This window comes from Mobula birostris, chromosome 28 (assembly GCF_030028105.1).
Source record: "Mobula birostris isolate sMobBir1 chromosome 28, sMobBir1.hap1, whole genome shotgun sequence".
Taxonomy (NCBI): Eukaryota; Metazoa; Chordata; class Chondrichthyes; order Myliobatiformes; family Myliobatidae; genus Mobula; species Mobula birostris.
In genome coordinates this window covers 35,683,255-35,755,343 of record NC_092397.1, presented here as the reverse complement: position 1 = coordinate 35,755,343, position 72,089 = coordinate 35,683,255, and the positions used below count along the sequence as shown (strand labels likewise).

General features: G+C 45.2%; 4 non-coding genes across 4 annotated transcripts; 3 read left to right on the top strand and 1 right to left on the bottom strand.

Moving 5' to 3' along the window:
- Positions 1-29,781: 29,781 nt before the first annotated feature.
- On the bottom strand, positions 29,782-29,853 carry trnam-cau (transfer RNA methionine (anticodon CAU)). Its single transcript has one exon. It is a non-coding gene; the product is annotated as a tRNA-Met (tRNA).
- A 6,693-nt stretch (positions 29,854-36,546) lies between these two features.
- On the top strand, positions 36,547-36,618 carry trnaa-ugc (transfer RNA alanine (anticodon UGC)). The gene has a single exon. It is a non-coding gene; the product is annotated as a tRNA-Ala (tRNA).
- Positions 36,619-42,294: 5,676 nt separating this feature from the next.
- On the top strand, positions 42,295-42,376 carry trnas-aga (transfer RNA serine (anticodon AGA)). Its single transcript has one exon. It is a non-coding gene; the product is annotated as a tRNA-Ser (tRNA).
- An 8,723-nt stretch (positions 42,377-51,099) lies between these two features.
- trnad-guc (transfer RNA aspartic acid (anticodon GUC)) lies at positions 51,100-51,171 on the top strand. Its single transcript has one exon. It is a non-coding gene; the product is annotated as a tRNA-Asp (tRNA).
- The last annotated feature ends 20,918 nt before the right edge of the window (positions 51,172-72,089 follow it).

The following is a 72,089-nucleotide window of genomic DNA, read 5'->3' as shown; positions in this document are numbered from 1 at the left end:
TTGATGTGTGTTTCATTAATTATCATTCACTGGTTGTGAATCAGAGTTGGAATTCACATCCGTCAAGAGTTTCTCGTTAAATTCTGTTCTGACTCTATTCCAGATTCTACAAGAATGGACACTTCACAGGAAGGATCGGCAAGATTTGTAAAGTGTTGCCTGATTAAAGTGTTTGAGCTTGTTTGCCTTCATTGGAATATCAGAGACTGAGAGGAAACTTGACCAAATTATCAGAATCAGAATCCTTTATTATCGTCAAGGATGTGACACATACAGGGAATTTGATGTCGGTTTCCCTGAGCTCTTGCTGCACAGAATCAAAAAGCAAACAAAACAATAGTGCAAATAACTGTGAACTGTATACAATGAGGTGCTGAATACCAGTGTATATACAGGTGGACTTGGTTTATAATAGACTAAAATTCAAGTGTTCATAAGACTGATGGCATACAGAAAGATACTGTTCCTGTACCTACGTGTCCTGGCATACAGTGATCTAAAGCACCTACCAGAAGGAAGGAGTTGGAACAGGTGATGTCCAGGGTGTGATGGGTCTACAGTGATGCTACTTGCTCGCTTCCTGACTCTATGAGAGACATAGATTGGGCAGATAGTCAGAATTGGATTCCCAGGGTAGGGATTTGAAATTCCAGCGGGAATGAATTTAAGGTAGGAGAGAGTTTAAAGATGTGCGGGTCACGTTTTTAGACAGAGTGGGGTGGGTGCTTGGAACGGGCTGCCAGGTTCAGAGACGGAAGGGTGTACGATGTTTTTAGTGTGGAGTGACATTGATCGAGGCACAAAGAGAAAATCTACAGATGATGGAAATCCAAGCAACACAGAAAATGTTAGAGGAACTCAGCAGGCCAGGCAGCATCTGTGGGAAAAAATACAGTCGACGTTTCGGACCGAGCCCCTTCATCCGGACTGGAGCAAAAACCAATGAGGAATCAGAGTTAGACTGTGAGGGGAGGAAGAAGCACGAGGTGATATTTGAAACCGGTGGGGGTGGGGAGGTGGCTGGTAAATTAAAGACCTGAAACTTTGATTGGTGAAAGAGAAACTGGGCTGGAGAACAGGGAAGGAGAGGAGGCCATGAAAGAAAGAGAAGGGGGCGGAACACCAGAGGGAGGTGATGGGCAGGTAACAGATAAGATCAGAGAGGGAAAAGAGAATGGGGCTTCATGAAGGAGGGGACATTACTGGAAGTTTGAGAAATCGATGTTCATGCCATCAGGTTGGAAGCTACCTAGGCGGAATATAATGTTTTGGTCTTCCACCCTGAGCGTGGCTTCATCGGAACAATACTGGAGGCCATGGGCTGCCATGTCGGAATTGGAATGGGAAGTGGAATTAAAATGGGTGGCCACTGGGAGATCTCGCTTGTTCTGGTGGAGGGAGTGTAGGTGCTTGGCGATGTGGTCTCCCAATCTGTGTCGGGTCTCACCGATATACAGGAGGCTGCACCGGGAGCACTGGATGCAGTCGATGACCTTAAAAGACTCACAGCTGAAGAGTCGCCTTACCTAGAAGGATTGCTTGGGGCCCTGAATAGTACTGAGGGCGGAGGTGTAGGGACAGGTGTAACACTTGTTTCACTTGCAAGGATAAGTGCCAGGACAGAGATCAGTGGGAGGGACGGACACACATGGGAGTTTGGTGGTGGGATCCCGCCGGAGATGGTGGAAATTACAGAGAATTGTGTGCTGGAGGCGGAGGCTGGGGCGAGGGAGGTAGGTGAGGACAAGACAAACCCTCTGCCCAGGGGAGGGAGCGAGGATGCGGTGGGGGCAGACGTGAGCAAAATGGAAGAGATTCTGTTGAGAGCAGCTTTCATGGTGGAGGAAGGGAAGCCCCTTTCTTTGAAAAAAGACGATATCCCCTTTGTTCTTGAATGAAACGCTGTATCCTGAGGTCAGATGCGGCAGAGACGGAGGAATTGAGAGAAGGGGCTGGCATTTTTACATGTAATGGGATGCGAAGCGGTATAGTCCAGGTAGCTGTGAGGGTCTGTGTGGTTATAATAGACATCAGTAGACAAGCTATCTTCAGAGATAGAGACAGAGAGATGGAGAAAACGGAGGGAGCTGTCGGATATGGGACAGGTAAACTTTTGGGCAAGGTGGAAGTTGCAGGCAAAGCTGATGAAGTAGATGAGTTCCACATGGGTGCAGAAAGAGGTAGCAATACCGTTATTTACATAGTGTAGGGAAAGTTAGGGAGCGACACCAGTGTAAGCTTGGAACATAGACTGTTCCACGGAGCCGACACACAGGCAGGCACAGCTGGGACCCATGCCAGTGTCCACGGCTCACCTTGTGTTTAAGGGAAGTGGGAGGACAAGTTCGGCCAGATGGAGGTGAATGGTGGTGGTGGGGAGCTGGTTGGGTCTGGTTTCCCGATGGAAGCGCAGAGATTTGAGACCTTCCTGGTGCGGGGGTGGGTGGTTTGCTGGACGTTTATAGGGATTGGACATCCACAGTGAAAATAAAATGATGGGGAGCCTATGTTGGATGAAAACAATTAGACGCCAACTGAATGATCCAAAATTTAATCAAGCCCACGACATTAGACCCGGCAAGTCCGTTAGTTCCAAAGATGTCGCTCGAGGAAACATGCACTTATGGTCAAAGAGAATGGTGAAGGAGTATGTAACTTACACAATCCTGACAAAAATATACCATGCGCCTTGGGTACTGTACTCTCTCTTTTCCCTTCTTCTATCCGGCTGAAGGTACAAGACAGCACGTAGTACAGGCTCGTGGATAGCTTCAACTCCGCCTTTATGTCTATTGGATGGTGCCCGAGACGATAAGATGGAGCCTTGACCTCACAATCTACCCGTTGTGATGCGGCACCTGATTGTTTACCCGCACTGTGCTGTCTCTGTCGCAGTTACATTTCATTCTGCATTCTGTTATTGCTTAACATTGTTCTTTCTCAATACGTTGTGTAATGATTTGATCTCTAGAAATAGTGTGAAAGAGAAGCTTTTAAAAAACATTTTAATTCCCACTGAAGTTAACGCTGCAGTCGCAGGGTCTCCGCACAGCACAGCGTTACCCAGCTGGCAATATAACACTCTGCAAAAACTGCCGGGTCACCAGCGCCCCTGGGTGGGCTCGAACCACCAACCTTTCGGTTAACAGCCGAACGCGCTGACCGATTGCGCCACAGAGACAGAATGGGAAATGGAGACTATGAGTGGTCTATTCCGGGGTTGGAAGATGGTGACTGACAATCGATGCTGTGAACCGGCTTTTCACATATCACAATCACAACATTGGAATTAAACTTGAACTTCCACCAACGGCAGCTGACACCGCGGCTTACCCGGAATTCCAAAGGCTGAAATAAAAGGATACTAAACGTCTTCTATCGTCAGATGACTGGATACACCATTTCAGTGAGAGTCTGTGATTTCTCTTGTTCCTGAATTCACAGCTCCGTTAGACACTCTGAGCTGATGCATTAACAACGACCTCGATTCAAACAGAGCATCAATCTCCAGCGATACGGTCAAACACTTCACTAATTTTCTTAGTGACGGCACGTGAACAAACACTTCAATTAAACGCCATTGTCTCTGATGCAAACATTGGACGATTGAAGACCAATACATCACAATTCTCGGGCATTACTTCAGCAGAGTCTTTGGTGGCAATGAGGCCGGTAGATTTAATGTTAAACGCCAGATTTGTCACAGAAGAGCTACTTTAACAGATTTCATTGTTTATTGTTTGATAATTATTGCACTACAAATGGAGACCAGCGACACTGAACGACCCATATCTCGTGTCCCTGCAGTTTCCGATGTTGAACTGCCCTTCAGTCCTGTAACTCCCTCCTGGTCGCACACACAAAAGTCTGGAAACACAGATAGGAATAAAAATGTAAGAGAGAAAACAAGGTCGGGATAGAAACCGTCAAATAACGACGTTCTTGATGTACCAGCACGAAAAATGTGCAGATGCTGCAAATATAAGGCAATACCCAGACAGTCCGCTGAGTTCTTCCAGCATTTTGTCCGTGATATTGCTGATATAACAGATTTTATGAGCATCTCAAATCTGACAAAGGTCAAAGGAAATTGTCTTGAGCCGGAGGGCGGTGAGTCTGTGGAATTCTTTGCTGTCGACGGCGATGGAGCCCGAGTCACTCGGTATGTTTAACGCGGAGGGTGGTAGTTACTTGCTCAGTAAGGAAGTCAAAGACTGGGGAGAGAAGGCGTGAGAATGGAGTTGATGAGGATAATAACTCAGCCAAGATGGAATGGGGCAGACTGACTCTGCAGCGCCTGAGTTCAAGTGTACAGAGTTGTTCGCACTTCTGTTGTTTATGTTTTCTCAACGTGGTATTTATTGTTCTGTGCTTAGCAGTCTGCATTTCACAGGTGGTGTAGAAAACTGCAAAAAATACAGCTTGATACAATCATTTGCAGGTTGACTGTGTGGTTAAGAGGGCATACGATGTATTTACCTTCACCAACCGTGAGATTGAGTTCAGGAGCCGACAGGTAATGTTACAGCTATATAGGACCCCGATCAGACCCCACTTGGAGTACTGTGCTCAGTTCTGGTCACCTCAATCCAGGAAGGATTGGAAACCATAGAAAGGATGCAGAGGAGATTTACAGGGATGTTACCTGGATTGCAGAGCGTGCCTTATGAGAGTAGGTTGAGAGAACTCGGCCTTTTGTCCTCGGAGCGACGGGGGATGAGAGGTGACCTGATGGAGTTGTATAAGATGATGTGAGGCATTGATCCTGTGGATAGTCAGAGGCTTTTTCCCAGCGCTGAAAAGGCTCACAGGAGAGGGCACAGTTTTAAGGTGCTTGGAAGTAGGTACAGATGGGAAGTCAGGAGTAAGTTTTTTTTTACGCAGAGTGGTGAGTGCGTGGAACTGGCTGCCGGCGACGGTGGTGGAGGCGGATGCAATAGGGTATTTTAATAGACTCTCGGATAGGTACATGGAGCTTAGAAAAATAAAAGGCCTCTACTCGTTGGAATTTAGAAGAATGAGGGAGGATCTCATTGAAACCTATCGAATATTGAATAACCTATAAAGAGTGGATGTGGAGTGTATGTCAGCCCAGCTTCTATGACCCTGACGTTGATGTTGAGCCGAATCGCCCTGGAACATAGTGATGAGTTCCTTTGAAAAATGTCCTCCTGTCTCCCAGGCTGAGTGTCGCGGCTGTCATGGTCGAGGGATTAGGGCGGTAGACCAGAAGTTCATTAAAGTTTCAGCGAGCTTGTTCCACTGCGGAGGGAATAACCCGTGTCCACGTAATTTCAAATTATTTTATTCTGTCTCCCAAAGAGTTAATTTTGTCGCCGTCTCCTGATAAAACTATAGAATAAAGAAAAGAAAACTATGTATTTTATTGCGCTGTAAAGCTCTTGTTATGAATTCAGGGCGTTCATTGGAAAAACCATGGATTGAGTGACTCTGGTCACTCTAAACATGCGGATGATAATCTGCCGCCAGCATGGACTGACCTGCTTTCCTGTTTAGCCGTACATCTTCAGAATTGGTTCCGACTCCTGATCTTGTGGCTCAGTGAGTTTGCAAAGGAATGGGATTATACCAGAGAGTATCGGCTCTCCTGACCGGACAAACTTTAATGCGCTCTGCCCCATCCCCTCGGTCGCTAAAGATATCTTTCCTCAGGCAGGCAGGATAGCGGGGTTGTTTGGGTCTACCTTCCTCAGGCGGCGATAGAGACCACAGGAGGAATGAGTCTATTTCGCGTCAATTCAGCTGCAGCTCAGCCGGTGTCCATTGATATTTATGCCGAAGGACAGCCTGGAGGCAAAGAGAGAGAACCCGGAAGAGATACCGTGGAAGATGAACAGAATGTATGACAGCAGGGCCACTGAAACCGGGTTCAGTAAATAATGTGAAACACATTGATTGCTGACATGTCGGGAACGAGGTCTCCGAATGGGTCGGAGCACCGACAGCACAGAGATAATATCAGGATGAGGCAGGAGATAGCAAATACGAGAAGAAAAGCAGAGAGAAAGGTGCGAAATAAATCAACAAAGAACAGTTAGTAAAGGAAATATTTATAAAGGAAGCCCTCCATTGAAGCTTAGAAAAACAGAGAGCAATGGGCAACCCTAGGTAATTTCTAAGGTAAGGACATGTTCGGCACAGCTTTGTGGGCCGAAGGGCCTGTATTGTGCTGTAGGTTTTCCATGTTTCTATGAAATGTGTGACGTCAGCAAAGAATCGACAAATGAAAATGAAGAGAGGAATTCAGCAACGTCCACGACGGAGCAGCGCGTCACCACGTTCAGACAGCAGCAGAGCGGCGCAGCGGCAGCGTGCTGGGCCCATGGGCATCCATTCGGCCGATGGATTGACGATTGTTTCCATGGAGAGCTCTGGAGGTGACGGAGGTCATATCAAATTAACCCGGGCCTATCAGGATAGGGGAACACTCTCCTGACGTGTGTGAACTTAGAGAGCATCTCAGGGAGAACGTTATGCGGATGGTGTTTGGAAACTGGAACCCATGACTGAGTGGCTGGTGAGGCAGGTGCCCCTCACAACATTAGAGAATTGTCTGGGCGACCACCTGAATCATCAAGACATTGAAGTCAACAGCTAGTAAGCGAGCCCTTTTCTGGTGTGATCGGTAGTTGATTGTCAGCACGGACATTGTGAGCCGAAAGGTCTGTTTTAGGGTCGCATGATTCTGTGAATCTATATTACATTTGTGAATCACAATAAAGGGTTTTATTTACTCTGGTAATGGGGGAGGGGGATGAGAGAGATCCCATTGTGTATAAATAGACAGAGTGGGTGGTGAGCAGACGGACCGCACTCAGCGTGAACACATCATCCGACATGTTTTGATGTGTCCTAGTTGGCTGTGGGAATCTGAGTTAGAGTGCGAGCAGGAAGCTGCACTGATGGGTTCACCGGGGAAAATGTGAGGGACAGCACTTCAGTCCCTGATCCACTGGCCAGCCCAGGGTGAATAATAATTTTACACTCACCCGTCGATTTAAATAACTTCGGGAATTCGTACGCGAGTTGTCAGGGTTGGACCACTCGGACGCTAGAAGTGTATGACTGTGGTTCGAGCTGTTTTCTGAATGTGGTCACTGTGATTCCTCACTCTGTTGCAGTTCCTGTTATGTCCGGTTGAGGTCGCCATCCTCCGACAGACCGGAGATACACAACACCCAGTGTTTCAATGAAGTGGGAATGATCGCTTCAGAATTCGATTAGCTACATATCATTTCCCGCCTGTCGCACTAAAAAAAAGCAGAAATATAAATATATAACTGTGATTAAAAATGTTGATTCCAACAACACGGATTTGGGCTCGAATGAGAGCACTTCCCTTCGCTAATCCTTGAACACAACAGGTGACTGAATCGCTGGAGCAAACTGAGACACTGCTGTGGGAGGGACACGAGTGAAAGGCTCCAGTATTACAGCTGAGAAACATCAAGGTAATTCTGTTCACCCTCCTGTCCTCTTAAATGTGCATGACATGAGCTGTTAACAGCAATTGCTCGTTAGTATAGTGGTTAGTGTCCCCGCCTGTCACGCGGGAGACGGGGTTCAATTCCCCGACGGGGAGAGATGAATTTTACTACATTATTCAACGGGAATATTGAATTCAAAAGAGAAATAAAAGCAGACAAAGAATTGTGTTTACGTTAATTTGGGCATTGGGAAGGATGGAATTGCTCGGGCTGCTGCTGTGAGCCTTCCGAGAAGAAAGTGATGTTACTGTCAACCTCTTTCCTCAAGTATCCCCTGAGAATCTATATCTCAGCACCGTTCTTTGTTACTTGTTCGTTGTTACACAGAGTCCATCATTCCGGGCATATTAATCAGGGGCTTCTGTTGTCAACTTTCAATTCCCGCATGGTCCCACCACAGTAGTAAGGTAACTAACTAATATCAGACCAGACGAAGGGTGCCGGTCGGAAACGTCGACTGTTTACTCTTTTCCATCGATTTACTTGGTCTGCTAAGTTCCTTCAGCATCTTGTGTGTGTTGCTTGGATTTCCAGCATCTGCAGATTTCTCTTCTTTGTGACCAATATTAAGTGTCACCCTGGAACACATCGATTGCATCCTCATCTTGTTTTGGTGTGCAAAATGGCTCCAGTCCCCTGCTGTGCAAAGGGGAACTGTGCTCTTCAAAGACCTTTCTTCCCTGGGTTGACTGCACACTATCTGTGAACTATCCTTGCCAAGGCGCTACATTAACTTGACTTGCTGTAACATCCACAGTCCCCACTTCCCTTTGCGTTCTGCAAAGGACCACATGAATTGTGGATGCAGCTGAATTGCACAGAAAAGTCGAGACTCCCCAGTGATCCTGTCATCGTCTGTCTGCAGAATAGGATTGCTGAACGATAGGAGGCAGCTGTCCTTCGGGTCCTCTCACCACAGAGTGCTCTCAGTAAGAAACTTAAACAAGTTTCAACACCAGCAGGAATATAAACCCCCTTGCCCACTGTACACTGGAGTTGCACAAACTTCCTGGCAGGGAATGAGGCTAATCAGAAGGGTTCCAAAGGTGATGATAGAGTCGTATGTAACTCCTGCCCAAACTTCTTCACTTTAACAGCTTCTAACGGGATCTGCACGGATAAAATCGACGATGTTTTGCATTATTTCAGTCCAATAATGACACAAGTTCCTCCCCTCTCGGCCAACAGGAAGTTTAATGCTGTTCAGATTTGAAAGGCCATGATGCAGCTTGCTGCCACTTTGTTAGAAATGTCTTTCATGACCAGACTTGTATCATGTAGCACTACAGCAGTGTTGTTAGCCGATCACTGCAACACTGGGGTCATACTGATGTTCTCACGATCCCGTCTGGTAGGTCCCCAGAACAGGAACACTACAATCCAATTACACTTATCAGTCTCCTTCGTGCTTCAATGCTGGCAGGCGTTAATATTTTCTGCTACAGACTCCAAATATCAATAAATATTTGACAGCTTTTGTTCAGGCCAAAGGCTCAATTTAAAGGCAAAGGGGATACCCTTGGCAAACAGCAGTAGGCCTGCCATCCTATACTGTAAGTGCCATTAACAGAGGTTATAGGATCACTGGTGACATGGACATTGCACGTACTGTTACCTAAATCTGTTCTCATTACCTGGTAGGTACAGTAACAGACTTCACCCTCATCCTCATGAAGCAGCTTCAGAGCTGAGGATTTATGCAGTCCATGATGAGAAGTTTATTGCCATCGTTCAAAGCAGTTTCATTGGCAAGTGTGATTTCTCTGGGCAGTGCGGTCCAGTGCTCCCTTCACAGCTCTAATCTTCTCATCACAGTGGTAAACAGAATCAAACTCAGTACAATTGAGGGGTAGAGATTGCACTGTTAACCCACCTTCCGAATGTCTGGGCCCCCTACAGTACACTCAACAACTCCACCGTTTAGTCCCAACGTGCATTCATAACCAAGGATCATGTTGTTTGAATGGAACAGGAGCTGTGCTGCCTCGCCTGTGACATGAGGTGCACAAACCACACACCCACTAACATTTCTCCCAGTATCGGATCAGGAGAAGAAGCTGTCAATGCCAAACCCTGACATGCGGGCTTACATCAGGTGCTATTTTACAATGGGCAGAATTACAATTGTACAGATTCTGCAGTACAGTTTGGGAAAGGATAAATTAAAGTAAGCTTCATAGTCTGTGGTGGTGATGGCGATAGAGGCTGAAACTGACTGTTATCGAAGTTGCCTTGGCGCTGAGGGTATCTTTAAGTTCAGTGGCCAGGCTGTCTCCATCTTTTACCCCTACTGTGTCCACCGCCAACATCCCCATGTTTGTTAAAGTGAATCAAAGAAAAGCAAAACACATACAGTTAGAATAGCTTTTTCTAAACAATGCTATACGCTTTTCAAAACAAAAAATAATACCAGTCACAAGTGGGTGACAAGTCAAAAGCATGTAAAGCAGGTAATGTTGAAAGTAAGAGTGAAACTGTAAACAGAAGTTAATCTCGCAATGATCAAAAACAATGGGGTTACTGTCATTCTTATTAAATATAAAACAGAATACAAATTAAAATAACATTCAAATTAATAAATAATTAAACAAATTAATCAAAAATTAATTAATAAAATAACGGGCAACTGTCACAATATTTTTATACAACGGTGAACATTAATGAGACAATGGTAGAGCAGTCCAGGGAGTCTCCTCTATTTTAAAAGCCTGAGCGTTGAAGGGTAATGACTATTCCTGAACCTGGTACTATCGGACATGAGGGCTCACATAACTTCTTGATGGCAGCATCGAGAAACGAACATCGCCTGGATGATGGGGTCCTTGATGATGATGCTGCTTTCCTTCGGCAATGCTCCGTACAGATGTGCTCATAGTGGGAGGGTTTTACCTATGCTGGACTGGCTGCATCCACAACTTTTTACGGTTCACTTCACTCAATGGTATTGATGTTTCCACGCAGATCATGATGCAACAAATCGGGATATTCTCCTCTGTACATCTACACAAGTTTGTCAATGTTCGAAACAACATTTACACAAACTCGCATAGTATTGGCTGTAAGTGCTGGTCAACCGTTCCAGGGTGCGAACAAACTCTGTTCCTCTAAACCTCTACACTAAGAATTGTGTCAACATTGTGGAAATTACAATCACACACTATCTGTTGCTTTTACAACTTGCTACAACCTTCCTACTTTTCTGTTCCTTTTTCTCCTGCTGGAACTTCAAAAACCTTTGTAAAGTGCAGCACACAATATCTCCAGGTTTCTCTTCATCAACTCTCTCTTCCATCCTGAAAGAATCCCAGTTGGAGGGAGGTGATTGACAGTGGCCATGTACTGCTCTCCACGATCAGGGTTGTACAAGTCTCAGTGCTTGAAGCGCTGGGGTTGGACTACTCTTCAAGAGTGGAGCACAATGTAAGGTGGGTTCAGGTCTGCGTGCACTCACACAGCGCTGAGAGTTTTATAGGTCTAAGTCCTCGTAGCAAACGTCTATATATCGCAAATTACTTTACCCTGTGTGTTTCCAGTGTTGCAAGTGTCTGGTGTACAGTGTGCGGAATTTGGTATGTATTCAGCCGTGTCTTCACTGTGTCATGTCTGTCTTTATCTGTACAGCAAATGGATGCTACTGGAAAACTGTGTCCCCACAGAGTTGTGTTGGGGTTGTTGGGGTTGCTGGGGTCTGTGTCCCTGTCATATGGTGCAGAACAAAGTGGGGTTTATTATCGTTAAATTTAAGGTCCTTGCAGGAATGTTACAGTTCTCTGATTACACAGCGCAAAGCCAGTTAAGTGTCTATGTATAATAACAATCTCCGTCATTTCAGTACTGGTCAGTCACTGTGGAAGTCTTTGTATCAACTATTATCAAGACCTGTCTCTTAATGACATGCTGCCAACAGCTGTAGAGGTCTGTGCGGTGCGGGCTGTTGTAAAGATCTATCTTCTTACAGTGCGGTGCCTCGTGTTGTAAAGGCTTTTGCCCTTACAGTAAGATGCTGATGGCGTTTATAGCTCAGACGTAGAGTGCTGTGCTTTTGTCATCGGTGGAACGTTTTGATAAATCTTTGTACTTGTATCAGAGTCCGGTGCTGGTCTGTGCCTTTACTGACCTGTACTGTGCTCCGGCAGCTCACTGTGCTTGGAGCGTAGTGGCAGAGTATTTACAGAAGTGTGTCCTTATTACTCGAACTGACCATATACACTTGGGTAGATTAGAAGTCTCCTGGAGACCACACTGAGTTTTTCAGACCATCAGTGGGCAGAAGATCACTGTGGAATGGGGTAGACCAGTAAACCAATCAATTATATACAAGCTTCTGGTACCACCTTCCTACCGTCCCGCTCCCAGTCTCTTCCCACGGCTCGGCATGCTATTTCCCCGAAGGACCTGTCCAGTTCCTCTTTTAACACACTGAATGGTTATTCCCATCAGCTCGGCAGTCTATGTGTCCCAGATGCGAACCACAGTCAGAGTAGAAATAAGTGTTTCGTCACTATCTCCATTTGATCCTTTGCCCACTGGTGCTGTGATCATTCACCAATAAACAGTGAACAGTACAGCACAGGAAGAGTCCCCCCAGTTCACTCTGTGTCTGTTTACCATGATGCCAGTTTAAACTGCATGTCTGCTTGCATGTAGTCTGTGGCCCCCAATGGACTAAACCCCCCGAATGATTTCCAGTTCCATTGGCAAGTGTGATTTCTCTGGGCAGTGCAGTCCAGTGCTCCCTTCACAGCTCTAATCTTCTTATCAAAGTGGCAAACAGAATCAAACACAGTACAGTTGCGGGGTAGAGACTGCACTGTTAACCCACTTTCCAAATGTATGGGCCCCCTACAGCACACCCAACAACTCGACCGTTTAGTCCCAACGTGCATTCGTAACTAAGGGTCATGTTGTTTGAATGGAACAGGAGCTGTGCTGCCTCATCAGTGACATGAGGTGCACAAACCACACACCCGCTAACATTTCTCCCAGTATCGGATCCGGAGAAGAAGCCGTCAATTCCAAAAATTGACATGGGGGTTTACATCAGGGGCTATTTTACAACGGGCAGAATTACAATTGTACAGATTCTACAGTACAGTTTGGGAAAGGATAATTTGAAGTAAACTTCATAGTCTGTGATAGTGCTGGCGGTGGAGGCTGAAACTGACTGTTATCAAAGTTGCCTTGGTACTGTCGGCATCTTTGAGCTCGGTGACCAGACTGTCCATAAACAAAGTGCACCCCTCACTGACGTCTCCATCTTTTACCCCCATCGTGTCCACCACCAACATCCCCATGTTTGTTAAAGTGAATCAAAGAACAGCAAAAAACAGCAAAGAACAGCATTTAGAATAGTTTCTTTTTCTAAACAATGCTATGTGCTCTTCAATACAAAAATAATAGCATCCACAAGTGGGTTACAAGTCAAATGCATGTAAAGCGGGTAATGTTGAAACTAAATTTAGAGTGAATTTGTAAACAGAAGTTAATCTATCTAATCAATGCTAGGAGTATTGCGGGGAAAGCGGATGAGTTGAGGGTGTGGATTGACATGTGGAAATATGATGTTGTAGCAATTAGTGAAACTTGGCTACAGGAGGGGCAGGACTGGAAGCTTAATATTTCAGGGTTCCGATGTTTCAGATGTGATCGAGGCAGAGGAATGAAAGGTGGGGGAGTAGCATTGCTTGTTAGGGAAAATATTACAGCAGTGCTCAGGCAGGACAGATTAGAGGGCTTGTCTACTGAGTCCTTATGGGTGGAGCTGAGAAACAGGAAAGGTATGGCCACATTAGTGGGATTGTCTTACAGACCACCCAATAGTCAACGAGACTTGGAAGAGAAAATCTGCAAAGAGATAGCAGGCAACTGCGGGAAACATAAAGTTGTGGTGGTAGGGGATTTTAATTTTCCATACATTGATTGGGACTCCCATACTGTTAGGGGTCTAGATGGTTTAGAGTTTGTAAAATATGTTCAGGAGAGTTTTCTAAATCAATATATAGAGGGACCAACTAGAGGGGATGCAATATTGGATCTCCTGTTAGGAAACGAATTAGGGCAAGTGACGGAAGTCTGTGTAGGGAAGCACTTTGGTTCCAGTTATCATAACACCATTAGTTTCAATTTGATCATGGACAAGGCTAGATCTGGTCCTAGGGTTGAGGTTCTGAACTGGAAAAAGGCCAAATTTGAAGAAATGAGAAAGGATCTAAAAAGCGTGGATTGGGACAGGTTGTTCTCTGGCAAAGATGAGATTGGTAGGTGGGAAGCCTTCAAAGGAGAAATTTTGAGAGTGTAGAGTTTGTATGTTCCTGTCAGGATTAAAGGCAAATTGAATAGGAATAAGGAACCTTGGTTCTCAAGGGATATTGCAACTCTGATAAAGAAGAAGAGGGAGCTGTATGAAATGTATAGGAAACGGCGGGTAAATCAGGTGCTTGAGGAGTATAAGAAGTGCAAGAAAATACTTAAAAAGAAATCAGGAGGGCTAAAAGAAGACATGAGGTTGCCTTGGCAGTCAAAGTGAAGGATAATCCAAAGAGCTTTTACAAGTATATTAAGAGCAAAAGGATTGTAAGGGATAAAATTGGTCCTCTTGAAGCTCAGAGTGGTCGGCTTTGTGCGGAACCAAAGGCAATGGGGGAGATCTTAAAAAGGTTTTTTGCGTCTGTATTTACTAAGGAAGCTGGCATGAAATCTATGGAATTGGAGGAATCAGGTAGTGAGACCATGGAAACTGTACAGATTGAAAAGAAGGAGGTGCTTGCTGTCTTGAGGAAAATTAAAGTGGATAAATCCCCGGGACCTGACAGAGTGTTCCCTCGGACCTTGAAGGAGACTAGTGTTGAAATTGCGGGGGCCCTGGCAGAAATATTAAAAATTTCACTGTCTACGGGTGAAGTGCCAGAGGATTGGAGAGTGGCTCATGTTGTTCCGTTGTTTAAAAAAGGATCAAAAAGTAATCCGGCAAATTATAGGCCGGTGAGTTTAACGTCAGTAGTAGGTAAGTTATTGGAGGGAGTACTAAGAGACAGAATCTACAAGCATTTGGATAGACAGGGGCTTATTAGGGAGAGTTAACATGGCTTTGTGCATGGTAGATCATGTTTGACCAATCTGTTGGAGTTTTTCAAGGAGGTTACCAGGAAAGTGGATGAAGGGAAGGCAGTGGATATTGTCCACATGGACTTTAATAAGGCCTTTGACAAGGTCCCGCATGGGAGGTTAGTTAGGAAAATTCAGTCGCTAGGTATACATGGAGAGGTGGTAAATTGGATTAGACATTGGCTCGATGGAAGAAGCCAGAGAGTGGTGGTAGAGAATTGCTTCTCTGAGTGGAGGCCTGTGACTAGTGGTGTGCCACAGGGATCAGTGCTGGGTCCATTCTTATTTGTCATCTATATCAATGATATGGATGATAATGTGGTAAATTGGATCAGCAAGTTTGCTGATGATACAAAGATTGGAGGTGTAGTAGACAGTGAGGAAGGTTTTCAGAGCCTGCAGATGGACTTGTACCAGCTGGTAAAATGGACTGAAAAATGGCAGATGGAGTTTAATACTGACAAGTGTGAGGTATTGCATGTTGGAAGGACAAACCAAGGTAGAACATACAGGGTTAATGGTAAGGCACTGAGGAGTGCAGTGGAACAGAGGGATATGGGAATACAGATACAAAATTCCCTAAAAGTGTCTTCACAGGTAGATAGGGTCATAAAGAGAGCTTTTGGTACATTGGCCTTTATTAATCGAAGTATTGAGTATAAGAGCTGGAATGTTATGATGAGGTTGTATAAGGCATTGGTGAGGCCGAATCTGGAGTATTGTGTTCAGTTTTGGTCAACAAATTACAGGAAGGATATAAATAAGGTTGAACGAGTGCAGAGAAGGTTTACACGGATGTTGCCGGGACTTGAGAAACTCAGTTAGAGAGAAAGGTTAAATAGGTTAGGACTTCATTTCCTGGAGCGTAGAAGAATGAGGGGAGATTTGATAGAGGTATATAAAATTATGATGGGTATAGATAGAGTGAATGCAAGCAGGCTTTTTCCACTGAGGCAAGGGGAGAAAAAAACCAGAGGACATGGGTTAAGGGTGAGGGGGGAAAAGTTTAAAGGGAACATTAGGGGGGGCTTCTTCACACAGAGAGTGGTGGGAGTATGGAATGAGCTGCCAGACGAGGTGGTAAATGCGGGTTCTTTTTTAACATTTAAGAATAAATTGGACAGATACATGGATGGGAAGTGTATGGAGGGATATGGTCCGTGTGCAGGTCAGTGGGACTAGGCAGAAAATGGTTCGGCACAGCCAAGAAGGGCCAAAGGGCCTGTTTCTGTGCTGTAGTTTCTATGGTTCTATGGTTCTATGGTTCTAGTAATGATCAGCAACAATGTAATCACTGTCATTTTTATTAAACTAAAATCAGAATGCATGTTAAAATAACATTCAAATTGTATAGGGCAGCTGTCACAATATTTTTATAGAAAGGTCAATATTACTGATATAACGGTAGAGCAGTCCAGAGAGTTTCCAGTCCTCACACAAATATTATCCATTCCCTTAACAGTTTGAATCACTTGATTTCACCTGGAATTATTGTAAACCACTCAGAATTTTACTTACCTCTTTTCATCTCAAACAAGTAACAGTCTACATTTTCTTTAGCCTGAGCTCATTTACTCATCATTTACAATAACATTCATTACGATGGAGTAAATCCGTGAACTTCTGAAATATTTTGCTTGTCTACTTTACAAATTCATTAACGTGCTCATCTGCTTTTTGTGCAATACTGTATATCATATGTCACTGTGGAGTGTGAAGGAAACACTTCAATATAACACACCATTTTAGTTCAGAGTGCATAAAAGTCTCCATATTGCTCATTCTCCCATCGTGCTAGTGAGAGCTTTACACCTGCCTCGTCGAGTACTCAGGAGACACGACTGGGGTGGGCTTTGTTGTAACCGTACCTGTGGGAGGCAGGGGTACAGCAGGTTCCTACTACTTCCTACTCAGACATTGGTACCAGTTGTGTCTTGTTACACATTGAGGTAGACTCGATTACATTTTCCTGTTCTTTCTGAGTCTTTTTTCTCTAACTTTATTTCATCTTCCTTGCTCTTACTGTGAGAAACAACCAATTATTTTTGCATTTCACTCCAGGTGAACATCACAGTGCACCTGAAAGCCTCAAACCTTTCTACTTATATCTGTACTTCTGCAAGCACCCCCTTCTTCCATTCCACCCACTGCTCAACACACTTCATTCTGTCTGTCCGTAATGTGTGAACACACACGCCACCGGAGTTCTCTTAGATGTCCAGGACAGTGACTCTCACGTGACCATTCAGACACACAATCAGGGCACACACTCATACTTCAGAATTCCCTTTCTTTCGTGCATCATGGGAAGTGTGCTTAGCTCCCCCCGCCCCTACTCACTTTACATCTACAGTATGACTGTGTGGCCAAGTATACTTCCAACACCATTTACAAGTTTACTGATGACACCACTGTTGTGGGCTGTATCAAAGGGGTACAGGAGGGACACCGAAAACTTGGCTGAGTGCTATAATAACAGCAACATCTCACTCAATGTCAATAAGACCAAGGGACTTATTGTGGCCTTAGGAGAGGAAAACCAGAGGTCCATGAGACAGTAATCAAAGGACGATTGGAGATGGAAAGGGTCAGTAACTTTGAATTTCTGTGTGTCACTCTCTGAGGACCTGTCCTGGACCCATTGTATAAATATTATTGTGAACAAGGCCCGACTGCTCCTCTACTTCCTCAGGAATCTCAGAGATTCAGCTGGACATCGAAAACTTTGCCAAACTTCTATAAATGTATGGTGGAAAGTGTGCTGACTTGCTGCATTATGGCCTGGTATAGGAACACCAATGCCTTTGAGTGGGAAATCCTACTGAGTGGTAGTGGATTCGGCCCGGCATATCGTGGGTAAAACTCATAGCCACTGAGCACATCTACATGAAACATTGCCGTAGGAAAGCAGCGTCCATCGTCAAAGATCCTCACCACCCAGGCAATGATCTTTCCTCACTGCTGCCATCAGGTAGAAGGTACAGGTACCTCAGAACTCGCACCACCTGGTTCAGGAACAGTTACTACCCCTCAACCATCTTGTACAAAAGGGGATAGATACACTCATGTACGGACTCAGTTATATTGTTATTTCATACTCATTATCTACTGGTATTTATTTTCTTCATTTGCACAGTTTGTTTACAGTTTATTGTTATTGAAATTTACAGTTCACAGTTACTGTTCTATAGATTTGTTAAGAATGCCTGCAGAAAATGACCCTGAGGATTTCAGAAATATAATAGAAATACTGTATAGAAAATCTACAGCACAATATAGGCCCTTCAGCCCACAAAGTCGTGCCGAGCATGTCCTGACCTGTGAACTACCTTGGCTTATCTATAGCCCTCTATTTTTCTAAGGTCCATGTATCCATCCAGGAGTCTCTTCAAAGACCCTGTCATTTCCGCCTCCACCACGGCCGCCAGCAGCCCATTCCACGCACTCACCACTCTCTGTGTTAAAAACCTACCCCTGACATCTCCTCTGTACCTCCTTCCAGGTAGGTTGTATGTGGTTTCACATCTGTACTGTCAGAGTAAATTGTACTTTGAAGTATATGGTGACATATAAGTACTATAATAACAACTTGACTTGGGTTTAACTTTTGACTTTGACAATATTTTTCCGTGACACTCTTTTTTCACGGAGTGTTCAGTGATCCAGTTACAACGTGCTTTGCCCAGAATTACAGAAGATTATCCACACAAAAATATATAAAATACAAACATTAAATATTTCTAAGACCACGAAGAGTCAAATTAAAATATGAATATTACTGTCTATAACACACTCAATTTCCGTGGGAGTGGGACACCGATGCCGGAAATCTCCCACTGTCCCCATTCTATTTACAATGTTCGCAAGTTCCCCAGCTGCTCCAGTGATTGACAGCTCCCGCCGCCCCTCCGGCACGTGACATGATATGATTACTACACTGGCGCGCAGACGTCACAGAGGGTCCTCCTTCACGACGTCGTTTCCCGGGAAACGGACTGGTCCCGGGCTGAGCGGTAAATCGGGGATGGACGCGACGGCTCTGCAGAGAAGTGGAGCCGGTCTCTACTTGTTGGGGTTTCGGCTCCGCTGTGGGATCCGCCTCTCCTCTTCCTGCCCGCGGAACAGTGAGTGTCTGTCAGCGCCTCACTGCACCGGCTCTCTGCCTCAGGTACAATATTTAAAACATATTTGCGCAGTCACATGGATGGGAAAGGTTGAGAGGGATACGGGCCTAATGCAGGCAGATGGGCCGAGTTCAGGTCGACAACTTGGTCGGTGTGGATGAGTTGTACCGAAGGGACTGTTTCATTTCTGTACAAACCAGTGACTCTATTTTGGGAGGTTAAACCAGGGCAGGATCTACGCAGTGAACGACAGGTCCCTGGGAAGTTTTCATGAAGTGTTGTGGATAGTGTAGAGGATTGTCAAAGATTGCAGAGAGACATTGATAGGATGCAGAAGTGGGCTGAGAAGTGGCAGATGGAGTACAAGCCGGAGAAGTGTGAGCTGGTACACTTTGGAAGGACAAACTCCAAGGCAGAGTACAAAGTAAGTGGCAGGGTACTTGGTAGTGTGGAGGAGCAGAGGGATCTGGGGGTACATGTCCACAGATCACTGAAAGTTGCCTCACAGGTGGATAGGGTAGTTAAGAAAGCTTATGGGGTGTTAGCTTTCATAAATCGAGGGATAGAGTTTAAGAGTTGCGAGGTAATATTGCAGCTCTATAAAACTCTGGTTAGGCCACACTTGGAGTACTGTGTCCAGTTCTGGTCACCTCACTATAGGACGGATGTGGAAGCATTGGAAAGGGTACAGAGGAGACTTACCAGGATGCTGCCTGGTTTAGAAAGTATGGATTCTGATGAGAGATTAAGGGAGCTAGGGCTTTACTCTTTGGAGAGAAGGAAGATGAGAGATGATAGAGGTATACAAGATATTAAGAGGAATAGATAGAGCGGACAGCCACGGCCTCTTCCCCAGGGCACCACCGCTTAATACAAGAGGACATGGCTTTAAAGTAAGGGGTGGGGAGTTCAAGGGAGTTATTAGAGGAAGGTTTTATTACTCAGAGAGTGGTATGGTTTGTGTGTGGAATGCACTGCCTGAGTCAGTGGTGGAGGCAGATACACTGGTGAAATTTAAGAGACTACTAGACAGGTATATGGAGGAATTTAAGGTTGGGGTGGGGGGTTGAGGGTCGGCACTACATTGTGGGCTGAAAGGCCTGTAATGTGCTGTACTGAACGGATCCTGACCTGGATCTGGGCCATACCCTCCAAATATCCAGACCTGCCTCTCGGGTTTTTTTGCACTACCTTACTTTCCCTTTTCTATTTATGATTTATAATTTAAATTTTTAATATTTACTATCGTTTGTACTCCAGGGAGTACGAAGCGCAGAATCAAATATCCCTGTGATGATTGTACGCTCCAGTATCAATTGTTTGGCGACAATAAAGTCAGTACCAAAGTACGAACAGCGCCAAACTGCGAGGTGGGAAACTGCAGGGCATGCATATACATAAGAATTTCTAAAAGCATACACAACAGAGTTACAGGAAAGTGGGCCGAGATAGAGCAGAGGATAACTTGCAAACAAAAGAATGTAGTATATGCAATCCAGAGACGGGCAACAGCTTGAGAACCAGACTCATAGGTCACCTCAGTAATATCACAAGAGGAAACCAAAACAGACCAGTTAGCAGGCACTTTCTGGAGCATGGAATGTATTCCTTGGCAATCCTGGGCCTGGGAACCAACATAAACTGGTCAAACCTCCAAAGAAAAAGAGCAGAGAGGAGATGGATTGAAAGACTACAGACCTATTCCCCAAACGGCCTAAACGAGGCCTAAAAAGCTAGGCCAACAATATAAAATATACCCACTGCACTCAATAATTAAAAACATTGAGAAAATTAGAGGAGGGAGGAAGAGGAGCATCCTCATCAGTCACCCACCCTGAAACAAAATTAAAACAGGTGACCATTAAATAGAAAAGGTACGTCTTTCTTGGGAAATAGAGCCTAACAACTAGGCTCCAGAATGGAAACTAACTCCCCAAATAGAGAGGGATAACATGAGAAATCATAACTCCACTAGAAAGAATAGACTTGTAATGACCAGTTTGATCCAGACACAGCACTCACCCCAACCTCCCAGCTTGCCCCCAAGGGGTAAAATGCATCTCCAGCACATGGCCCTGCCCTGAAACCTAACATCTTCACACCCCATAACCACAGGTCCTCTTCTCGCCAGGGAACCAAACTCACCCCACATCACCAGTTATACCTCCCACCGCCCAGTGGACCCCCGCCCCTCAACCCCACCCCAAAAGGACCTCACACCCCAACTAATGCAGACAGCGCCCAAGTGGACCCTGGCCACAGCCCTTCAAAGGGGCCAATTTAACAATGGACCCCAACCCCAACATACATTAGCCACAAGCTTCTACCACATTATACCCACAGAACAGTGAACTCAGAGTCTGAACAGTTAAGTCACAATAAAAGAACGTAATCTTAAAGGGAGAAATAGGATGAAATCTAACCTCAACTCTAACTAGGTACTGAAGGAGTAAAAATAAAAAAATAGAGGCTCAAAGAATGGGGAAGGTCGAATAATAAAAAGGAGCAGCGCGATTAGCGGATAATTTACCTTTAAGAGTCTTAACAAATAGGGCGGCCGGCAACAGCCAGGCGCTGCAGCAGGAATGGAGAAACATGTTTGCTAAAACAATACAGAGGTGGGAGGTGGGCGGTTTTGCGTGGGGGAGGGGTGTGGGGGGGGTTGCGGGGGGTGGAGCTGAACATTTTAAAGGAATACCAGCTCAGTCTTTACAGCATGGTGGGCTGAGTTGGCTGGAAGTTGGCTGTGTTTTGCTTGATGCGTGAGTGTGTTTTGGAACCTGTTGAGGGAAAGAGAGTGGGGAAGGAACGGAAATTGCTGGGAGGGGGTCGTGTGGATCTGGTAATGGCGGACAAGATAAGAGGCGGGGTTGAGGGAAAGAAAGTGGAGAAGGAGAAGGATAGAGACTTGGGACCAGAGGTAGGCAGCTGGGGAGAGGCGGATTATTGTGAAGGGAGAAATAAAGGGAATGAGGAGGTAGTGAGGGGTTGGATGAATAAAAACCAAGACAAAGGGAATAAAAGAATAAGAAATGATAGTGGAGAAAGCTTTGAAAGTGAGGAAGATGAACAAGCTCAGAGAGGAGGTGTTGTCATAATTAGGTTCAATGAGAAGGCTCAGGGACATATGAAAAAAATTAACCCGTTTGTGCTAACAACAACTCTGACAAATAAGGTAGGGTAAATAGTATTTGCAAAAGTCCTTAATGATGGCAACTTATTGGTAAGATGTGCGAATGAGGAAGAACTTGAGAAAGCACTCAAGCTAAGAGAGATAGGAAAATGCAAGGTGGAATACACTGGGAGGGTGGGAGCACAAAACAGTGGTTGTAAAGGAGTGATCACGGGGATACCAATGAGTATAAATATGGAGGAGATAAAGAGGAATATCAAAGGAGGAAAAGTAATGAATGTTCAAAGACTGAAAACAACAAAGGAGGGAGTGAAAAAGGAAAGTGAATCAGTATTGATTGAATTTGAAGAAGGAAGAGTGCCAAGGAAGGTGTTCCTGGGTTTCATGAGTTACCCAGTAAGGGTGTATGTGCTAAAGCCACTGAGGTGCTATAATTGTCAAAGGTTTGGACACGTGGCTAAAAACTGTAAAAGACAGAGGAGATGTGCTAGATGTGGGGATGATCATGAATATGGAAAGTGCGGAACAGGAGTTCAACCAAAATGCTGCAATTGTGGAGGAGCTCATAATGTTGCATATAGTGGGTGCGCAGTTGTGAGACGGGAGACTAAAATTCAAGAAGTAAGAGTGAAAAGAAAGATCACTTATGCAGAAGCTATAAGAATGTCAAGAGAACAGAATAATGTTCCTAATGAACAGGGAGCAATAGGGATACGAGAGATGCAACAAAGAACAAATGACAGGATTTATGTAGACAAAGGCTCTAGTAACATTCATTGCAGGAGTGATTAATAGTACTGCTGAGGTAAAGTCAAAAAGTGACAAAATTCAGCTGGTGGTAAAAGCAGCAGTAAACCATTTAGGGTTAGTAGGACTGACATGGGAGGAAGTGACAGAGAACCTCAGTAATCAGTCAAGCCAGGAAGTGTCATGCGTTGGTTAATACTAATTATGGTGATTCTTTTACAATGGAATGCAAGGAGCTTACTGGCCAATAGCCAGGAATTCAAGCACTTTATTAAAGAAATGGTTGTAAAACTGGACGTAGTGTGTATTCAGGAAACTTGGTTGAAACCAACTTTAGACTTTGTGGTATATGGGTATACAATGATAAGGAAAGATAGAAATCTAGGGGGAGGAGGGGGTTGTGCTATATTAATCAAGCAAGGTATACCATATAGGGTACTGGAAAAAGGAGATGATCAGGAATACATAGTGGTGGAAGTGTGGGAGAGAGGGGAGGGAGTGGTTATAATTAACTACTACAATCCATGTAAAAGGTTGGATTTGGACAGCCTATTAAAGATACAAGGACAAAACAGATATAAAGTAATGTGGTGTGCAGATTTCAATGCTCATAGCACAATATGGGGGGATCAGATTACAGATCCAAATGGAAAGATAATTGAAGATTTGATGGAAGAAAGGGATTTGGTGTGTATGAATGATGGTAGCGGCACAAGGATAGATATAACAACAGGAACTGAGTCAGTGTTAGATATTACGTTAGTGTCTAATACCTTGGCTGGCATTAGTAACTGGGGAGTTTGGACTGCTTCAACAGTAGGCAGTGATCACGACCCAGTTTTGTGTTCAGTGGGTGAAAGAGTTGAAGTAAGACCAGGTGGCGGAACCCCAAAGTGGGTGTTTGGAAAAGCTGATTGGGGTAAGTTCCAGAAGTTGAGTGAAGAAGGGTTGATATTTCTGGAAATGTAGATGAATTAAACAGTCAGGTGACTTCAGCAATTATCATGGCAGCAGAAGGATCTATACCTAGGAGTAAAAATAGGATGAATAGAAAACTGGTACCATGGTGGACAGAGGAATGTTGTCAGGCTGTAAAAAACAGAAATAGAGCATTCAAGCTAGTTAAAAGAACCCATAATATGCAGCATTTGGTTCAATATAAGAAAGCACAGGCAGTGGTGAGAACTATACGTCAAGCTAAAAGGGCAAGTTGGAGGAGTTTTTGCGACAAGGTAGGAAGAACAACACCTGTGGGAGAGATATGGGGAATGATTAAGAGGATGGGAGGAGATAGAAGGGAATGGGAATATCCAGTAATGATATCTGAGGAGGAAACTGCAGTCTCCAGTAGGGATAAGGCTGAGATCATGGCCAAGTCATTCGTACTGATACACAGTTCAGAAAATTTGTCTGAAGAAGGGAGAAGAAGAAGGGAAAGAATAATGAACCAACACCCAGGTGTTTTAAGCAGGAGGGAAGGAACAGATGATATTATTGATGATCCATTTACATTAGCAGAAATGGTGAGAGCAATAAAGAGATCGAGACCAACCTCCCCAGGGAAAGATCTGATATGATCTGTGATGCTAAAAAATCTAGGAGAAGGAGCGCTCTTGAAGTTGCTGCATTTTTATAACAGAGTGTGGGAGGAGGGAAGATTACCAAGTGCATGGAAAGAAGCAGTAGTAATTCCAATAAGGAAGCCTGGCAAGGATCTGTCAAAACCCACTAGCTACAGACCAATTGCATTAACATCAAGTATATGTAAGATAACGGAAAGCATGCTAACAGAAAGGTTATCATATGAGCTTGAGAAAAGGGGAATGCTGGCAAGTTATCAGAGTGGTTTTAGAAAGGGAAGGAATTCCATGGACTCAGTGATTATGTTAGAGACTGAAATAAGGAAGGCCCAGGCAATAGAGAGTAAGTAGTTGCAGTGTTCTTTGATATTGAAAAAGCCTATGATATGATGTGGAAGGAAGGATTATTAATTAAACTGCACAAGATGGGGGTTGGTGGGAGAGTTTTTAATTGGATTAAAGATTTTTTGTTTGGTAGAAAAATTCAAGTTCGGATTGGATCAGAATTATCAAAACAGTACATAGTGGAAAATGGCACACCTCAAGGTAGTGTGATTAGCCCATTACTTTTCATGATTATGATCAATGATGTCTTCACAAAGGTACCAGTGGATATAGGTAGGTCACTGTTTGCGGATGATGGGGCCTTGTGGAAAAGAGGCATGAACATGGACCATATAATCAGGAAACTACAAGAAGCAATTGATGAAGTGGTAGAGTGGGGTTATGATTGGGGATGTAGATTTTCAGTAGATAAAACTCAATCTGTATTTTTTACCAGGAAAAGGGTTGAGGTAGGGAAGAAGTTAAGGATGTATGGGGTTGAATTAGAAAGGGTTGCATCATTTAAATTTCTGGGAGTTATATTTGATTCACGATTAACATGGGCAGACCATATCAGGAAAGTTGAGGAGAAATGTAAAAAAGTAATAAATGTGATGAGATGTTTGACTGGTAGGGAATGGGGAGCAAGTTGTTCAGCTTTGAAGAGAATGTATGTGGCTTTAGTAAGATCTGTATTGGATTATGGAAATATAGTATATGGATCAGCAGCTAGGTCTCTTATAAGGAAACTGGATGTGATTCAGGCTCAGGCCTTGAGAGTGTGCAGTGGGGCTTTTAAAACGTCACCAGTGTCAGCCCTACAGGTAGAAATGGGAATAATGCCTTTGGAACTAAGAAGGATGCAACTGATGGCAAACTACTGGGCTAACTTGCAGGGGCACAATGATTCTCACCCTACTAAAGGAGTGTTGCAGGAGTGCTGGGAAAATGGGAGGTTTCAGAGGGATACCTTTAGTCGGGTAGGGAATGATATCGCAAAAGAATGTGGAGTATTTGATCTGAGGATAAGTCCTTCAGTAGTTTATCCGGTTGTAGCTCCATGGAAGCTTGTATGGCCTGACATAGACTGGCATTTGTTAGAGGTAAAAAGGAAAGAAAGATATAAAACAGATTTGGTAAATGCATTTAACTGTCATGTGATGGAAAACTATAGAGATTATACTCACATTTATACGGATGGTGCGAAGGAACCTGCAACAGGAGTGACAGGGTTTGGGGTGGTCATACCAGCAAAAGAAATTGGAATCGGCAGAAGAACATCTAATAAGTTAGGAGGGTTTACAGTGGAGATGCTGGCGGTGTTGATTGCGTTGCAATGGGTGCAGAAAGCCAGACAAGTCAAAGCATTGATATGTTCAGATTCATCCTCCGTTCTAGCAAGTTTAAGGTCTTTACACACAAACAGTCGGCAAGATGTACTTTATGAAGTCCTTCAGTTAGTTACAAGGATTGCAAATCAGGGAGGTCAGGTAAAATTTCTATGGGTTCCAGCACATGTAGGGGTGAAGGGGAATGAGAGGGTGGATGAGTTGGCAAAGAGGGCATTAAAGAAAGAAAATGTGGAAATGCACATTAGTATCAGTAAAGCAGAGGTTAAGTGTGTAATCTGGGAAAAAGTCAACCGAATGTGGCAAGAAAGATGGGACAGGGAGGGGAAAGGGAGGCATTTATATCAAATACAAAAGAGTGTTGCAGTTACTAGGCTAGGTAATGGAAACAGAAGAGAGGAAATTGTGTGGACTAGGTTAAGGCTGGGGCATTGTGCATTAAACAAAACATTGAAAATGATAGGGAAACACCAGACAGGATTGTGTGAGGAATGTCAGGAAGAGGAGTCAGTAGAACATGTAGTTCTGAGTTGCAGGAAGTATGGGATACAGAGAGAGATGATGAGAAATAAATTAAGGGAGTTGGGGATGCAGGAATTCACATTAAAAGGGTTGCTGGGCATGGGTGAGAGAGCACAAGTCCGGGTATTTTTAGCATTTTTAAGGGGTACAGGGTTTTTTTTTTATATAGAATATGACGGATAAACAGGAATAGGATACTAGGATGGTCAAAGATGGCAGGGTGAAGTGTAGGTGTGTGTGTGTGTTTGAGATTGGGTGAAGGGATTTAGAATGTATGTCTAGTGCACATTCTGGAGCAGAGGGTGGCGGTAATGCACCATTAAGCTGGATGCCAACCGCCGTAAAACAAGATACAGACAGACAGACAGTACCTCGCCCCACCCCCCCACCCCAAGGTCACTCTCTGAGCGTCTGTTCGGAGGGTCCAGTGTTGTGGGAGGGGCAGGGTGGCTTTAAACCCGGCGTTACACATTCCATGGTATCGTTCTCTCCAAAGTGTTTCAGCTGTTCCTTTGCCTGTCTTCTCCACACAGTCATCCAGACAAACTGAGAGTGTCGGCACGAGTGCTAGGAAAGTGCGGGAGTTCATATCTCACAGCAGCAGTCTCTGTTTAATGTTTCGGAGTGACGGATTCGGTCATTGAGTGTAACGTCAAACGGCCTTGAGATACAGACGTCGTGAGGGAAAAGTGAAAACAAAATGATGAACGTCCCTTGTTCTCGGGAAACACTCCAGTTTTGGGCTATTTACACACTAGATTGTCCCATATTCTAATCCTGTCTTCATTTGAAGCAGGAGAACGGTCTCCTCGTCGGTAAATTGAACCTCGGTCTGCCGCGTGACAGGCGGGGATACTAACCACTGAACTAACGAGGAATAAACAAGAGTGGGGAATCTGTCACACGGATGTCAGTGTGTAGGAGAACTCATGGAGTCACTCTGATGTTTGTTTTTTGAGTGTAGAGCTGGCGCATTTTACCCATCCGCTCCTCACCGTGTGACTGGACGTGTCTCAGAATTCCTTAGCAATTCAGTCACTTACTGAGTTCAAGAACTGGGCAAATGAGGGGATCCCATTAACGTCTAACTGCATGTTGTTTGAACGGGTATTTATAATCAGGATTTGTTTCCCATTTACTGATACGTGAGACAGGAAACCATTCGTAGCCCTTCCAATCTCTCGGGTGGATTCTCCCTTCAGTCGGATCCCAGGTGCTGTGTTTCTCCGGTCTGTCGGAACGTCGCGACATCAACTGGTCGCAATAGGAACTGCAACAGAGTGAGGAACAATCCTTCAGAAAACAGCTCAGACACTGAGAATCGAGTGACAGAATCTGATAGCAGCAGAGACCATTCAGTCACCGAGTCTGGTTTGCATCATGTGGAGATGGTGGTATAGTGGTGAGCATAGCTGCTTCCCAAGCAGTTAACACGGGTTCCATTCCCGGCCATTGCAGGTTGTACACTTTCAGGCTAAAGAAAAAACCCTCGCCGAGCACTATGAACGCAGAATCCTAATTCCTGAGCAATTTGTTCTGAGTGAAATTCACTCTAATGGATCTGATGGATTCCTCATGTACGATGGTGGTGGTCCCTCATGTAGGATGTTCCAGGACCCCAAACTGAATAAAAAGCACAGCATTAGACCCAGGAAGTCCGTTCGTTCCACGGACTCCGCTCGAGGAAACCCACACTTTGTGGTCAAATCGAACATACGTTTTCCTGACCAAAGACATAACCTGCCCCAGCTATTCTCTCGTTCCTTCTTTCATCCGGCAGAAGGTACAGAAGCCTGAAAGAACGCACCACAGTCTCAGGGATAGTTTCAGTCCCATTGTTGTGTCGATTGAATGGTATCCCTGAAGATAGATGGATGTTTGACCTCAGAATCCACCTCGGTACAAAGCTGCACTTTATTATATACCTGCGCCGTGCTTTCTCTGTCGCTGTTACACTTTATTCTGCATTTTGTTATTGCTTCACCTTGTTCTCTTCCAATACACTGTGTAATCTCTATGAACCGTGAGAATGAGAAGTGTTTAACCGTATTTCGGTATATGTGACTAAAACATGTAGAACAGATTCAATTCTCACTGAGCCCGTTGCGGCGGCAGTAGGGAGCGCCGGCCTCCGGACAGCGCAGAGTTTCCCAGCTGGCAATGAAACGCAGCAGGAAAACAAGAGCTGAGATCACAGAGGGGGAGCAGCGAGAGAGGGTTTCACTGAACTCCTGTCGAAGGGAAGATTCAAACTTCTTCAGTATAGGTATCCCTTATTGACATCAATGGATCTGGGGTTGAGAGGGTGAAAATTCCTCGGCATACACATCAGCGAGGATCTCACGAGGTCTGTAAGTACCGGCCGCGTGGTGAAAAAGGCACAGCAGCGCCTCTTTCACCCCAGACAGTTGAAGAAATTTGGTAGGGGTCCCCAAATCCGAAGGACTTTCTACAGGCACAGAATTGAGAACACCCTGACTGGCTGCATCACTGCCTGGTATGGGAACTGTACTTCCCTCAATCACAGGACTCTGCAGAGAGTGGTGCGGACAGCCCAGCGCATCTGTAGATGTGAACTTCCCACTGTTCAGGACATTTACAGAGACAGGTTTGTAAAAATGATCCGAAGGATCGTTAAGGACCCAAGTGACCCGAATCTCAAACTGTTCCAGCTGCTACCATCCGGGAAACAGTACCGCAGCATAAAAGCCAGGACCAACAGGCTCCGGGACAGCTTCTTCCACTGGCCATCAGACTGATTAATTCAAGCTGATACAATCGTATTTCTGTCATATTGACTGTAATAAATATAGTAATATCTATTACATATTTACTATAAATTGCACATTGCTCATTTAAACGGAGACGTAACGTAAAGATTTTTAGTCCTCATGTATTTGAAGGATGTAATTAATAAAGTCAATTCAATTCAATTCCATGGAAGAGACTTCGTCGTGCACTCGTCGAATCAGAAATGAGAAAATGTGCAGATGATGGAAATCCAAGCAACACATACAAAATGCTGGAGGAACTCAGCAGGCCAGGCTGCTTCATGATCCTGAAGAAGGTTTTCGGCCTGAAACATCAACCGTGTACTTTATTCCATAGATGCTGCTGTACATTTTCTCGTGTACGAGAGAGAGAGAGAGAGAGAGAGAGAGAGAGAAAGCTACTGGAGTACTAGCGTCCCTGGGTGGGCTCGAACCACCAACCTTTCGGTTAACAGCCGAACGCGCTCGCCGATTGCGCCACAGAGACGAGAATTAAATGATTACGAATAAATGACGAATCTCAATTGAGATGCGATTTCCTTTTATAGTTGTATAATGTGTCATATCTAATGTGTTTTAAAACACAAGGATGAACATCTGCTGCCGCCAACAGAGATTATAGCAGAGGATGGTTTCGATCCATCGACCTCTGGGTTATGGGCCCAGCACGCTTCCGCTGCGCCACTCTGCTGCAGGGAATACTAAAAAATGTTGAACTGTGAATGTTGCGCGATGTTTTCTGTATGTATGTATGCGTTTAAGCCTGTGGCTGTACATGTCTGGGTCTCGTTCTGTGTCTGTATATGTCTGTGTTCGTATATGTCTGGGTCCATTCCGTCTTCTTCCCGTATTCATAATCAAACGTACTTCATTTTCTTTGTTTATTCCCTGTTTCTCCTCTTTCTCTTTTTCTCCACCTTTCTTCCTTGCTTCCTTACTTTCTGGCCCACCCAGTTATTATCTTCGTGCCTTTTATGTTCTGTCCCGTCTTGCACCTCGTTCCCGACATTTCGCCCGTGAACACGAGGAATTCTGCTGATGCTGGAAATTCAAGTAACACACATAAACGTTGCTGGTGAATGCAGCAGGCCAGGCAGCATCTCTAGGAAGAGGTACAGTCGACATTTCGCCGGTGAAATGTGTTTTACTTTATTTAACTGTACAGACGGACAATTCATCCAACTGGTCGGCTCATTTTTAATAAATAGCGACGTTTTCAGCCGAGGTGCCATTAACTTCCTAATCCTGTCCTGATGATTGAATGAATGTCGGAGTTCCTTCAGTGTTGAACCCGCAGTTCACCTTGTGAGCGGAACTCGCGACGTTGATGTACTGCAAGCACTCACCTCAAACGCAGCAACTCCTCCACCGGGATTACCTGTTGGTGTCATGTTCAGACCATCACGGCCGGACCAGTGAGTGACAGATGGGGAGATGTGGAGTATCGCTGATGCTTCGCACCTCCCTGCCACGCGGGGCGGGTTTTCCATTTCACCACCACAGCTTTGTAACTGAAACAGTAAGGGTCGGGTTTTAACTCTCCCACGTAGGGCGATGTAGAGATAGGCAGGCAGTTGCTTATCCCCTGGCTTGCTGAGTTACTCCGGCATTTTGTGTATGTTGCTCGGAATTTCAACATCTGGGATTTCCCACCGATTTTTAAATTCACAGTCACCAACCTGAAGATGCCGGGGATTGAATTCCTTGCCTGTCCATCGCCTCCCTCTGGTGCTCCTCCTCCGTTTCCTTTCTTGCATGGTCTTCTGTCCTCTCCTATCAGACTCCCTCTTTTCCAGTTCTGTATCTCTTTCGCCAAACAAGTTCCCAACTGTTTGCTCCACCCCAGCCCCTCCCGGTTTCACCTATCACATGACTTCCCCTTCCTCCCCCCTCTACTACTCATCTTTATTTTCTTCAGTCCTGCTGAAGGGTCTCGGCCTGAAACGTCGACTATTCTCTTTTCCATAGATGCTGCCTGTCCCTCCAGCATCTTGTGTGTGTTGATCCGTGTCTTCTGTCTCACTTGCCAAACCGCTGAATCTGCTTCCTTATAACATCTCCCAAAACCTTTGATTAAGTAGACATTCTGAGAAATGTTCTTAGTTGTAAAAATAAAATTCGAATTGATTAATTCAATAAAAGCTGTTAACACATACCAAATCAAACCACAAACAATATAATTAAAATACCTTTTTTGATTAAGGAAATTTACCCTTTCTCTCCCAGAGGCAGACACTTGATATGAGTTGTTTGTCTGGTCTGGGAATGAGTTCCCAAACATTACATTGAAATTATATCCGCTGGTGAATCTCACACCCACACAAACAACAGACACAGAGACACACACACACACACACACACACACACACACACACACACACACACACACACACACACACACACACACACACACGAACACTCACCACACGAACACTCACGCACACTCACGGTAGAAAACTGAAAGAGTAAATGTGACAAACACAGTGGGGATATGAAAAAAAAAAGTCCTGGAAATACTTCAGAGGAACTGTCTCAATATTAGTTGCATGTGGACATCAATAAATACGCGATGGTCATAACATCCTGGCAGCGTGTTATGCCTTTCAAGAGACGGTGCTGTGGAAGACAACAACTTAAGAAGCACTGGAAACATTTTTAGGTAGTTAAGCTATCACCGAAGGAAGTAGCGTTATAGGAGTGAGTTGATAAACTCAGCTCACGAAATCAAATGAAAGAAGTGAGAAGGGAATCTATGCCAAAAGCCAAGTGAGAGCGCAGTGCGGATGGAGAGGGACGAGAGAGCAGCAGCGAGGGAAGGATGAAGGGGGAAATATAACTTCCTCAGTGTTATCATTTCAGATTCTCTCTCCTGGGCCCGGCACATACCTCCTGTTACAAAGAAGGCACGACAGCGCTCTACATGTCATCTAAAAGTTTGACAGACTTCAATAGATGTGTGGCGGAGAGTATATTGACTGGTGGCAAAAGGACCTGGCATGGAACCGCCAATGTCCTTGTACGGAAAAGCCCAGAAAGCGTAATGGATGGAGCCCAGTCCAGCACAGTTATGCCCCTCCCCACCGCTGAGCGCATCTACACGGAATAGAGGGCCGCGGCCATGCAGGTCATACTCTCTTCACACAGCTCCATCAGGAAGGAGGTAACACATCAACAGGTCCATCACCCCGCAACCATCAGACTCCTGAAGAAGAATGGATAGCTTCATTTACCCAACACTGAACTGTACCCACAACCCATAAACTCACTTTCAAGTCTGTTCATGTTCTCGACATTTATTGATTATTTATTTATTATTAATATCGCATTTGTTCTTTCTCGTATTTGCATAGTTTATAGTCTTTTGCACATTGCTTGTTTGCTGTCTTTCTTCAGTGCGGTCTTTCAGTGATTCTCTTGTGTTTCATTGTATTTACGGTGGATGCTCATGTGGTTACGAGTATATACTTCGGTAATTAATTTAGTTTAATCTTTCAACTTTGAACTTTAGGGAGAGGAATCCATTTGGTGAGACGCGGATCTTGTTTCACACTGTTGGGCAGGAGGTGAAAAGATTGGCCAGACCCACAGCTTTATTCTCTGGGACAGGAGTGTGCCAGAGGACTGCAACGAACGGAATGCATTATCTACGGACCTAGAAGAAAGGGATCTGTTGCATTCATTGCTGAGGAAGCCAAGTAATTTGGTATATTAAAAGCGGACGGCTCTGCAGGTAAAGTTATTGGGTATATTTAAAGCGGACGCAGGTAAGTTCTTAAATATTGAGAGTGTCACACATTATGGGAAGACGGCAGGAGAACAGGGTTGGGAGGGATAATAAATCAGCCACGATCGAATGGAGGAGCAGACTCCATGGGCCCAGTCACATAACACTGCTCCTGTGTCTGATGCTGTTATTGACTGATAGCATTGATTCTGAGATACTGTATTCATGTGGATCATTGTGTCCAATTGTTCAAAGAAGATTTAATCAAACTAATCAACTGCAGTAATGAAATTGAATTAACATTACTTCGAGGTAAACTGTGGACTAAAGATCTGTACTATACCAGAAACTGACAGGTACACAATGAACCCCCAGTCTCACACTGTACCAGAGACTGATGGATACAGAATGAACCCCACACTCTAACACTGTACCAGACAGTAAGAGGTACAGAATGAACCCCATAATCTCACACTGTACCAGAGACTGACGGATACAGAATGAACCCCACACTCTCACACTGTACTAGAGACTGACGGGTACAGAATGAACCCCACACTCTCACACTGTACCAGCGACTGGCAGGTACAGAATGAACCCCCAGTTTCACCTGCATCAGAGATTGACAGGTACGAAATGAAACCCAGAATCTCACACTGTACAGAGACTAATGTGTACAAATGTTTTTAACCCGCCTGTTTTGTGAAACGTACTCAAATTTACTGCTAAACCCTGCACCATGCCGACTTGTTACTCCTGAATAAATCCACCCATCACGTGACCGTGACTCGTCTCTGTCTTTCTAAAATGAGATTACACTGTACGTGTGTCCTCTCAAACTGAATGCGAACATTGTATTTGCCTCCTTACTCCCAACTCAAGCTGCAAGTCAACATTTGGGGAATCCTGCACAAGGACACCTAACTCCATTTGTACCTAATGTCTGAATTTTCTCCTTACCAAAACATCAGTTAATTAGAAAATATACTATTTGTAAAGTAATGCAAATGGATTCCAACATCATGCTAAACACTGAAATCAGGCCAGATGGCTGTTGCCCCCTTCCATTCTTCAAAAGTTGGAGAGATAGCTTAAATTTTTCACTTTCCGGAAACATTTCTGAATCTAGTGATTCTTGAAAAGGCGCACCATCTGTTCAGCTACCTCTTTCATATCTCTGCAATGAAGCCCATCTGGCCCAGATGATTCCGCTTCTCAAGCGCGTTAGCCTGTTCAGTTATGGGAGGCGACGGGACGACACAAAGTGACCGGGGCGTCGAGGCGAGGAATAGGTGGATACGCGGGACAAACATGTTCAAAAGTCTGGGGAATGTATCACCCCATGATTAACTCGGTTGTGGGATACAGATGCAGACACGGTGTCTCTGGCCATGGAGAACAACGACCTGCTCCTTCTTTCTGCAGAAAGTGATATTAATAGCCAGCAGTGGAATGAGAATGATATTTTTACGTATTTTGACAGTTTTGAGGATTTCGCCCTCTGCGATAGACTGGGGCACGAGTGTGTACCTTGATACACCGGGGACGGGGGACCCATGATGCTTTAATCATGCAAAGAATGCAAACAACACTTCAAGGGCAAATTAGGAGAGGAAAGGAAAGTATAAGTTTGCTTTGGCAGACAACTAGAAGGAGAATCCCAAGGGATTCTACAGATATATTAAGAGCAAAAGGATAGCAAGGGACAACATTGGCCTTCACGATGGTCAGCGTGGTCATCTGTAAATGGAGCTGAAGGAGATTAGGGAGAACTTAAAATATTTTTTTTTTTACTTTAATTTTCTCAGGAAACGGACGCACAATCTATATAACTAAGATAAAACATTAGTGAGGTTATGGGCAATACTCTGATTGCAAAACAGGGGGCAAATTGGGGTGTAAATACTTCATGGCCTCGTAAGGTATCCCTTTGTCCTTGTTGAAGGTTTGTGCGGAAATAGCAGGGGCCATCGCAGATATATTTCATATATCCTTAACCACGGGCGATGTTCAGAAGGTTTGTTGCTCTGTTGTTTAAGAAAGGTTCCTTGAAATTACAAGCCGCTGAATCTGAAATTAGCAACGGGTAAATAACTGAAATATTCTCGAGAACCAGACATAAACAGTACGTATATATTTGGATAGGCAGCGCCTGATTAGAGACAGTCAACATGACTTTGTCCATAATAGCTTGCATTTAACCAGTCTAATAGAGTTTTCGAGCAGCTTACAAGGGGAGTTGATGAGGAAGAAGGTCACACTGGATCTTTGGAACTAAGCGCTGTAGCAAGCAGACTCAGAAGGATTAAACAAAACTAGGAACTTTATTAACAAAAGAGACAAAGCAGCAGAACTTATAAGGTCTTTGATAGCTCAGAATAACTCGGTTGGAAATTCACTGGGCAAGGATCTGGGCCAACTGTTGCCCGAGAGATTAGCGCTGCCATTTTACATACACTGCAGGGCAGTAAAGAATCTGTGCCCAGCTATATAAAGCCCTTGACTCTTGAAAAGCTTACAAGAAGCCATCCTGAAGTCACAAGTCCAAGGACACTTAATTTAACACCTGAAAAGTCTCGAGGAGAACTGATTGGAAGTATCCAAGAACGATTGCAACTTAGTGAGATTCTCTCCTCTAAAGGCCCAGAGCTCAGGGTGAAAGTCACCGACCTGAAACGTGAACTCTGATTCTCCCTCCATAGACGCTGTCTGAGCTGTGGAATATTTCTGACAGTTTCAGATTTTACTTCAGTAATAGTCCTGTTTTCTCCGACCCCGGGATCAATACACTCCCCATTGTCATGGTCCGGTCCGTGACGTCCGCATTCCGGTTTACAGTCCGATCTATCGATCCTTGTTCCGGGTTTTCCTCTTTTCTCCTTTGTTCTGTTGGGTGCCTTAATTGAGCCACCGATTCTCATTTCGGTCTGGCACGTAAATACCTCTGCAAACCAGGGATTGTTTGCTGGACTGTTCCCTTCCTTTCCTGCCTGAAACCGTCGCCTGCATCCTCGTCAGTATCCCCATCAAGTTCAACCGCCGGAGTGAGAGTGGAGCATTGCCGCGCCAAGAGAAGAAACTATCTATCGTTGAGTTCGGAACTGCCTCTTTTTGTCCCCGTGTTTAGTGTCCGTGTTCTGTGTCCGTGCTCCCTTTCTGCTGCCATACCTAGATACAATATGTGACAAAAGCTTCTCTTTCATACTATTCATAGACATCATATCATTACAGAGTGCATTGACAGAGAACAAGGTAAATCAACAATAAAATGTAGAATAAAGTGCAACAGCGACAGAGAAAGCACAGTGCGGGTAAACAATAAGGTGAAGTGTCATAACGGGGTAGATTGTGAGGTCAAGCGTCCATCTTTTTTCACAAGGAAACCATTCAATAGTCATAACAGCGAGATTGAAATTATCCTTCAGAATGTGGTATGTGTTTCCTTTTCCGTGATCATTCTGCTGGAATCTAATTGGTTTCATTCCACAAAAATTATCATGGTGTTTGGGAAGAGAACTAAAGAAGGATCAAGTATGATCGCACTGGATGGTGGAGCAGACTCGGGGCCGAATGACTGTGGCCATCAGCCATTACTTGTGTTGAACTGCTCAATTGTGATATGCAGGAAGGTTTGGACCTGAACACTTCTGTGGTTCAAGCGGGGATGTAGCTCAGTGGAAGAGCGCATGCTTTGCATGTATGAGGTCCCGGGTTCGATCCCCGGCATCTCCACGCTAGTGAGCATTGAATTTTGAACATTGCAAATCGGTAATCTACCCAATCGTCAGGTTTGCAATTAGCACAATGATGCGTTGAGTCTCAACGTGGACAAAACTAAAGAGAAGATTCATTAGGCCAGGGGACCGCTCATTACCGCAAATAAACGGCTCCTCAAGAGAGAGAGAGAGAGAGTGGACCACCAAACCTGCCCTCTGAACGCCACAAAGAACAGCAAGAAATCGCACCGGTGTGTCCACTTCCTGGCTTCAGTGAGACTTCCTCAACCCCTCTTCAATCTGTTTTTATTTCACAGGAGCATCATTGAGAGAGCTCTAACCAGTTGCTAAACCGTCTGGTACGAGAATCGCAAGACATCCGACGGCAGGACTCTACAGAGGGGAGAGAGGACTGCTGACAGCAGCTCACTTTCACATTCAGACCCAGTGATTTGCGGACTATTGAAAACTGACGGAATTCTGATCTTCATTCGATCATATGGATAGATGGGGAGGTGAACGAGACTCGGGATTGGACAAAATAAATCCCGGAGTGTGGGTGTATTCTCCGCTGCACCTCAGACTGCGGTCGCTGCTCGTTATGTCGGAGACTGACCGAAATAGCATCCACAAATGGAGGAGAAATTCAGCGGGCCAGGCGGCATCTCGCACGAAACATCGACTGTTTACTCCTCCCCAGAGATGCTGTCTGACCTGGTGATTTGCTCCGGCATTCTGTGCTCGGGATTTCCAGCACCTGTGTTTATAGCCTAAATAACAGCCCGCTGACAGAGAGAAGGAAGGCAAGGAGACACAGAGGGAGATAACCAGCGTGTCTGACTGCAGGGCCGTAGGAATAGGGCCAGAATGATAATGAAAATCAGATCCGTTGCTGAAATGTCGGGACGAGATATCCGGCTGGGTCGGAGCACAGAGACCGGATAATAACCGGATGGGGCAGGAAGTGATGAACAGGGAAAGGAGGACGGGGAGGAAGGTAAAAGCGTGAGAGAGACACGAGAGAAATTAGACAGGGAAAATAATCCAACAAACAAAACAATAGATAATCGGGGGAAAGCGTCAAAATTAACAAATAGAAAGACAGGAGAGGAACAGAGATATTTACCTATCAGCAGAATGGCGCGGCGGGAATGTGCTGGGCCCGTTATCCAGAGGCCGACAGATGGAAACCATCGTCTGTTATTCTTCAGCAGAGTATTTTACCGCAAATCGCCGTCACGTCACCTGTGAACACAGCACACATTTCATTTAAACAGAAAAAAACTTGTACTTCTAACTGAAATTTCCGTCCACTCACTTCATCACTTTCCGAGATTTGTTGAGAACTTCGCGGATAAAACGACAATTGCTGTTGTGCTCAGCGTTTGTCCAACACATCTTGTTCTCCGCTGCATGAAGCTGTGTCTGGTATTGAACAGATTGGAGAGAAAATACTGGAAACACTCATCACCTCAAGAAACATTTGTGAGTGATGACACGGCATTAACCTTTCTGATTGTGACACTGAATTAGAAATGGTGGGAGAAAAAGAGAGCTTTCAGTGTCAAAGAAGGTGAGAAGTTGTGTGGGAAGTGAAAACGGGGACATCTCAGATAGGGCGAGACCAATACTCGATGACGGTAAGACAATTCGGAAAGAGAAACTCTGGGCTGAAATTGCAGACGCACTACGGGCAGAAATTTACATTTCATAGAGAAGGATGTAATGTGGCTGAGTGATTCCAGGCCCAGACGTTTATGTGATAAGTGCTGAAAAACAGGTACAACTCACGGCGATCACCGGGAATCGAACCCGGGTGAGCTGCTTGAAAGGCAGCTGTGCTCATCCCTATACCACTGTCGCTCCATGTTGCGGGAATTTCGAGGAGTGAAGCGGCTCCCATGCTCCATGTGATTCCACCAGATCCCGAGCCGCTCTCTGTCGGATCAATCCTCACTCCGCAGCAGGTTTTATTCCTGCAAATGGCGCCTGCCTCACGCATCAGCAACTGTGAAAAAAAAAATTCTGATTGTCCATGTTCTTTAGAAAAGCCGATGAATATGTAAGTATGAGTTGAGTTTAGGAATAAATAAAATAACCACCAAAAACGACATTGCTGGGATTATACTGCAATTCTCTCCATTTTGAGGAGCAGATCTGCTGGCAAATCACAGAGAAATGTCATATTGTAGATAGGGTTACAGCAATCAGACATTTCAACTTCTCCAAAATTAACCAGATCATTTTTTGTGCAAGATAACAAATGGAATTTTTGAAGTGCCTCTGGAAGAGTATTTTTGTTCCAATCCGTCGATAGTCCTATCGAACTAGGTTAGGAAATTCACTCTGTAACTTGTAAATACAGTAATCAAAACTCGCACTTTATTGTCTCTGCATAAACAACAACGTAACTGTGTCGACACCGGGCCAACAATTTAGAACAGGAATTCTGCTGTTCCCGCTATACCAATACTCACTCAGACTAATTTTCTCATCTATATCACCAAACTGGGGCATCTCAGTTGGCCAAGTGATCCATCCTTTCTTCTCCCAGTCACTGACTTGGGAGTTCTTCCTTGCGATGGTGGGTTTCTGGAAAGAGTTATCGCTGCTAGCACATTCGAAGTTTCCACTTTTATATTCATATTTTCCAGTTCAGTTATCCCATTCCAGTGTCATTGACTGTAGGTTATCTGAATGGCTTGAATTCTCCTTTCTGTTGACTCTGCTCCAGGTCAGCATCCATTTATTGCCCTCTTCTCAGCAAGCGTCAATCGGTAATTTATGGCTCTTTGTTCCCTTCAGGAACCAGTTTGTGTCATGCTCCGGTCCGTGAAATCTGCATTCCGGTTCACAGTCCAGTCGTGGACTCAGGACTCCGGGTCTTCCAGCTGTCCCTTGTTTTGATTGAGTTGATCATAGGCACCTGATTCCCATCTTGGAGTTTGGAATATAAGTAGCCTTGGGGTTGCGTGTAGGCTGCTAGTTCGTCTTGCCAAGATACCCTGGGAGTAACCTGCCTGTGGAAGGCTAGAGCGGCCACTCCATCTTTAGGCCGCGTTGGAGAACCATCGCTTCATGGAGCCTTGCTGTCGGTAGTCGGAGCTGTCTTTGTGGTATGGATTCGGCTGTTTCCAGGGTCAGCTGAGTGGCTGCCAGACACTCCGAGCTAGGTAGGGATCCGGTTGTTTCCGTAGCCAGCTGAGGTTGCTGGCCGAACTGCGACTCAGAGCAGCCCCGATGCAGAGGTGGAACTTCCTGTAGTTCTTCGGTGTTTGTCTCTTCTTGTCCTCGTCTCCGTGGGGTAAGTCAGGCCGTTTCTTCCGTTGCCTGCGGGAGGATCTGTCTTGTCTTGTCCACGCCTCTGTGGGGTAAGTCAGGCAGTTCTGCCGTTGCCCTGCATGGGGTCCTGTCTTGTCTTGTCTTTGCCTCTGTTGGGTAAGTCCGGTCGTTCTGCCGTTACCCGACGGATGGACCTGTCCCACCTTGGTGTGGAGATAGTTGAGTTGCGGCTTGTCTAAGGTTAAGTCCCAGCTCTCTGTCTATGTACTGTCCTGTCTCATGTTAGTGTGTTAAAGATGAGTCCCGGCTTTTTGAAGTATAAGTCCCGGCTCTATGTTGATGTACAGTTCCCAGTCTGTCTCCGAGTCTCAGCCTCCGCAGGCCTCAAGAGCCAAGACTCCAGCCTGCAGGCTTCTACACTCTAGATCCCTGCCATGTGTTCTGTAGTCATTTCATGTCGTTGCCTGGTTCTAGGGCCCGAGCCCGAGGCAAGACCCAGGTTCTGGGCCATTGTCCAGACTCTGGCTTGGAGCCCAAGCCCCGAGTGTATATCTCCTTGTCCGGATTCCCTGTCTTGTCCATGTCCTAGCCCATGTCTGTGTTCTTGTCCCTGCTCCTTGTTTACATCCTGTCACGTCCCTACTCTAGTGAAGTCCTGTTCCTTGTACTTCAGTGTCTGTGTCTTGCTGTTGGGTCCACCATCTACGCCCCCCCCCCCCCGCCATTGTGACAGTTTCAATCACTCCAGACAGGGATTGACCCCAACATTCACACATTTGCATGTTTTATTATATCAAAAACACTTCACAATAACTTCTAATTTGCAAAAGATTTCTTAACCCGCAATTTACCTGAAGCAACGTTGTGTTTACTTTAAAACACCAAAATTTTCATCTCATAAAATGGAAGATGTAAAACGGTTCCACAAAATTACATATTCACTTCCAAGTACATGGCTGGTACAAAGACACTTGATCTGTCTGCTTCCACTCACCTTTAGCCATTTGAGTTCTATGTTATGTTACATATTTGAAATCTTCTGTGGCCAACATCTCCGCCTTTTCGATCCACGGAAAGTTCTGGCGATCACATTACTGTTCATGTCTCAGTGAATATAGCACAAAAGGAACAGCAGAATTCATGACTATATCAAAAAATACCGATAAGGATTTAAAAATATTGTCATAACAAAGCGTGAAGAAACATGATAACATGTAACCAATTTCACACGATATATCAAGGAATTTAACAGTAATTAATTATTTTAAAATACAACATAGCTATAAGAAATTAAACAAGATCAACAGAAAGAAATTTTAGAATGGCATGTGCTTTTCAAATATTGAAGTTATTAAAGTTGGCCTAAAAAAAAAAAAACACCGGGGGAAATACCTTGTGTAACCATCAGTACAAAGAGCAACGCAATAATAACATGGGAAGTAAAACATATCCATTTAAACCTCAGTTCCAAACTTTATTCCAAAAGGGATGGATTCTGCAAAACGTCATTAGCTAAACCCACATAATACTTAATAGTCTTGGATAACAGAGCCCATAGTTTAATAACATGTTTAAAACATTAAAAACCAAAACAAATTGCAACTTGGAGTTCCCTTCTTGTCAGATACGCTTGAAGTATCAATGTGATAAGTATTATTCACCAGACCAAGCAAATACCAACATACATTAGCCTCATTTCCTTTCCACACTTCGTACTACATGCAAGCTTCAGCGGAGCCTTCGACCATTGAGGCCACTCATTAGCAGAATTCCAGCACCAATCGCTTCTGAACAGCAGCGTGTTTTAATTACTACTGTGTGTTTAATCCATTGATGGATTATCTACCTTGGCTTGTTCACAACAGCTGTCCAGACTGCAGTGAAGTTAGAGGTAACTTAATAACAACATAGCCCAAAAAACTACACAACGCAACACCCAGTGCTGAATTGTTTATACCCCAGTAGGCTCAACCAAACAGATATGTCGGAGACATTCCACGTATTCATCAACTTGATTTTCCATCTCTATGGCTATTGAAATACTCCCTCTGACGTAACGTTGCCTTTCTTACATGTTTTTTTTCTCTGTCTCCCGCTGTAAATTGTAGACCAGATCCGTGGCTACAATTCGGAAGTCTATAAAATACTCCCATCAGGGTCTTCTACTGAGCAGTTTCTTAATCCCCGCAGAAGGATTCTACATCTCCCGATCCTGCTCTGCTCTGACTGAGACTCCATCCAATTCAGTGACTGATTTCCTGGTGAAAGGTCATTGAGCTGAACGTGAATTCAGTTTCTCTCTTCTCAGCCGCTAACAGATCTGCTGAATATTTCCAGCAATCCCCGCTTTTAGTTCAGGATCAACCCTGTTTATCTGACTCCGGGATTTGAATCCAGCTGTGAAGAACTTGTAGTCGTGGCCGAGTGGTTAAGGCGATGGACTAGAAATCCATTGGGGTTTCCCCGCGCAGGTTCGAATCCTGCCGACTGCGTGTATGTATCGGTTTTCACGCCTTGATTCCTCTCACGGATACAGATTGTAAAAAGCCAGTCGAAACACCGATCTGTGTTCGCCGCCTCCAAAACCAAGAAGTGCCCATGTGTTCCGCTTTTATTCAAGTGGGCTGTACGATGCAATCGGTCAGCGCGTTCGGCACTGTATCCGAAATGCTGGTGGTTCCAGACTATTCAGGGACGCTGTTGATCCAGTGGCCTTTGCTGTACGTTTTGAGCGCTCCGTGCTGTTTCTAATACGTTTATTTATTTATTAAAAAAATCCACATATAGAAAACAGAACACTACCACGACCTGTCTTGCTTACATTCATGTTGGCATAAACTTAATATATTGTACATGGACGATCAAACCAACAGAAACTCTTACAGAGCACCAATGTATTTCATGTTTAAATTTATGTTATCGCCACTTGAACCAGATGGATCAATTCACTGATCTTCACTCACACCAACACTGACTGTTTCCACAACTCACTTTCAAACCGGACATTTCATGCTAGAGACATTTTTGCTTTGTTATTATTAATACTTTCTCAGCTCACGCTAGCCTGAAGTACGGGGGTGCTGAAGCACACTCATTCCTCAATAACTCCGGACCTCAAACCATTCTACTGGTGTGCAGTATAGTGGTTTTCAGCAGATTTACAGAAATATTGCGTTAATGCTATTGTGTAGTGACTTTGAGATGATAGTTGTTGATATTACCATTGGGACAATATATACCCTGTACATGCTCGATCATCTTTCAATTTCTTCCTTCAATTCACGGCAGATGCAATTTAATGTGGATAAATGTGAGGTTATCCACTTTGGTGGCACAAATAGGAAAACAGATTATTATCTGAATGGTGGCCGATTAGGAAAAGGGGAGATGCAACGAGACCTGGGTGTCATTCTACACCAGTCATTGAAAGTGGGCATGCAGGTACAGCAGGCGGTGAAAAAGGCGAATGGTATGCTGGCATTTATAGCGAGAGGATTCGAGTACAGGAGCAGGGAGGTACTACTGCAGTTGTACAAGGCCTTGGTGAGACCACACCTGGAGTATTGTGTGCAGTTTTGGTCCCCTAATCTGAGGAAAGACATCCTTGCCATAGAAGGAGTACAAAGAAGGTTCACCAGATTGATTCCTGGGATGGCGGGACTTTCATATGAAGAAAGACTGGATGAACTGGGCTTATACTCGTTGGAATTTAGAAGATTGAGGGGAGATCTGATTGAAACGTATAAAATCCTAAAGGGATTGGACAGGCTAGATGCAGGAAGATTGTTCCCGATGTTGGGGAAGTCCAGAACGAGGGGTCACAGTTTGAGGATAAAGGGGAAGCCTTTTAGGACCGAGATTAGGAAAAACTTCTTCACACAGAGTGGTGAATCTGTGGAATTCTCTGCCACAGGAAACAGTTGAGGCCAGTTCATTGGCTATATTTACAAAGGAGTTAGATATGGCCCTTGTGGCTACGGGGATCAGGTGGTATGGAGGGAAGGCTGGGGCAGGGTTCTGAGTTGGATGATCAGCCATGATCATAATAAATGGCGGTGCAGGCTCGAAGGGCCGAATGGCCAACTCCTGCATCTATTTTCTATGTTAATTCAGTATAGTTCTGGTGCTTTTCACTTGTTAATTGTTGTACGCTATGTGTGTTTGCAATGGCTATATCGATTATGTACGTTGTTATTGCCTTTTTAATCCAGTAATATTATATATGCAGACGGTATTATGGATTGTCCTGTAAAGAATCAGTCATAAAATAATTGTACGACTCTAACCCTAATCTAGAACGGGTTTGTACTTATAGTAAGGTATGGTGTCTTTTATGAGTTTGCATTTTAAAGCAAGATTTTGGTGAATGTTTGCCAATTGACTGTCCATGTGTAAATAATCAGATTGAGTTAAACTGCTGCTCCATCTTGTAATGTGTTGGATTGTTTCTGATGTCCCTTGTCATTTTCTGCATTTATCGGCTTTAATTTGTTGGACTTTTATTATGGATTTGTAACATTTTTGTGTTAAACACCTGGCCCTGTAATGCCACAACGAACCCCTCTGTTTCTGGGAAGAGGTCTCCAACTCTGACCCGAGCGTTCCACGTTTCCTTCTTCATACCTTGTCTGCTCAGATCATAGGAATGTTTTCCATGGAGGGTTGCTGCTCCATTAGTTAACTTTATTTGATTATTATTTTGCGTTTTTGTATTTTCGCAGTCTGTTATGTTTTCTGCATTGATTGTCCGTCTTGTGTGCACTCTTTCATTGATCGTATTCTGTTTCTTTCACTTACTGTGAATCCTCTCGAGAAAATGCATCTAACGGTAGCATATTTGTGCTTCGACACTGAATTTACTTTGAACTCTGAAGTGTTCTGCGCTGCTACACAGCACCCGGACCCTCGGTTCCCTCCAGTGGCCGTTCGCTGGTACTGCCTCACGGATCTCACTGCGACTCTCCGGGTCGTTTTGTGAACGCAGGAGCAGGGACGTTTCGCTTCTTGTTCACATCAACGTGCAAGTTAAATAAAGCGGCGACTTGCTGCTCCACTGCGAAGTTCACGGGTCGGTCACATTAGTACAAAGGGAAACAGATAATGTTTCAGGCGGAGCCCCATTCGTCACCACTGGGAAAGAGAAAATAAGGTATTTTTGAGTTTCAGACAAAGTGGGCGAACGTGATCATCAGGCAAAAGAAAAGCCGCGGATCTGGTGAGACCAAGTGAGTGACTGTGACTGTTATCATCGGACTTTTGTTTCTATGTTATATGAACAACAAAACTGTGGGGAATGCCCAGGACAGCAGTGATGGCAATGAAAGGGGGGGGGGGGGGAGAGAAATGGAATCAAAGACCAGGTGGGCAGTGATCGATGATGGGTGTTTTTTGGCACAAATATAAGAGTAACGCACACAAAACACTGGATCATCTCAGCAGGTCAGTCAGCATCTATGGAGAGGAATAAAAAAATATGTTCCTTTATCAGTACTGGAAAGGAAGTGGGAAGAAACCAGAATAAGAAAGTCGGGGAAGAGAAGGAGTTCACGCTACAAAGTGATAGGTGAAGCCAGGTGAGGAAGGAGGGTGGATATGATGGGGAAAGGGAAGATTGAAAACTGGGAGGTGACAGGTGAGGAAGGAGGGTAGATATGATGGGGAAAGGGAAGATTGAAAACTGGGAGGTGACAGGTGAGGAAGGAATGTAGATATGTAGGGGAAAGCGGAGATTGAAAACTGGGAGGTGATAGGTGGAGCCAGGTGAGAACAAGAGGTAGATATGTTGGGGTAAGTGCAGTACTGAAAACTGGGGGCCATAGGAGAAGCCAGGTTAAGATGGAAGTTAGATATGCTGGGTAAAGGGGAATATTTGTGAGGCTGGGTGGTGATTGGTGGAAAAGGAAAAGGGTTGAAAGGCAGAAATCAGTTTGGAGGGGCGGGTTGAATAGAGGGAGGTGGTAAACATACGAGGAGAGGTGAGGACGCAAGAGCGAATCCCGAATAGAAAATTAAAACAAAGAGAGGAGAATGGAGAAATTAGCGGGTTAGAGAAATCGATGTTCATTCTATCAGGTTGAGGGCTACCCAGACGGAATATGAAGTGTTGCTCCTCCAACCCGAGGGTGGCTTCATCGTGGCAGTAGAGGAATCCATGGACCAACATGTCAGAATGGGAATGGGCAGGGGAATTAAAATGGTTAACCATTGGGGAATCCTACTCGTTGCGGACGGAGCAAAGTTGTTCGACAAAATGTTTCCCCAATCTATCTTGCGTCTTGCAGTTCTGGATGAGGCCGTATTGCACCCGATACAGGAGACGGCCCAGAGAAACTCACAACTGAAGTGTTTCCTCACCTGGAAGGACTGTTTGGGACTCTGAATGTTGTGAGGGAGGAGGTGAATGGGCAGGCGCAGCATTCTTCCGTTTGGATAAATGCCAGAAGGGAAATCAGTGGGAGTGTGTAGTCGTGGCCGAATTGTTTGGCGATGAACCCGGAATCCATTGGGATTTCCTAGCGCAGCTTCGAGTCCTGACAACGGTGTACTTCCAACAGTTTCTGTTTGATATTGTCCGTGACTCTCTGATGCAAACCAGTCATGTAGATTGTGAAAAACCGGGTCCAGCCCAGCAGCGATTGTTGGTCATGTTCTACAACGCAGAAATGAACCATTTATTCCTACTTTCCACAAAACTTGTCTCTGCGGCGCATCGGTGAGCGCGTCCGGCTGTTAACCGACAGGCTGGCGGCCAATAATCTGGCAGATTTGTTTCTGTTGTTTCATTGTCAGCTGGGAAACGCTGCGCTGAAGGGAGGCCGGGGCTCCCTACTGCGGCCGCGATGGGAATTTAAACTGTCATATTTTAGACACATGTACCGAGATACAGTGACAACCTTCTCGGTCATACTGTCCCTGGAGATGAAATCATTGCACAGTGCATTGAGATCGCACAAGGTAAAGCAACAACAGATAACATCAGTGGATCAAACAGTGGGATTGAAACTATCCATGAGCCTGTGATACGTTCTTTCAGGCTTTTGGGCTTTCTGCCGACGGTAAGAGGATATAAACAGTCGTTTTTCAGGTAGGTAGGAAGTTTAAAAATACAAGAGTAAACCTCGGACGATTGCAATCGGAGGTAGTAATAGGGGACATACCTAGCGGAAGAACTTAATAAGCTTTCAGCGTCTGCCATTTTATCTTGATAGCAGCAGTATGTTAGAAATTCCGGATGTCACCTGGACCAGATGAACTACACCGCGGGTTTATGAAAGAAGTGGGTGACGATATCACGGAAGCGTTAATAGTGATTATTCAGGAATGACTGGATTATGGAATGGTTCAGACGACAGGAAAATTGCAAAAACACTTTTACGTTTACAAAAGTCAAGATATTACGGACCGGTTGGCATGGATTTTATGTTGGGAAAATGCTGTAGTCCATTCGTAAGGATATGCTTTCAGGCGTCTGATAAAATAGTCCGGCCAACATGGTTTTCTTAAAGAGAAATCTGGCCACACAAATCTGTTGGATTTCTTTGGAGAAATAGCAGGCAAGATAGAGAAAGGAGAGTCAGTGGGTGTTGTTAACTTGGATTTTCAAAAGGCATTTGTCAAGTGACGCAAAAAGGTTGCTAAACTAAACTAGAGCTCATGGTATTGCAGGAAAGATACGAGAATCGAAAATATATTGGCGACTGGGTGGGAGGTAAAGTCTGGGAATTAATATGGCATTTTCAGTCGTTTGTCGGTAACTAGGTGTCTTCTGGAGGGGTCTCTGCCTTGTACCTTATCTGTCAATGATCTGGATGACTAAATTGATGGCTTTGCATGTGATAGAAAATTAGATTGTGGGGCTGGTACTATTGATGATGCGGGAAGTCTGCAGACGGTCTTGGAGAATGGGCAACTAAGTGGAAGATGGGATACAGAGTACGATAATGTATGGTCAGGCACATTGACAGAAAGACTATTTCCCAAATGGGGAGCAAATTCAGAAATCAGACGTGAAAATGTACTGGAGAGTTCTCGTGCAGGATTCCCTAAAGGATAAGTTGCAGGTTGAGTTGGTGGTAAGGAAGACAAATACAATTTTAGCATTCATTCCGCCAGGACTAGCATCTAAAAGCAAGGTTATAATGAAGATGAATTGTAAGACATTGATCAGATTCATTTGGAGAATTGTAGACAATTGTGGGCCCATTTCTGATAAAGGATGCTCTGGCATTGGAGTGGGCCCAGGGGAGTCTCACGAGAATGATTCCGGAATGATACAGTGAAGATACAAGGAGCATTTGACGGCTCTGAGCCTCTACTCATTGGAATTCAGATAAATGAGGGAGCATCTCATGGAAACGTATCAAATATTGAGCGGCCTGGATAGATTGAACGTGGAGAGGATGTCAGTTCAGATTCTCTGACCCTCAGCGTTGATGTTGAGCCCAATCGACCCGGGACATGGTGATGGGAGCCCATGAAAAATGTCCTTTTGCCTCACTAGCTGTGTGGTAGCAGTTGTCATGGCCGAGTGATTAGGCGACAGACCAGAAGTTCATTGAGGTTTCACTGCGCAAGTTCCACTGCGCGAGCGGCGGGTCCTCTCAGAGTAATCCGTGTCCACGTAATTTCAAATTTCTTCATTCCTTCTATCAAAGTGTTATTTGTGTCGCCGTCTCGTGATGAAACTATGGAATAAGGAAATTAAGGCCCTTTATTCCATTGCGCTTCAAGGGTCTTGTTATGAATTCAGGGCGATCATTGGAAATTCTATCGGGTGAGTCACTCTGGACATTCGAGAGATCATCTGCCGCCAACATGGACTGAACTGCTTTCCTGTTGAGCCGCACATCCTCACAATTCCAAATCTCAGGGTTCACTGAGTGTGTGAAGAAATTAGATTGTTCTGGAGAGTATCGGCGATCAATGCCTAAGGTGTCCTGACTGGACAAATCTAGTGAGCCTTTGCCGCACCCATTCGGTCATTAAAGGTATCCTTCCTCAGGTAGGGTTCCCTGACTGCCGGCAAGCGAGCGGGGTTGTCTGGATCTCCCTTTCTCAGAGGGCGATACAGGCAGATTCTATTAATGAGTAATGATTCAACTATTCAAAACATATTTATTTTCAGATTTGCCTTCATCCAGGCAGCCACAAAACAAGAAACTGGAATAACCCAATAAAAACAAAAACACTAAAAACCACTGCGCAGAGAAAGAGAAAGAAAAAAAAAAGTCATGCAAACAATAGAAGCAAGCTTACAGCATCTCGAAACAGACTGGGTAACAGATCTGCTCCCAGAGCATCCGCAGTAGGCCGAAATCTTCGGACCCCAGTTTTCACATCAGCAGGACAGTAAAGCACAGCAGCCCGATCTGCTGCGATCCTTTTGATTCTGTTATTTATTCAATTACATATACGGGATGCGATGTTATCGACACTTCTGGATACAATAAATTAACCCACCTAGGTGTGAGTGAACACATCGTAAAGTTCAAAATACCCAATAACAGTGTCCTCCGATAATCTGGGCTGCAGCTCAGCTGGTGTCCAGTGTTCGAACCATTGATGCTTGTCCCAATGAACAACCCAGAGGCAAAGAGAGAGCGCGCGGAAGAGACACAGTGGAAGAGTAACTGAATGTGTGACAGCAGGGCCACTGAAACCGGACTCATTAAATAACGTAGAACACATTCACTGCTGACATGTCGTGAACGAGGCCTCCGGAAGGGTCGGAGCACAGAGACAATAACAGGACGGGGCAGGAGGTAGCAAGCACTGAATGACAGACAGAGTCACGGGCAGAGAGACACGCGAGGAAATAAATCACCAAACAGCAGCTCGTGAGGGGAACGATGTGACGTCAGCAAAGAATCGACAAATAAAAATGAAGGAAAAGAATGGGAAACGTCCACAACGGAGCAGCTCAGCACCACGTTCAGCCAACAGCAGAGTGGCGCAGCGGGAGCGCGCTGGGCCCATGGTCGTCCATTCGGTAGAAACCAGCTCCGACCTGTCAAGTTTACCGCGGATTCGGTAAGTGAAACCTTTGGACACTCTGTAAACTAACTGGAGCGTTGAATGCGTGTGATGTTCGCAAGGATTTTGCCTGAAATGGAGAGTTCCGGTATAAACCGAGGCTGGATAGACTGCGGGCGTTTCCATGGAGCGCTGGAGATGACGGAGATCTTCGAAGATCATATCAAGTTAACGAGGCCGTTCAGAATAGTAGGAAACTGTCCTGCCGTGTGTAAACCGAGAAAGCATGAGAGGAAGAACTTCATGCAGATGGCGGCTGGAAACTGGAACCGATGCCGGAGTGGCTAGTGGAGGCACGTATTCCAACAATATTAGAGAATTGACTGGACGAGCACCTGAATCATCAAGGCAAGTGAGATTTTTTTTCTGGTGAGATTGGTACCTGACTCTCAGCATCGACGTGGCGGGCCGAACGGCCTGTTTCAGAGTTGAATGATTCTGTGATTCTATATTACATTTGTTAATCGCATTAAAGGGTTTAATTTAATCGTGTATTGGAGAGAGGGATCGCTCAGGATATAAATAGACAGAGTGGTGAGTGGACTGAGAACACTCAGTGTGAACACATCATCCGACATGTTTTGGTGTGTCCTAGTTTGCTGTGAGAATCTGGTTTATAGTGACAGCAGGAAGCTGCACTGATCGGTTCATCGGGAAAATGTGAAAGACAGGAAATCCGCCCTTGATCCACTGGACAGCCCAGTGTGAATAATAATTTTACACTCTCTCTTCGATTTAAATAATTTGGGGAATTCGTACCCGGGTTGGCAGGTTAGGCCCCTCGGACTGTAGAAGTCCGCACGGATCGGGTTCTATGAGACGTTTACATCTGATAGTTTCGATGAAAGAATATTAAAAGTCGATTAACTACGATCATCGGAAATGGAACCTGCGTCAATTGCCTGGAAGACAGATATGTTCACCATTATATCACCATCGTTCGATCATTCTGCAGGAGACTCGTGTCCTGGACTGTCTCCAGTGGTCTATGACTGTGGCTCGCACTGCTTTCTGAATCAGGTCACTCTGATGCAGTTCCTGTTATGTCAAGTTGTGGTCGCCATCCTCGCACAGACCGGAGGTAAGTGAGTAAAATCCCTTCCAAACTCGAAGAGCTGCACATCGTTTCCTGGCCGTCGCATTACAAAACCAGAATAATATATATTCCGACACCACGACCAATTCCTCGTTAGTATAGTGGTTAGTATCCCCGCCTGTCACGCGGGAGACCGGAGTTCAATTCCCCGACGAGGAGATACAAATTTTACTGCATTCCTCAAGCTGAATATTGTCTTAAAAAGACAAATAAAAGAGGACAAAGTATTCGGTGTTGAAGCGCTCAGTCCATTGGATATTGGGGAGGTGGAATAGCTCGGGCTCTTGTGAGCTGAACCGCCTCTTCAGGTCAGTGAAAGCCGAATCAGCCTCGGAACCCCAACAAAAAGGTCTGGTAGGCGAGGTAAGTCGGGTGAAGTTGATTGCGAGTCGTGGGTCTGGGCCATTCTTCCAACGCCCGGATCTTATCGGGTGCTGCGCTCACCAGCCCGCTCTCGATGATGTTGCCCAGGAGATGACCAAAGGGACGTGGAACTCACATTTCTTGGCCTCCACAAATAACCTGCTCTCCCACAGTCTCTGGAGGACTAGACGGACATGGTGAACGTGATTCTGGGGGTTGCTAGAAAATATGAAGATGTCATCTAGGTAGCCGAACACGAAGCGTTTAATGAAGTCCCGCATCACATCACTGATTCGGGCTTGAAAAACGGCGGGGCATTGGTGTGGCCAAATGCCATGACCAAGTATTCGATGTGGCTCAGACGTGTATTAAAGGCCGTCTTCTACTCGGTTCCCTCCCTCATCCTGACTAGATGGTTGGCGCTACGAAGGTCCAACTTCGAGAAGATGATGGTTCCCTGAAATGGTTGAAATGTCAAGTTAATCAGGGATAGTGGGTACTTATTTTTAACTTTTATATTGTTCAGGCCTCGGTAATCAATACAGGCACGAACCGGCCCATCCTTCTCTACAAAGAAGAAACCGGCGCCTACCGTATAATTCCCTCCGCGAGGGACGCACTAATGGATTTCTCCAAGGTCGTATAATTCCCTCCGCGAGGGACGCACTAATGGATTTCTCCATGGCCCCTCTCTCCGGTCGGGATAAGCTATAAAGACGACTGGTAGGTAATCAGGCCCCGGCCAGCAGGAAGATAGCGCAATCATACGGGCGGTGCGGGGGCAGGGAAAGAGCCCGTTGTTTGCTGAATACCTGTCCCAGGTTATGCTATTCTGCTGGGACTCCGGACAAGTCCAGTGGTTCCAATACAGGCGGGGTGTGTTGTAATTAGAGGAACTGGGAATGATTGAAAATCAGACGAGGGGATTAAGGCTCATTTAAGGAGGTAATAGCAAGATGGGGAATAGCCAGAGGAGACTATGGCAATGGGTTAAACTTCAACTGCCACTTTTTCAGCTCTGTTTTGCATCCTAGCGATGTCCCGATTTAAACTCTGACAGCCCTCCACACTATCCAAATGTCCGCAACATTTGTTTTATCAGCAAATTTAGTAACGTATCCCTCAATTTCTCATCCAAGTCAGTTATAAAAATCACGGTGAGAAGGGGTCCCTGAAAAGAACTCTGAGGCAGATAGCTGGTCACTGATATCCACTCTGAATATGACCCGTCTACAACATTTTTTTTTCTATCTGTGGGCAAGCCAATTCTGGGTCAACAAAGCAATGTCTCCTTGCATCCTACGTCTCCTTGCTTTCTTAGTAAGCCTTGCATGGACTACCTTATCAAATGCCTTGCTGAAATCCATACAATCGCCAAAGACCTTTTGCATAGTGAATAGTACCTCTGCTGTCTCCTCTGGTTCCGCACACACTTTTCCATTGTCACGGTTCATTGGTCCTATTTTCTCACATCTTATCCTCTCGCCCTTCACAGACCTGTCGATTGCCTTAGGGTCTTCCTTAAACTGCTCGCCAAGGCCTTTTCGTGGCCCCTTCTGTCTCTCCTAATTTAATTTCTCAAGCTCCTTCCTGCTAGCCTTATCATTTTATATATCTCTATCAATACCTAGTTTTTTGAACAATTCGTAAGCCTTTCTTGACTGTTTTCATCATATGTACACCATGGTTCCTGTACCGTAGCATCTCTTTTCTGTCTCATTGACACCTATCTATGCAGAAAGCCACGCAAATATCCCCTGAACATTTGCCACATTTCTGCCATGCATTTCCCTGAGAACTCTGTTCCTTCCAAGTCTCTGCCTAATAGCTTCATATTTCCCTCTTACACCAGTTAAATGCTTTTGTTACTTGTCTGTTCCTATTCCTCTTCAATGCTATGGTAAAGGAGATAAAATTGTAATCACTGCCTCAAAAATGCACTCCTACTGTCATGGTCCCGATCGGCGTCCCTTTAAAATTACTTTGTTTATGTTACGATCCGGACCGTTGACTCCCTGTTTCCCTTTGGTTCCCTGTTTTCCCGTATCCCTCGGGCTTGGTGATTGGAGGCAATTTACACTCGGCTGAACCGGCAGTTTATAGTCTCCGGCTTTCAGCCGTTCGGCGCGACAGCGTTTGCAACGTCAGCAAAGGTACTGCGAGCCCATGTCATCTGGCCGGAGCAAGCCTAGTCTCCTCCCGGAGCAAATGCCAGCAAGCCGCCTTCCCTTGTCAGTACGGATCAGTCAAAGTTAACCCGCTGTGGTGAGTCATGAGCTCGCAGCGGCTTGGAGCGGACTTGAGCCCAGTTATAGTTCTGTCCATTGTTGTGTGGTCTCTGTATCCATGTCGTACGTCTAAAAGCGATCCCGGCCTTGTACCAAGGAATACTGGGTCACTGTGTCAAGAAGGGCCCCGAGTCCGTCATGTGTCTATAGAGGATTCCCGGCTCAGTGTTTTATGTCCTGGCTCCGGAGGCTCCAAGTCCCCGAGTCCTGGCTCCGGAGGCTCCAAGTCCCCGAGTCCTGGCTCCGGAGGCTCCAAGTCCCCGAGTCCTGGCTCCGGAGGCTCCAAGTCCCCGAGTCCTGGCTCCGGAGGCTCCAAGTCCCCGAGTCCTGGCCCTGGCGGTCCGTGATTCCGACTCCTAGCCCAGACCCTTATTCCCAGCCTTGTCTCAGGCCTGATTCCTTGTCCAGTGCACTATTCCTGCTTCTGCTTTGCACCGAGCAATAAACTTAATATAAGTTAACCTCACATGATGTGTTTGAGTCTTGCAGTTTGGTCCACCCTTGCTCCCAGCACTGCCCACTGAGATACCTGACACCTGACCAGGTTCATTTACCAACAGCAGATCAAGTGCAGCCACTCCTCTGGTAGGCTTATCTATATATTGTGACAGGTAACCTTCCTGAACATCTTAAACTCTACCCCATCTTAACACCTAGCACCAGGGATATGCCAATCAATATTGGGCAAATTAAAATCTCCCACCACGTCAACCATTATTTGTTACACCTTTCCAGAATTTGTCTCCCTATCTGCTCCTCCATGTCCCTGTTACTATTGGATGATCTATATATTAAAAAAAAAAACACTCAGTAGAGTTATTAACCCCTTCCTGTTCCTATTGTCCACCCACGGAGACTCAGTAGACAAGCCCTCCATCACTTCCTCCTTTTCTGCAGCCGTGATGCTGTCTCTGATCAGCAGTGCCTCGATCTGACCAGTTTTGCCTCCCTGCTTGTCCTTTCTGAAACATCTGAAGCCTGTCAGTCTAACAACTTAAGACAATAAGACCATAAGATATAAAATGGTAAGCATTGCTATTCGGTACATCGAGTCTGCTCTGCCATTCAATCATTGGCTGATCCAATTCTTCCTGTCATCCCCACTCCCCTGCTTTCATCCTATACCCTTTGATGCCCTGGCTAATCAAGAGCTTATCTATATCTGCCTTGAATACACCCACTGACTTGTCATCCACAGCCGCTAGAGGCAACAAATTCCACAGACGTACCACCCTCTGACTAAAGGAATCTCATGTCTTAAAGGACACCTTCAATCCCGAAGTCGTGCCCTCTTGCCCTAGAATCGACTATTATGGAAAATTGGAAAACAACTTTGCCATATCTAATGTCTTCAGGCCTGTTAACATTCAAAATGTTTCTATAAGATCCCACGCAACCCCTCCCCCTCTTCTGAACGCTGGGGAATACAGCTCAAGCGCTTCCAGACGTTGCTCATACGGTAACCCTTTCATTCCTGGAATCATTTTCGTGAATCTTCTCTGAGCCATTTCCAATGTCAATATATTATTTCTCAAATAAGGAGCACAAAACTACATATAATACCCCAAGTCTGGTCTCACGAGTGCCTTATAGATCCTCACCATCACATCCCTGCTCTTGTATTCCATACCTCTGGAAATGAATGGCAACATTGCATTCGCGTTCTTCACAACCGATTTAACCTGGAAGTTAACCTTTAGGTCATTTAACACAAGGACTCCCAAGTCCCTTTGCATCTCTGCATTTTGAATTCTCTACCGATCTAAATAATAGTCTGCCCGTTTATTTCTTCAAGTGCATGACCATACACTTTCCAAAATTTTCCTTCATTTGCCACGATTTTGTCTATTTCCCTAAACTATCCAAGTCTCTCTGGAGGCTCTGTTTCCTCAACGTTACCCGTTCCTGCACCTCTTTTTGTATCATCGGCAAATTTAGCCACAAATCTATTTATTCCGTAGTATAAATCATTCAATTACGTCGTAAAAAGCAGTGGTCCCATCACCGACCCCGGTGAAATTCCAATGGTAACCGACAGCGAAATTGAATAAGATCCCTTTATTCTCACTCTGTTTTATGCCGACCAGCCAATGCTACGCCCAATCAAGTAAGTTCCCTATAGTTCCATGGGCTCTTAGCTTGCTAAGCGCTTCATGTGCGGCACCTTATCAAAGGCCTTTTGGAAACCCAAGTGCACCACGTCTACTACATCCCCGTTGTCCACCCTGCTTATAATTTCTTCAACGGATTGCAGTACGTTTCAGTCAGGATGTACCTTTCAGGAAACCATACTGGCTTTGTCCTACCTTGTGATGTCGCTCCAGGTATTCCGTAAGCTCATTCCTAACAATAGATTCCAACAGCTTCCCAAGCACTGATGTCAGGACAACAGGTCTATTGATTCCTTCCTGATGACTCTCTGCCTTTTTAATTTGCAATTGCAATTGTGCAGTCATCTCATACAATGCCAGAATCTATCGATTCTTGTATGATCATCGTTAATGCCTCTGCAATCTCTCCAGCTACTTCCTTCAGAACCCGAGGGTGCATTTGATCAGGTCCAGGAGATTCATCCGCCCTCAGACATTAAATCTCCTGAGCACCTTTCTCTGTCGTAATTTTCACAGCAAAACTTCACTTCACTGACACTCTTGAATGTCCGGTACACTTCCACTGTGAAGACTTATGCAAAATAAACATTCAGTTTCTCTGCCATCTCTGCATCTGTCATTACAGTATCTCCAGCGTCATTTTGTATTCGTCCTATATTTACCCTCGACTCTCTTTTACCCTTTATATTCCTAAAAATTGCTTTTAGTATCTTCCTTTTTATTCGTCACTAGCTGCCTCGCGTTATTCCTTTTCCTTCCGAATGACCTTCTTAGTTTCCCTTTGCAAGTTTTCAAAAGCTCCCAATCCTCTACCTTCACGTCAGCTCTGGCTTCCTTGTATGCTCTCCTTGCTTTTACTTTGGCTTTGATTTCACTTGTCAGCCATGGTAGTGTCCGTCTTCCAACTGAAAATTTCTTCTTATTTGGAATATATCACTTCAAGCAGCATTGCTGCCCCTGAGCCGTACAAGTGTCTGTAATGTCCACAACATCATAGCTCCAAGTACTGATCCACGATCTAAGCTCACTAGATTTGTTCAAGATACTCCTTGCATTAAAATAGACACATCTCGAAACATCGATCTCAGCGCATCCTTTCTCTATCACCTACCTATCTTCTCTCTCACACAGATTACAAGCTTTCTGTTCCAATGTGTGCGACGATTGGAAAGCGGACCTAACAGCAGGACACGGACACGTAAGTAGCATTACCGGAAGTGTGTTTTTTGTTAATAGTTGCCAGGACAAAATGGAAGAGTGGATTAGATGCTTACATGGACACGGAGCTGGGACTCGGAACCTGTTCAGGGAGCTGCGACAAGAAACTTGAACACGGAGCCATGACTAGAAACTTGGACACGGAACCGGGACTTGGAGTCGGATTTGGACACGGAGCCTGGACTTGGACTTGGACTGGAACACAGAGCCTGGACTTGGACTTGGACTGGAACACAGATCTTGGACTTGGACGTGAACTGGAACACAGAGCCTGGACTTGGACTTGGACAACGAAGAGGTAGAATACCCAACTCGGAGTAGCCGCAAATGGCCGGACCTCAGCTAGATACGAGAAGCCGAAACCAAAGAACAACAGGTAGTTCTAGTCTGGGTACGGAGTAGCTTATGAAGCGGCAAACGGCCGGCAATCACTCAGCTGGACACGGAGAGAGAATTCCCCACTCGGAGCAATGGCAAACGGCTGGACCCACCCGGCTGGAAACGATTCGGCAAAACCAAACGATGACTGTCCATTTGTATCTTGGTTTGTTAGCAAATCTCGGAGGAACCTGAAAACAACAGTATTCACATCTTGATTTTTCATTTCCTATTCCTTTCAATGTCATTGGTTCCTCCATACCAGACCATGATGTATCCAGTCAGGATATTCTCCACTATACACCTACAGAAGTTTGTCTAAGTTTTACACAACATAGTAAATCTGCTGAAACTGGGGAATATTGGCTGTAAATGCCGGTAAATCGTTCCAGGATGCCAGCAAATTCTGCTCCTCAAAACTTCCACACAATGAATTCCAGTCAATATTGGGGAAATTATAATCACACACTACTCTGTCGCTATTACATCTTTCCAATAGCCTGCATACATTTCTGTTACAGTTTTTCCTGCTGGCATTTTAAAAATAGTTGGAAATGGAAACACACAGCATCTCAAGATGCCACTTTATCAATTCTCCGTTCCATCCTGAAAGATGCCCACTGGGAGGGAGGGGGTTGATAGAGTCCATGAATTGCAGTCCATTATTAGGCTTGTACGGGCATCTGTCCTTGAAGTGCTGGGATAGTACGAGAGTTTAACGGTGGAGTGCTGGGTGTGTACATGTCCGTGCTCTCACTGCACAGTGCTGAGAGTTTTATTGGTCTGTATCGTGGAAGTGAATGTCTAGATATTGTGAAGTTCTTTGTCCCTGTAGTCCACTACTGACTGTTCTTGGACAGTCTCTTATGCAGGACATTTTTATACCAAAGATTCAGCCTGGCCTTCCTCACCATGCTGAGCTGCAGCAGTCTGTTCCTGCAAACATTTTTGGTTTCCACTTGTCCGCCTCCCTGCTGGAGCTAAAGCGGGCAGTGTTCGTGCAGTCCAGAGCTGCTTTGTGCAGGTCAGTGTTCTTGCAGTTTTGCAGGTGGCTGGTGTACACAACGGGATAACTATGGTCTGTGTTCGGCTGTGAATTTACAGTACAATCTGGGTTTTTCATGTCTATATCTGTAGAATCAATGGGCAGGTGCTTGAAATCTGTGTCACCAAAAAGCAGTGCTGGGGTTGTTGTGATGTCTGTTCTTCTATTCTGCCCTGCTCTGGATCAATAGTAATATATTTTCATAAATCTCTGTCCTTATATTAGAGTCGTGTACTGCTCCGTACTCTCACTGATCAGTGTTTTTCTCTGGAAGCTCAGTGTGCTTGGAATGCAGTGCCAGTGTTTTTACAGAGTGCCCCATTAATACAGAAAGAAATACCTTGTACACCCAGGTAAATTAGATGTTTCTGGAAGCAAGACTGAGTGTTTCAGATCATTATTGGACACAGGATCATTGGGGGATGCCCTAGAACATTCAACCCATCAATTCTATACTATAGAGCATCAAGTCTATAGTTCAGCTTTCCCACTGTCCCATTCCCAAATCTATTCCCACAGCTCAGCGGGTTATTTCCCCGGAAGGACCTGTCCAGTTCCAATACGAACAGTTTAATTGGCTATTCCCATCACCCCTGCAGGCAGTGTGTCCCAGATGAGAACCACAGTCAGTGTAAAAATAAGAATTTCATTACATGCTCCTTTGATTCTTTGTCCATTCTTCTCAAATCATTGAACAATTTACAGTGAGCAGAGCAGCACAGGAACAGTCCCCTCAGCTCACTGTGTTTGTGTTGACCATTGTGTCAGTTCGATCTGTATGTTTGCCCGCATGTGGTCAGTGTCCTCCAGTGGACTAATTCCCCCAAAGTATTACCCACCTTAATACACTTTGAGAGACCTAACAACACCTCCTCCTTAGGATCAACACGTCTGAGAATGTCACCATACCCGCTTCCCGATCTCGCTTTCCTCCAGGGCCTTCTCCTGCGTGAACATCGATGAATACAGAGTATTCATTTTGTACCCCGCAGTACAAAAATCAAAATAATACGGATCATCCATTTAACAAACCGATCTCAGTTTTGGAGGGCACCACAGATCCGACAATGTCACACTACCTGTTTTTTTTGTCTCTGTCTCTGTCTCTGTCTCTGTCTCTGTCTCTGTCTCTGTCTCTGTCTCTGTCTCTGTCTCTGTCTCTGTCTCACGCTAGTCGTTTTCTCGTTCACTTTTAGTCATCCTGCATCTATTGTTCTTCCAAATTCGAGTACTGTTTTTATTATTTTACCAGTCTTCCCATTCTGTTGCACGATAACACATTTCTTTCCAATTACCTTTTGACCATGTCAGATTTAAGATGTGTATAAAAGACTACTGCATCAGAAACTCCAAACACAAAATGCTAGAGGAACTCAGCAGAATTCTAGTGTGTTCCCTTGGATTTCCAGCATCTGCAGATTTTCTCGTGTTTCTACATCAGCAACGTGGTCAATTGATCGTTTCCATCCCGACATTTTTCTCTATTGTATCTTTATTGACGAGGATGAAGCTGAGACTCAGTGACAGATCAAAATGGGAAACTACAAAAAAAGAAGGTAGGATTAGGACAGCGTCGTTATCTTCGTCGAATATTGAATAAATAGACAACAAAATGAAATCCCTAAATGTTGCTGCTCCGTGACAAGATTCAGTCCTTGTAATAAAGAGACCGGCCTATTTCCACCAGAGACACTACTGTATAATGCCACAGAATTTTCATGTACACAGTATCTGTACATCAGAGACAATGGTGTTGAATCAAATTTTGTTGTAGTAACTGTAACTGAGAAAGTTAGTGAGGAGTATAACCGTATCTCTGGAGCCTGAGCCTCTCTATAAGTCAGGGTTGATGTGAAGCTTCAGCTCAGTGTCTGCCGGAGCTGTGAATTCAGGAGCAACAGTAACCACAGATTCTCATGAAATGGTGTATCCAGCCATCTGGCGGATACGAAACATTTACTATCCTATTATTTCAGCCTTTGGAATACCCGGTAAGTCGCAGTGGCAGCTGCTGTTGGTGGGAAATAATGTTTATTCCCAGTGCTGTGATTGTTCCTTTCACTGCCACATTCCAGTCCCAGTATTCCACATTTCAGGGTTGGAATGGAAACACCGGGAATATGGATTGTGGGATCTGGATCTAAAATAAACGGCTACAGGAATTGAGGGATTCTGCCAACATCTGTGGAACTGAGTGGGTCAGGCAGCGGTCTACCAACGGTTTGGGATCAATAATGGGATGTTCGTGTTTCTGTATTTTTGGTCTTGTAGCAGCTGCGCCGCATTTGCAAATATTGTGTTGAAACAGCCCGCGGACATTCTACCAATTGATTGTCCGTATTTGTATATGAGCGATTGACAGAGTTAGGTGCGGTGCTCGATCCATCGACTGGCAGTAACGCGTTAGAAAATGTCAGGAGTTCCATGACGTTTCACGAGCCTGTTGTGGATTTTTAATAACTGTGTGCAATATAACTGAATATAAAGCAGTTGATGGACAACACAATAAACACGAAACCCCAAGCAGCTTGTACAGAACGAGAAAGCAGTTAACACACGTGTCTGGGGTCTATCTGAGGACAGTTCTGTGGGGAAATGTTTTAACTGTTTTACCACATATTCTGTTTTAGCCGAATTAGCGTTTCCAGCTTTTCCTGTTTTTGTTTCGTCCGTCGGCAGTTCTGTCGCTGACAGTGATCGCCATGATTGTCCAATGGAGGAATCCCGCCATCAGCGTCCGAACGAGACGCGGAAGGCACCGGTAGAAAATGTTCCATCCAGTATTGACTCTGAGGAGGTAGTTACTCATTTTTAGCTTTCTGCTGACATTTCACATTTCGGTCACAGTAAGTAATCCGCATTCAAGTTATTTTACTATGTAAACTCCTTCCTTGTCTCCGCCAGATCTTTGCCCTCACTCGACCCTCCCATGCTAAATCCAACAATTAAGTGGCAATATCACAGGATCCCCTGAACCTGCTGCACTGGCTTCTAATCAGTATTTTCTCAACTTGTAGCCTCTCTCGTCCCTCCCACCACTAAATTCAAATATTAAGTGGAACTGCAGAATTGGATTCTGTTTGGAATTTCTCAAACTGCTGTTCCCTGTCTCTCTTCCAGCGAACTTGGTGGCAATTGTGATCCTGTCCCGAGGAAAGTGCGGTCTCTCCAAATGTATCACTCTCTACCTTGTGCGAATGGCAGCGGCCGATCTCCTGGTCGTTATTTCGAATCCACTGCTGAAGTGGACTGCTGAGATTTATTTTCCCCGATCATTCCTGCTCATTACTGCTGTATGCAGACCCGTCACGTGGTTGATGTTTGCGAGCACTGCGACCTCAGTCTGGCTGACTGTGGCTTTCACCGTCGATCGATTTGTGGCTATTTGCTGTGAGAAGCTGAAAACAAAATATTGCACCGAGAGAACGGCGGCTGTGGTTATCGGGACAGTGAGTGTGCTGGCCTGTTTGGAGACTGTCCCCTGGGGCTTAGTGTACGGGGCTGGAAAAATAATTGATGGTGTTTCCTGGTATTGTGTTTTAACACCGAGCTTCACAAACTCTCCCTCATGGGCCGCATTTGAGATTTTTCACCGCATTGTCTACCCTTGCGCCCCTTTCATTCTGATGTTACTGTTCAATATTCTGACTGGCAGGCGGATTCTAGCGGCCAGTCGAGCCCGCAGGGGGCTCCGGGGACAAAAGAGTGGAGAGAATGACAAGGACCGGGAGATGGAGAACCGACGCAAATCCATCGTTTTGCTTTTCAGTATCACCGGTAGTTTCATATTGTCGTGGGGAACACAGGTGGTATTCTCTATCTATAGACGGGTTACAAACTGTTATGTTCGTTCTGTCACGGATCCTCGTTACCTCACATACCAAACATCGACAATGCTGCAGGTTCTCAGTTCCTGCACCAACACGTGTATTTACGTCCTGACTCAGAGCAAATTCCGAGAGGAACTAAAGAATGCGGTGAAATACCCACGGAATCTGATTTTGAAACTCATGAAACGTTAGAAATAAATGCTGTAAAGTATTACAACTTAGCTGCCTTCATACTTCCTATTCTAGCTCCCCACTTGTGGGTAAATGGTAACAATGTGATGAACAGAGGTACAAAACAAATACGAGAAAATCTGCAGGTGGTCGCAATTCAAGACAACAAACACAAAATCAGACCCTGCTGACGTTTCTCACAGAAAATGCTGCAGGAACTCAGCAGGTCTGGCAGCATCTATGGAAAAGAGTAAATAGTCGACGTTTCGGGCCGTCACCCTTCATCAGAAACCTGACAACTGTTTACTCCTTTCTGTTATGTGTGTGTTGCTTAGTTTGACAAGACAGCTGTTTAAAGCTGATCCCGATGGCATCGCTGGCTTCACATTCCCAGAGAAATCCCCTTTACACCTCACGTCCCGCCATGTTTAAATTAAGCTCGAGGCGAACCTGTTGCCCCTGCTTCCAGGTTCTGACAAAACTGCCTGATCTTGGATAATATTTTCGACTGTATCAACCACTCGTGCTTCCGTCACAGCCCGTCTTTTCCTTCACCCTCTTTTCTCCTCCTTCTCTACCTAGAGTTGTCCCTTCTCATTGCCACCTTGAACTATCGCTATGTAACAGATTTTTTTTTTTTTACAATTGAAGACAAATTACCATTACCTTCACTCGTAGCTCTGTGTGCGGGAGAGGGAGAGGGAGAGATCGTGAAGGAGTGAGCGTGAGAAGGAGACAGCGCCAGGTTTGACGATGGGAAGGAGAGAAAGTGAATGAGACCTGGCAAGAATGGGGGCGCGGGGAAGAGCGCGCGAGGTAGACAGCCTGAGGGAGCGAGCGTGAAAGAGAGCACGAGGGTGAGAGCGTGCACAGGGGTGAGCGCGAGCGCAAGCGAGAGAAGCAGACATCGCGTTCGGAGAGAGGAGTGGGAGGGAGGGCGGGAGAGACAGAGTGAGAGAGAGAGAGAGAGCGAATGAGACTGGGATGGAGGGAGCGGGAGAAGGAGACAGCCCGAGGGCTGAGGGCGCAAAGGATAGTGAGCGAATGAGACATTGCGAGTAAGAGGGTGCAAGGGAGAGCGCAGGAGGGACAGGGCGTGAGCGAGGATGAGCGTGAGAAGGAGTAATCGCGAGTGGGAGAGAGGTAATGAGACATCGCGATGGAGAAAGGGAGAGACAGAGAGGGAGAAGGAGAAGGGGAGGGACAGAACAGGCTGCATGACATTGTCGGATCTCTGTTTCCCTCGAACACTGAGATCGGACTGTGTGTGTGGTGGATGATCGGCATTATTTTGACTCATGTATTCCTAGTATTGTAGACACTTGTGTTTCTTTCTGTACAAAAACCGTGCGAGTTCTAATAAAGTGTCTTGTTTTAACACGTGTGCAGTCTCCTTTCTCTGCGAATGCATATGTAAACAAACTGAGCTGAATCAAAATGAATACTGAATGAATTATAACACAATTTTCCTTACAAAGAGGCTATCAGATAAGTTCCTGAACATACAGGAAATAGATAGATATGAATCACATGCAGCAAACTCTTTAGCCGAGGAGATACAGACAGGAACATCTGTGGTAATGAGTGAGATTGCAGGAAAGTGCGTTACCTTCATCATGCTATGACCAAGGATGTCTGTGAAACGGTACAGACCATTGTTAAAGGGTAGGATAAGCAGCCAGAAGTCATGGTCCTTATTAGAACTAACAACAGAGAGACAAGTTCCCAGAAGCAAAAGTTAAGGAGGTGAGCAGTGAGTTAAAAAATTGAAAAAAAAACTCTGGGGTGGTGATTTCAGGATTACTTTCGATGTCACATGCTTGCGACGGAAGTGATCATATGCTACTGCACTTAAACGTGTGGCTCACAATCTGGGGCAGGAGGGAAGGCAGCAGGAGCACTCATCATTGGGCTCTCCCGTATAGGAAGGATGGGTTGCACTGTAGGGTAAATCATATTCTCACAAAGAATCTTCCTGGAGCCACCCTGATGATTTTGATCATGTGGCATCTGGATGGGGGTTGGTGTCCAGAGCTACAGGTGAGTAGGTTGCATTGGTGGAAGGTAGAGATGAGGCAAAGGAAACCTAAAGGAAGTCAAGATGGGGTCACCATAATGAGCACAGTGGCACCGAACAGCAAAAGTGAGTTTATTTCAGTGTAGGGGGAAAACTGTTAAGGCAGACATACCCAGATCCTGCATTTATACACGGCACGGTGATTCATCCGTTGCAGAGATCTAGTTGAGAGAAGGTCAGGACTGCTATCTAAACATTCCAGGATTTAGATGATTCCGAGAGTCCAGAGGGAGATAAAAGAGGTTGAGGAGCCGCACTGCTGATCAGGCAGAATGTCACCAGCTCGAAGTCATCCCGGAAGCTCAAACAGTAAGACAATGTGGAGGGACTCAGGAATAAGAAAGTGTAATACTGTAGGCGTCACAATAGCCAGTAAGAGAGGGGAATGGACATGTCAGCAGGTTATTGACTGATGTAAAACAATAGAATACACTAGTTGGTGAATCATCTCTCCAGAATGACTTGCACTTCCTTACCACCTGAGGCTTGGATGGGGCATTATTTGTCAGGTGTATCTATGATGGTTTACAGAAACAGCATGTAAATGGTCCACCAGGGAGGGGACATATTTGAGATGTTAGTGGGAAAATGACCCTAGCGAGATTAGTGGGGTTTCATTGAGATAGATTTACCGATTATAATTCTGGAGGGTTTCCAGTGGTTATTATGAAGGGTAAGTCTGAACCTGCAGGTGGACGAATCAGAATCAGGGTTATTATCAACGGCATGTGACGTGAAATTTGTTAATTAGTAGTCGCAGTTTAATGCAAAACATAATATAGAATAAAAAAGGAATAATCAATCAATCAATAAACCTCAGTATACATATATTGAATATATGAGAAATTGTGCAAAAAACTTAAATACTATATATCAGAACAAGTCAGATGATGTCCAGGGGTTCAATGCTAATTTAGGAATCGGATGACAGAGAGGAAGAAGCTATTAATGAATCACTGAGTGTGTGCCTTCAGGTTTCTTTATCTCCGACCTGATGGTAACAGTGAGAAAGGGGCATGCCTTGGGTGCTGAAGGTCCTTAAAAATGGATGCTGCCTTTCTGAGACACTGCTCCTTGGGTATTTAGTAGGCTTCTACCCAATATGCAGCTGAGTAAATGTACAACCCTCTGCAGCTTCGTTCGGTCCTGTACAATAGCCCCCCATACCAGACAGTGAAGCAGCCTGTCAGAATGCTCTCCACGGTACATCAATTGACGTTTTTTGAGTGTACTTGTGGACATAACAAATCTCTTCAAACTGTAATGAAGTATAGTTGCTATCATGCCTTCTTTATAAAAGTATCGATATAGACATAGGCATAGCATTGTACAGCACAGTACAGGCTTTTCGGCCCACAATGTTGTGCCGACCCTCAAACCCTGCCTCACATATAAGCCCCCACCTTAAATTCCTGCATATACCTGTCTAGTAGTCTATTAAACTTCACCGGTATCTGTGCTTCGACCACTGACTCAGGCAGAGCATTTCACGCACCACTCTCTGAGAAAAAAAATACCTTCCTCTAATATCCCCCTTGAACTTCCCACCCCTTATCTTAAAGCAATGTCCTCTTGTATTGGGCAGTGGTGCCCTGGGGAAGAGGTGCTGGCTATCCATTCTGTCTGTTCCTCTTATTATCTTTTACACCTCTATGATGTGTCCTCTCATCCTCGTTCTCCCAAAGAGTAAAGCCCTAGCTCACCTAATCTCTGATCATAATGCATACACTCTAAACCAGGCGTCATCCTGGTAAATCTCTTCTGTACCATTTCCAATGCTTCCATATCCTTCCTATAGTGAGGCGACCAGAACTGGACACAGTACTCCAAGTGTGGCCTAACTAGAGTTTTATAGAGCTGCATCATTACATCGCGACTCTTAAACTCTATCCCTCGACTTATGAAAGCTAACACCTCATAAACTTTTTTAACTACCCTATCTACCCATGAGACAACTTCCAGTGATCTGTGGACATGTACCCTGAGATCCCTCTGCTCCTCCACACTACCAAGTATTCTGCCATTTACTTTGTACTCTGCCTTGGAGTTTGTCCTTCCAAAGTGTACCACCTCACACTTCTCCGGGTTGAACTCCATCTGCCACTTCTCAGCCTACTTCTGCATCCTATCAATGTCTCTATGCAATCTTTGAATATCCTGTACACTATCTACAACACCACTAACCTTTGTGTCGTCTGCAAACTTGCCAACCCTGCCTTCTACCTCCACATCCAGGTTGTTAATAAAAATCACGAAAAGTAGAGCTACCAGAATAGATCCGTGTGGGACACCACTATTCACAATCCTCCAATCTGAATGTACTCCCTCCACCACGACCCTCTGCCTTCTGCAGACAAGCCAATTTTGAATCCACCTGGCCAAACTTCCCTGGATCCCATGCCTTCTAACTTTCTGAATAAGCCTACCGTGTGGAACCTTGTCAAATGCCTTACTAAAATCCATATAGATCACATCCACTACACTACCCTCATCCATATGCCTGGTCACCTCCTCAAAGAACACTATCAGGCTTGTTATACACGATCTGCCCTTCACAAAGCTATGCTGACTGTCCCTGATCAGACCATGATTCTCTAAATGCCCAGAGATCCTATCTCTAAGAATCGTTTCCAATAGCTTTCCCACGACAGACGTAAGGCTCACTGGTCTATAATTACTCGGACTATCCCTACTATCTTTTTTTGAACGAGGTGTCAACATTCGCCTCTCTCCAATCCTCCGGTACCATTCCCATGGACAACGAGGACATAAAGATCCTAGCCAGAGGCTCAGCAATCTCTTCCCTCGCCTCGTGGAGCAGCCTGGGGAATATTCCGTCAGGCCCCGGGAACTTATCCGTGCTAATGTATTTTAATAACTCTGACAACCCCTATCCCTTATTATCAACATACTCCAGAACATCAACTTCACTGATATTGTCCTCACCATCATCAAGTTCCCTCTTATTGGTGAACACGGAGGAGAACTATTCATTGAGGACCTCGCTCATTTCAGGGAGCGTACTACCAACGGTTTGGAAAAAATAATAATGGGATGATCGTGTTTCTGTATTTTTGGTCTTGTAGCAGTTGCACTGGATTTGAAAATATTCTGCTGAAACAGCCCGTGAACATTCTACCAATTCATTGTCCATATTTGTATATGAACGATTGACTGAGTTAGGGGCCACGTTCAAACCATCGACTGCCAGTAACGCGTTAGCAAATGTTCGGAGTTCCATGATATTTCACGAACCTGTTGTGGATTATTGATAAATGTGTGCAACATAATTGAATATAAAGCAGTATACGGACAACACAATGAAATATTTGCTGAGCAGATTATCTCAAGCGAGGGTCTGGTGAGGTGGATGAACTGAGGGAAATATATATTAGTAGGGAAGTGGTGTTAAGTAAATTGAAGAGATTAAAGGCAGATAAATCCCTAGGGCCAGATGGTCTGCATCCCAGAGTGCTTAAGGAAGTAGCCCAAGAAATAGTGGATGCATCAGTGATAATTTTTCAAAAATCCTTAGATTCTGGATTAGTTCCTGAGGATTGGAGGGGGGGGGGTGCTAATGTACCCCGCTTTTTAAAAAAAAGGAGGGAGAGAGAAACCAGGGAATGATAGACTGGCTAGCCTGACATCGGTGATGGGGAAGATTTTAGAATCAATTATCAAAAATGTGATAACAGCACATTTGGAAAGCAGTGAAATGACTGGACAAAGATAGCATGGATTTGTGAAAGGGAAATCATGCATAACGAATCTCATAGAATTTTTTGAAGATGTAAGTAGTAGAGTGGATAGGGGAGAACCAGTCGATGTGGTAAATTTAGGTTTTCAAAAGTCTTTTGACAAGGTCCCACACAGAAGATTAGTGTGCAAACTTAAAGCTCATGGTATTGGGGGTATGGTATTGATGTCGATAGAGAATTGGTTGGCAGAGAGGAAGCAAATAGTGGGAATAAACGGGACCTTTTCAGAATGGCAGGCAGTGACTAGTGGGGTACCGCAAGGCTCAGTGCTGGGACCCCAGTTGTTTATAATATATATTAATGATTTAGACGAGGGAATTACATGTAGTATCCCCAAGTTTGCGGACGATTGAGAAAAGGGGAGGTGCAACGAGACCTGGGTGTCATTGTACACCAGTCATTGAAAGTGGGCATGCAGGTACAGCAGCCGGTGAAAAAGGCGAGTGGTATGCTGTCATTCATAGTAAGAAGATTCGTGTACAGGAGGAGGAAAGTACTACTACAGTTGTACAAGGCCTTAGTGAGACCACACTTGGAGTATTGTGTGCAGTTTTGATCCCCTAATCTGAGGAAAAACATCCTTGCCATAGAGGGAGTACAGAGAAGGTTCACCCGATTGACTCCTGGGATGGCAGGACTTTCATATGCGGAAAGACTGGATCGACTAGGCTTATATTCGCTGGAATTTAGAAGATTGAGGGGGGGATCTGATTGAAACGTATAAAATTCTAAAGAGATTGGACAGGCTAGATGCAGAAAGATTGTTCCCGATGTTGGGGAAGTCCACAACGAGGGGTCACAGTTTAAGGACATAGGGGAAGCCTTTTAGGACCGAGATGAGAGAAAAAAAAAAAAACTTCTTCACACAGAGAGTGCGAATCTGTGGAATTCTCTGCCACAGGAAACAGTTGAGGTCAGTTCATTGGCTATATTTAAGATGGAGTTAGATATGGCCCTTTTATCTACAGGGATCAGGGGGTATGGAGGGAAGGCTGGTACAGAGTTTTGAGTTGGATGATCAGCCATGATCATACTGAATGGTGGTACAGGCACGAAGGGCTGAATGGCCTACTCCTGCACCTATTTTCTTTGTTTCTATGTTTCTATGTCCGAGACCAGACCCTCTATCCTAGCCTCGTCTAGGGCCTGTGTCATGTCCAGCATCGTTTCTTCCCCACTTCCCTTGCTTGCTTGACACACCAAGTCCTGTTCTAAGTACTTCAGTGTTGATGTCTTGCATTTGGATCCGCTCCCATCGTCCCCGTTAAGACAGAGCTGGAGCTTTTGGAAAGCATATAGTTGGATAGGTCACCGACACCGTACGGGATGTACCCCAGGCTACTGTGGAAAGCGAGGGAGGAGTTTGCTGAGACTCTGATGAATATCCTTGAATCATCAGTCAAGACGGGAGTTTTTCAGAGCATAGGATGGTTGCAGGTGTCGTTCCCTTATTCAACAAAGGGAGTTGGGATAGCCCAGGAAATTATAGGCCAGCGAGTCTTACGTCAGAGGTTGGTAAGTTGGTGGAGAAGATCCTGAGAGTGTCACAAAGGCAGGGGCTTTGGGAGCAAGGGTGGACCCAAATGCAAGACACATCTTGTGAGGTTACTTAGATTTAGTTTATTGTTCGATACCAGGAGAGCAAGGCAGGAGCAGGAAAGAGCGAACTGGACAAGGCCTCAGGACTACGACTAGGCTGGGACCAAGGGTCTGGGCTTGGACTCGGAATCGGCTACCAGAACTAGAGGAGACATGAAGAGGCTAGGGTATGGACTCCGAGCCAGAGACTGGGCAAGGACCCGGTACCTGGATCCTGCCTCAGACTCGGACCCCAGAACCAGGCAAGGACATGACATGGGCTAGGGAGAGGAGGAACATGGGAACACAGAGCCTCGGTCTCGGGGTGCAGGTACATGGAACCATGGACACATACACAGAACACAGAGTCGGAACCCTACCTTCGGTACAGGACATAGGGCCGGGACTCATGACCCTCCGCGGGGCAACGGCAAGACGGCCTGACTTACCCCACAGAGGCGAGGACAGGACAAGACATGACTCCCCACGGGGCAACGACAAGACGGCCAGACTTACCCCACGGAGGCGAGGACAAGACAAGACAAGACCAACACAAATGAACACCAGACAGCACCTATCTAGCTCCTGCGATGGAACTAGACCGAAGTGCGGGCACGGGCTGCAGACGAGGGCTGGAGGCGAGAGGGGCAGAGTAGGTATTCAGACAAGGAGGTGGGACAGGAATCACAGACCGCCAGGGCCAGGACTTGACTCAGAACTAGGAAGCTGCCAGGGCCAGGACTTGACTTGGTGCTTGAATGCCGCCAGGGAAAGGACTTGACTTGTGGCCTGAATGCCGCGAGTTAAGGACTTGACTAGTGGCTTGAATGCCTCCAGAAACAGGACTTGACTTGGTACTAGAATACCGCCGGAGCCAGGACTTGACTTGGAGCCTCCGGGTAGTGGCCAGCTCTCGACTCGGCCCGGGAACAATAGACAGCGGTTCTTGATTCCCACCGGCGGGTTAACTGACGGACCTACCTCGGTGAGGAAACTTTGCAGGCTCGCTTTGGCGAGGTAACTGGACAGGGTTGCTCCGGTGAGGAGAGGCAAGTTACGGGCACTCGCTTCGGGCGGAGACAAGGCTTGCTCCGGCCAGATGTCACTGGCACGCCGTAACTTTGCAGACGCTCCCGTGCTGAACGGCTGAAAGCCGGAGACTATAAACTATCGGTTCAGCCAAGCGTTAATTGCCTCTAATCACCAAAGCCAAGGGACACGGGAAAACAGGGAATCAACGGTCCAGATCGTAACATAAACAAGGTAAATTTAAAGGGACCCCGATCCGGACCGTGACAGAGAGATAGGATTTCTGAACATTTGGACAGGAATAATATGATTAGGAATAGTCAGCATGGCTTTGTCAAAAGCATGTCTTGCCTTACGAGCCTGATTAAATATTTTGGGGATGTAACTGTGAATATTGTTGAAGGTAGAGCCGTCGATGTAGTGTATATGGATTTTAACAAGAAATTTGATAAGGTACCCCTTGCAAGCCTTATGGACAGAATAAGGAGGCATGGGATCCATGGGATCCAAAGGATATTTGGATTGTGGATCCAGAGCTGGCTTGCCCACAGAAGGCAAAGCGTAATTGTACACGGGTCATGTTCTGCATGGGGGCCCGTGACCAGTAATGTGCCTCAGGGATCTGTTCTAGAACAACTACTCTTTGCGATTTTTATAAATGACCTGGATGAGGAAGTGGAGGGAGGGGTTAATAGATTTGCTGATGACACAAATGTTGGGGGTGCAGTGGTTAGTGTGGCGGTCTGTATGAGTTTACAACGGGACATTGATAGGATGCAAATCTGGGCTCAGAAGTGGCGGATGGGATTCAACAAATTAAGTGTGAGGTGTTTATTTTTGGTAGATCAAATATGATGCCAGAATATAGCATTAATGGGAAGACTCTCGGCTGTGTGGAGGATCAGAGGGATCTTGGGGCCCGAGTCCATAGGTCACGCAAAGCTGTTACGCAGTTTGACTCTGAGGTTAAGAAGGCATACGGTGCATTAGTCTTCATCAATCGTGGGATTGAGCTTAACAGCCAAGAGCAGCTCTTTTGGACCCTGGTCAGACCCCACTTGTAGTACTGTGCTCAATTCTGGTCGCCTGAGTACAGGAAGGACGTGGAAACCATTGACAGGACGCAGAGGGGATTTACAAGGATGTTGCCGCGATTGGGGAGCATGTCTTATGAGAATATTTTTAGTGAACTCGGACTTTTCTCCATGGAGGGACGGAGGATAACAGGTGA